The sequence below is a fragment of the Sciurus vulgaris genome (genome assembly GCF_902686455.1).
Source record: "Sciurus vulgaris genome assembly, chromosome: 7".
NCBI classification, from domain to species: Eukaryota; Metazoa; Chordata; class Mammalia; order Rodentia; family Sciuridae; genus Sciurus; species Sciurus vulgaris.
In genome coordinates, this window is record NC_136467.1 from 141,272,295 (window position 1) to 141,344,383 (window position 72,089).

A 72,089-nucleotide genomic window follows, 5' to 3' on the forward strand; every position below is an offset into this window, starting at 1 on the left:
TTTGGCTCAGTGTTATTACTTAAGCATAGCTGAAAAAGGTGGAAGTACTCATTATTTCTTCTAGTAAGTTATTTTGGATATAATACTTTTGGATCATAAGTATAAGTATTTTGAAATAATCTTCTGACCTGTTTGAGTTTGGTTTGGGAGGCCCTTGAGTTGTCTAACATTCTACTATCTCTCTGATTTATATGGGTGAAGAGTTTCTCAGGCCCCCATGAAATGCCTAAGTGGCCTTAGCCATTCAGAACTGCCATCAATCACCCCCAATCGACACACACTCTTACATTAGGCCACTCTAATATATGCAATATAAAAATGTTTCACTTGCTATGCAAGCAAATCTTCAGACTGTCATCGAGAGCCTTTTCAACAAGACTCCTGTCTTTGTGCCTGCTTCTCTTCTTGCCTTTCTTGTGGTATGCTCTGCTTCTCCATGGAACCCTTGACTGCTACAGTTCTTCTTTCTTTATTGTACATGGCCTAGAAAATTACATCAGTGACAAATGACCTAGTGCTAAGTACATAATATTTTGACCTAGTTTAAATCAAATTCAGTTAAATTTCATTTAGCAAATATTTATTGAGCTTTTGCTATGTGTAGTGTTCTGGGTTAGCTACTGAGGACCTAAAAAAAACACGAGACAATCCAGACTTCATAGAGCTTTAGCTTATGTGTCTAAGAGATGGAGAGTAAATGGGATGTAATTGAACAAAAATATTAATTCAAGGAGAATGGGAAATATTGTATAATGGCAGCCCCCAGTACTACTGGCATTGGTGCTATTGCTGGGGAGATACTGATTTTAACTGGTTTTAACCACAGAAAGCTATATGAAGTAATGTGTGTAGGAAGGATTTTAGACCTAGGCTGGAACATGAATAAAGTTATAGAGTTTGGGGAATATAGGGTGAACTCCGGAACTATGGAAGCATCTGTTATGAATAGAGCAGAGCTCATTTTTTTAGTGTGGGTGAAAATGTAGTTAGGTTTAGACTATAATATAAATTGCAACTGTCCTCATTATTTAACAATCCTGTATTTGCACATTCACCTGTTCCCTTAAGTTTATTTGCACCCCAGTATTAATAGCCACACCAAACTTCAAGGATATGCACAGAGTTGTGAAGAATTTAATCCAGCCAACATTCATTTCCCTGGTGAGATGGAACAAAAGGACACTGTCTCCTGGTTTTGCTTCTCTACTGCAAACAAGGGCCATTTTTGCAGTCTACTCAGCCTTGTGTTTCTGCATTCTATGCTGTGTGTGTGTGTGTGTGTGTGTGTGTGTGTGTGTGTTTGTGTGATTTTACAGTTTAAAATTGGCCCCAAGCACAGTGCTGAACTACTGTTCAGCATTCCTATGCACAAGAAGGCCTTCTAGGGAAAATATGTGCACTAGAAGCTTCACCCAAGCAGAAGTTCAATGCTAATGTATCGGCAATATATGTTAAATATATTTAAACAGAAACACACAAAACGACAAGGTTATGTATTGATCAGTTGACAAAAATGTTATGGTCAGAGACTTGCAGGAATCTAACTCTGAGTTTCCTTAAGAACCTTGGCTCTATATTTCTTAATTCATTCAATGTTCATGGTCACTTTATGAAATTTATGTACTATGAATCACAGAACCAACCGTCATCAGTGAAAAACTAATTATCAAAGGTTTTATTTTCTAAACAATGAAGATGGCTAAAGGCTTAATGCTGACAACAAGATGGGAGATTGTTCTTTAAAAAAATATACATACAAGTGGAATATAGGATTTCTCCAAAGTATGTTGGACAAGAAGGGAGAAAATGAGTAGAGCAAGGAAGAAAATGTACATAATTATTGCAATGAGTACAAGTGCTGTAATGTCATAAATACAATACAACAAGTGCATATTTGAGAGAAAGATTTTGACTGAATTCTGATGTGTTCAAAATTTGAAAACAGTTAAATAGTTATGTCTTTCCCCCCTATTTATGATTACATGAGTACTACAGTTTGGATAAATGTTCCCTCAAGTTCCATGTGATGAAGACTTTGTCCCTAGCCTGTGGCACTCTTGGGAGGTAGTGGAACCTTTAGGAAGTGTGGCCTTGTGGGAGGAAGTTAGGACTTTGTGGGCGTGCTCTTAAAGGGAATATTAGGACCCTGGCTCCTTCCTGACTCTCTCTCTTGCCTTCTGGTGCCATGAGGTGAGCAGTTTCCTCTGCCATACACATCCACCATGATGTGCTGTTTCACCACAGACCCCCAAAGCAACAGAGTCAACCAGTTGTAAGCAGAAAATTCTGAAACCCTGCACCAAAATAATCCTTTCTTCCTCATAAGTTGTTTATCTTTGTTGCTTTGTCATAGTGGCGGAAAGCTAACAAATAGAAAATGAGGATTTGCTGCATTGCTTGAAAGAGTTATAAGGTGATTCAAGTGGAACATTTGAAGGCTTTCCAGAAAGTTCAAATGCCACACAATTCTGAAAGATATATGGGAATGAGAAGTGGGAGAATTGTGAATGTGCTAAAATACTTTAGGATCATTTTGCAGAGCCAAGCACTTTACCTAAAACTATATGAGGGTCGAAGAGAAGACCACAGAGATGTTAAATGTGTTCTTGGTGAACTCACACAAGGTGGGAGTATGCAAATACTTGAAGGAAGAATTGATATTCCAGTATATATAAAAACTTAGAATTTTTGTCTAGTTTAAAACAAATAAATGATTCAAACCATGATCTCCCTTTAACTTAAATTGTATTGATTCCTGTGAGATCTGTGAGACTCATAATCTAATTGAGCCCAAGCTTAAGCTGTCATGACCTCTATTTTAATTCCAGGTCTAATTTCAATAACTAGCTAGACCAAATCAGCTAATTATTTGATCTTTCTGTACTAAATTCATAAAAGTGAAATTAGCAGCTTTCTTAGATACCTCAACAAATTATCGTCCATTCCAAGTACAATATAAATGAAGTGCTTTGAAAACCTAAAAGTAATTTATAAAGTGATTTTATAATTTCTCTAGAAATTTGATTATTGCCATAATGATTCCCCTCCCAATCATCTCTTTTGTCAATCTGGCATCTAAAAACTAGATGTATTTCTATGGATTTAGTCTTCTTCTAGTATCCAGACTAAATGCAGTATCTTACCTGGGAAGAGAGATAGGTTAGTGTTTCTTAAATGTGCATTTACTCAACAGAGTGTTTTATGAAAACAAGAGGAAAGTATTATTCTTATGTGATGAGTCATGAGGAAGAAAATTACTGACTGGAAGATTTTCTGCTTGATAACATTTGGTAAGCTCTAAGCAATGATATCATGGAGGGAGACCTGGGAGGGAAGAAAGACCCCATAGTTCAGCACATGTTCCCTGGACAGGGAACACAGGAGCAAAAGAAAAAAAAGCCTAAGAGAATGGTGGTAGGCTAGCAAGGTGCTATCATCTACAGAATTTGCTCACTCTTATTCTGAGGGAAGTCATCTGTAAAAAGTACCCCAGGTCAATATATTATTCAATACTGAGATGAAATGGCATATGCTATATTCTGAATATCTATGATTCCCCAAAATTTATATGTTGAAACCTAATCACCAGTGTATGGTATTAAAGTGTGGGGCCTTTGGAATATGGTTAGGATATTAGCGTGGACACTTCATAAATGGAATTAGTGCCCTTGTAAAAGAGGTATTGCCTCTTTTGCCCTGTGAGGACACAATGAGTAGGTAGCATCTATGAACCAGCAAGTGAGCCTTCAGCAGATGTCAAACCTACTGATGCCTTTATCTTGGCCTCCAGGACTGTGAGCAATAAACTTCTGTCATTCATGATTGCCCTGTTTGTAATAACTTGTCATAGTAACTTAAATGGACTGAGACATGATAACAAAATTTGAAGATTTATACAATTTATATCTCATCATAATTTCTTAAATCAGTAAAGGTCTAATGCCTGTAGACCTGTTAATATAAGCCAAGATATTAGGTAAACTTTTAGAGATTATTTGGAAGATATTATGGAAAGAAATGAAAAATTTGAATTAAATACAAAACCAAAAACAAACCATAGGTATCTACCATCTAAAATCAGCAATATAAGAAGAACAATAGAAATGATAGGATGAAGAATGGTCATATGGCTGAGGAAGCAATTTAAGAATATATGTCTTAAAAAAGAAGGCACAGAGCACCTTGGTTCACTCACAGTTAGGCTATTGTGAATTGTGCTTCTGTAAGCATTGATGTGACTGCATAGTGTGCTGATTTTGAGTCTTTTGGATGTATATCAAGGAGTGGGATAGCGAGATGCTATGAATATATCACAGTGAATCTCAACATCATGTACATCCCCAAGACATTAACTGAAAAAAAGTTAAAAGTAAATAGCAGAAAGATCAGTAGAGCAGAGAGACGGGAACAGAGAGAGGGAGAAGGAGGGGAGGGAAAGGGGAAGTACTGAGGACTGAATTAGAGCAAATTATTTTCACTCTGAATTAGAGCAAATTATGTCAAAATGAGTCCTAATGTCATGTATAACTAAAAAGAGCCAATAACAAATAAAAGAAAAAAAGAAGCTATCTGTTACCATCTAGATGTTTCCCTTCCTTTATCCAGTAGAACTCTGCATTTATGTCAATTTGGAAAACCCCAAGCACTTAACCAACGGAGAACTTTGTGTACTGTAGCATAAATAAATGTGAAAAGAATAACTTGCAAGAACATTCATTTAGTGCTGGTCAATCCCAGCAAGAGGTTAGGCTAAAAGTTCATTAGCAGAATGATGAGCTCCATAGGGTTTTAAAGCTGTGTTTCATTGTGAAGTGTGCTTGTTAGAAACCCACAGAGGATAAACCAATCATCTTAAATTATATTGCAGTGCTCACAGGGTGCAGAGTTTTGGTCTGCTATCTTGGTTGGGAAGACAACAAAAAAATTCAATTGATTCTAGAATGGGTTTGCAAAATGATGTTTCTAAAAGAAACTTAATGTATAAATTTGATAACTGATGATCTTAAGTGTATTGGTCAACGTTTTGTTGCTGTACCTGACAAGAACATCTTAGAGGAGGTTACTGTTGTGGGGCGCAACTTAAGAACAGACTGATCACCACTGAGAAGTCCAAATTTGAGTCTTTATTAAGCTGGCCGGCTGTCTGTCTCACACAATACCCCAAAAAATGGCTCTTGGGAGAACAGCCCCAACCACAGGGTTATACCAAAAATTACATTAATCATAAGTGTCTGTTGCTATGATTAGAAATTACAAACTAACATAATGAGATCATCAACAGAGGGAGAAGTGGGTCAAAACGACCCTTACCTAGGTACAAACTAAAGAATGGTTATGAAAATCCACACAATCACTGTTCACATGGTACATTGTTTAGGAGCAATAGGAATCAAAAGAGAGCAATTTTTCTTTACATAGGAATTGTCATTTTGTATTGTTAAACATGTCATGCTAAGCAACTGATAATGGGCCCAAGGGTGGGGTGTTCCCTTGGGAGAAGCTTATTTTCCACATAACATGGAGTCTCAGAGCAAAATGGAGTCTGTTTAGTCAATTCCCCTAGAGTCTAGCCTGTAACATTCTCATGGTACCAAATTTATTAGCCCATCACAGTTAACAGCTCTCATAATCTTACCAGTTCACCTCTGAACATTCTTTCATTGCCTAACACATAAGCTTTTCATAGGATACCCCATCACTGAACTATATCTTAAGTATCTATGTGTCTGTGTTTGTGTCTAAAAGACTCAGTAAATTCATTGAGAACCAGAACTGGTGATTATTACCTGATTTCTCCCAAGGATTTCTACTGGTAAAATTAAGTGGAAGTTTCATATCATTGTCCTGATTTTTTTTCAAACTGCATTCACAACTCAAACCTGTATTGTAGTGCTCACATCTTTCAGGCTGACTGTGAGCACATAGGTAAATAATTAGAGGCTGAGTTACAATCCCAGCTGTATCACTGATTAGTCATGAAGTCTCAGAAACAGCAGTTAACCTATCAGTTTTTGTGACTTCACCTGCACAATGGAAGAAAGTAGGTAAGTACCTATTTGATGGGTGACCCAGGGGGCTGACAAATTTGGCATGCTTTAAAATTAAATAGGCTATCGTATAAATATTAACACGATCATGTACAGGGTAGGACTGAAGTTACGTAGAACACATTTGAATTTGGGTGCACTCTTAATTACTGTAACATCTGCCATGCTGTGCAAAAACTACCCTGGAGATATACCTGAACAGGAAACTCACCTGTGAGGAAATGCAAGCAGATTACAGAATAGGATATTGGAAAGACAGAAAAACAAATCATTTCTTAATAAGTTATCAGCTCTTTATCAATTTAGTGTCTTTAATAAAAAGTTTCTCCATGAGAGTTAAATATGTTGTTACTTAGTATTACTTAGATTTTTAATGATGGAAAGCGGTCTTCCTCAAATCATATGAAGATGTACTTCTGTATTAAAGAATATTTGAAATCAAGAGATTATATTTGATATCCTTATTTCTATATTTTCTATTTATGGAAGAATTTCTTTTGCTTAAAAACTTCTTAATTTCTAAGAACAGAATTACTTTACATTAGGTAGTGGGGAGTGAAGGGAAGGAAAGGGATATGGGGGTAGGAAGGAGAGTAGCATGAAACAGACATTATTACCTCATGTACATGCATGACCGCATGACCAATGTGGTCCTGCAATACGTACAATCAGAAAAATGAGAAATTATACTTCATTTATGTATGATCTATCAAAATGTATAAATGCATTCTACTGTCATATAAACAAATTAGAACAAATTTAAAAAATTTAAAAATTTCTTAATGCCTTCATTTTGTTCATTGTCTATGTAGGAGTACTCTGGTGGACAGAATTCCAACACAGGCCCAAAGATTTCCACCTGCTGGTCTACATGTCATGTGTTATCTCCTGCCCTTCAGGGAAGATGACGATTAAGTTACCTTATATGAGCAAGGGTTTGGTATGGTCACTCTCATGATAACATTATGTAAGACTTAGTCATAGCTGTCTAGGGAGAACTTCTCCTATTGGCCTTGAAGGAACAAAGATTTGGCCATGTGTCTCTTCTGGAATCTAAAAATGGCCCCCAGGCTGATTACTGCCCAGAAAGTTGGGACTTCTCTCCACAACTACAAGGGACTAAGTACTTCGAGGCATCTGAATGAGCTTGGAAGAGGATCCTGAACCCCTGGGGAGAGGGCAGCACTAGCACACACCTTGACTTCAATCTGAAGGGGACCCTGGGCAGAAGATCAGCTCATGCCATGCGCAACTGCTCATTTTGGAAATGGTGACATAAACTTGAATTGTTTTAAGCCACTAAATGAGTTGCTAGGGAGAAATAGAAAACTAACACTGGTCCTAAACATTTATTAAGGGGATCTATTGTTCTTTTATCAAATATGGAATCACTATGGTTGGGGGATGGGGAGATAGGGAGATGAGGGAGTGATGTTTTTGGATCTACCAAAACAATAGTGATGGCATGCTAAGGAGAAAGACTAGAACCAAGAGAGAAAAGAAAATACAACTACTCATTAAAACCACATTTAAAGGAAAAAAAATCGTATCTGCACAAAATTCTTGGTTCCAAAGTGTGTTCAAGCAATGTCCTACTAGTGCCATAGAACACTGCCAAAATGGTCACCCTGGTATTCTTAACATGTTTTAATTCTATATGGATGGCTCCCACTTTACAATGGTTCCACTTATAATTTTTTAACTTTATGACTGAGAGAGTGATGTACTAAACTCCAAACTTTGAATTTGGATCTTTTCCCAGATGAGTGATATGTGATAGGATCTTCTCCCTCCATGCTGGGCAGAAGCCTGGGTCACAGTTCCCAGTCAGCCAAAAGATCATGAAGAGAAACAACCAATACTCTGTGTGTCCTGTGGCTGAGCTCAAATGTTCCAGAGGTTGGGGACATTAGATGCAATTTTTTCCTTCGGACATTTTCAACTTATATGGATTTATCAGAATGCAGTCCCATGGTAAGTCAAGGGGCATCTGTACATAAGGGTAAGAATGAGAAGACAGACCCTATAAAAATATGCAGTTCTAGTTAATTTACCACATTTCCTGCCATTTGTGTACTGTGTAACAAAAATATACTATAATGCTGATTTTTTTCTTAGTACTACATCTGAAGCTTTCTTTTCCCAGTTGGTGACCCATTTCAAAATATTATTAGAGTATTTTAAGGACTGTTGATATAGCTCAGTTGTATTTTAAGCATTTTAGTTTGTATATTTAGTCAGGATGGTAATCACAATCATCAAAATTATTATCCCCCATTGTTGAGCATTTAGGCAGTCTTCATAATTGGACATCTTTATATGTGTGCCATTTGAATGCTTTTTAATTGTTCCTCATGATAAATTGTGAAAAGTTTGGGTTTATTATAACATTCAACACAAGCCATTCAGGTTATCCTAAAAGTAGAACTTCACAAAGATTGAATTACCTGTAAAACCACCTAACCACCTCACCAGATATTTTGAAACCTCTGATCACTAAATATCAAATATCGTTACCTTTTAGAAAGTATAATTGCTTATTCAGAAAGCACACTACACTACCTAATCACACATGATATTTGATACACAATATTATTGTGTGTTGTATCTATGCATAGAGAAAGCAGAGATGTTCAGTGTTCACCGTTATAACTAGTGGTTCTCAAGCATAATAATAAAACTATACTTAAGAGTCTTTAATAATAATTACAATAAAGTAATACAAACTTACATATTTTATATGTGCACATGTACCTTTATATATGTAGTTGGATGGATGCATAGACAGAGTACACAAAGGTTACTTGAAATGTCAGAGAATAGACAGGAGAAAAGATCAAAAAGTGTGAATTTTATCAAACCTTTTGAATATATATTCATGCAAGATTTTGAGTTTGATGATGAATTGGTCACAGACTCTTCAAATATCCATACATTTTAAAATTATTTTTATGTGTTGATGATTGAATTTGAGGAATAAAAATTTACATATGTATATAGGCATATATATACATATACACACACATAGGCCCTCTGCATAATAGAGAGGATATAGGAATATGCAAATTTTTAAATGTACTTGCATTCATGTTTTCCTATATGTGAGATTATACCTGTCAGATTGTTCTCTCGCCCATCAAGTAATTTTTTTCATTGTTATGAAATAAATATACCTATTTTATTTTTACTGAAAAGGAGATCAATTAGAACTTCCAAGTACTTCTAGGAGACTGTGTATAGAACTTGTAAATTCGCATCTACCTTTCCAATATTTCTTGTCAAAGGAGGAGACTAAATTTAAAAATTCTAGGAGCACAGGGATTTTGTTGTCCCTGTCACTCTGAATGGACTTCAAGTTCAGGTGGGTGTGTTCTGAACGGACTTCACCCTGCTCTACCACGGACAGAACTGTACTCATCCTGAAGACAAGCCCACACGTCACAAACTGGAGGTAGTCACCTGCACTTCTTTAGGACTGAACTGAACACAGTGCACACTCAAAAGAAAGCAGATGAAAAATTGTAGAGGAAAATGAAAAGGAGAAACCTTTGGATTTGCAGAATTATCAAACTTATGGGGACTTGTGTTGTGATGCATTGTTTTTTTCCTGACTAAGCCTAGCAAAATCGTTTCTCAAGATGTTGACTCTAAAGTGGGAGAGAACATTTTCCTTTGGTTTTCTTTTGACCCCTGCTATGTACTTAAGCACACATCATTTAGGATAGCAGAAATGTGCACCTGTTGGTGTCAACCCTATAGGTGTTAACTATTTTTTTTTTTTTTTTTGAGCCACAACAGGACAAGAAGGAATTAGAAATATTGACATGGGGCATGGAACTTCTCTGCCCTCTTCACACTCGAGTATGTGTCCAGGGGTTGTTAGCGATTGCTACCCAGGAAGCTGTAATAAATAGTGCTGGTTTGTTATTATTTCAGTCATATGTGACCAGTTCAGTAAAAGACAACCTCTACACCCCCACTCTTAAACTTTCTTAGTAAACTGTGCATAGCTGGTAAATCAACTCGATTGCTACTCAATTCCAGGGGGTATGTGATGATTTACATTTATTTGTCAAGATTTCTTTCCTTTACACCCCAGCAAGAGCCGGGACAGGATTTATAAGAATGCAGAAGTTCTAGCACAGATGTTGCACATCCTCGGCATGCTCATAAGTGTGACCGACTCTGCCTCCCATGTACCACGTTCCCATGCAGGTAGCATGAGAGACAGGCAAGTGCCATCAGATTCCAGATTGTTTTCAAACAGGGCATGCAGTGACTCTTGTGACAATAAGTGTGTTTGGCATTTATCTTCTTAGCAGGTCAATTACTGAATGCCACCCATATAGGAGAGGGCGATTTAGTTTCTTTTATTTCCTTCTGTTGAATCCCTAATGGACTCCTAAATCATAAAAACACTATTTTCTGGAACAAATTGCAAGTTCATTATGTTTTCATCCTCTTCCCAACCCTCTTCTCACCAAGCTATAACCTCCTGGGAAAAACAAGTCTGAAAACAAGTTGAAAGATTAAAATGATACAGAAGAGAAAATTTTAAAAAGAATGGATCTCACTTTAATCCAGTTATTTACATATTTCATAATAAGAATTAAAGAAATGTTACATATCAAGTTTTGTTGGACCTACAACTTAAGTATAGTTATGAGATTTTTGCTTTTGAAAATCTTGAATCACACCATGCTTTGGGTCTTGTGCTTTTATCAGAAAATAATCTCTGGAGATCTTATTGCTCTACTGTCAAGGTGAAAATGGTCATACAACTCATTCATTTCCCAAGATAGTGTGATTGTTATTATTTCTTATTAAATGGACACGATGACAATCACAGATAGGCACAGTTTTATGCTCCTTAGGGTTGTAGCACTTTTAAATTCACATGGACAATATAATCAAATCTGTAAAAAGTATCTGCACCAAAAAATAGAGCAATCCAGTTTGGAAATGCATTACATTCAACAATTGAACAAAGTGACATTTTTTACCATTGTAGGATTTAAACTTTGGTTATAAATCAGAAAACACTTAACCAAGACCTTTAAAGTCATAGTAAAGTGGTTCTTAAAATTCAGTTTGGTTAAAGATCACCTGGGATGTTATTAGAAATGTACATTTGGCTGAGAGTATAGCTCAGCGGTAGAGCACATGCTTAGCACTTATGAGGCCCTGGGTTCCATCTCTGGTACCAAAACTACCTATGTTAATTGATATCATCATAGAGAATTCAATTCAATACGTCTGGCAAAAATCCAGGTAATTCTGATGAGGCAGTCTGTGGAATTCTCTTCATAAGAAACAGCTGTGAATCTTCCAAAGCAAGGTTTTTTTGTTTTGTTTTGTTTTGTTTTTTACCATTCAGTTAATAAACTATATATTGATTCTCAATAACAAACTGCAGTCAATTTTACTGACATTATGAATCCAATTTATTTTTCAAATATAGTCAAGCAAAATGGATTAATGTTCTGAATGACTGTGCTAGTCAGCTTCCCATGACTGTAACAAAACACCTGAGGTAATCAACTTATCAAGATAAAATATTTATTTTGGCTCACAGTTTTGGAGGTTTTAGTCTATGGTTGATTAGCTTTTTTGCATTTAGACTTGTTCAAGAGAGCACATGATGGCAGGAGCATGTGGCAGAACAAAGATGCTTAACTCATGGCTGGGATGCAAAAGATAGGAAGAGGAAGGGTCTGGTCACACTCTCCACTTTGAGGATATGTCTCCAGTTACCTAAAGACCTCCTACTGAGCCCTGACTCTCAAAGTTGCACCACAGGCTGGGGACCAAGCCCACACCTGATCCGTTGAGGAATCTTCCAGGTCCAAACTATAACAATAAATTAGGCCTTCAAATTGCAGTATTCCTTATAATGATTTTTGGAATATTTTTGTGTGTCTTCTTTTTTGTTAAGTGGTCATATTTTTTTCTTGGTTTTTAAAATGTGTTTTATGTTTTAATAAATATTTTTGGAATAGGAGTAAAAAATTAAAAAAAAATTAGCAACAATATAGTTCTGTTTGTTTTTAACTAGGAATTCATAGTGAACGTCAAGAGCCAACTTTATGCACAACGATCTGTTAGAATTTTAAGCATCTTTCATTCATTGTAGCTTTCATTATTCCCAAAGTGATCTATGTCTCAACAAATGTTAAAAACTTAACAGAAAGTTGGAGAGTTATAGAAACGCAAAACCCAAATTACTAGCCTGTTGTTAAAGAAATGACTTGCCATCTTGGGAGTGGTGTTAATTCCCCTTAAAGGGAATTAATAGGGTATAGTAGGAGAGCATCTTTTCTTTGTTCTCTTCCCAGCCTGGTGAGATAGGGTGTTACAAAGTGGTTGCTTAGTAACTGGCCCAGTATGACCATTTTTCCTCTCCCCATATGCAGACATAGTTAATTGCCAGATTTTGAATTATTACAGTAATTTTCTATTTCAGTGACCTTATTGATATAAGAGAGAATTACAGAATTTCTGAAGTCAAATTTTCTGGTCCAGTGTAGCATATGATAATAATACTGTATTCTGTTTTTTTTTTTTTTTTTTTTTTTTGTAACCTTCTCATTTGAACTAAGGAAAAACAAAGTCTCAAGAAAGATGTGTTAACTTGGTTAAGATCATTAAGAAAACACACAGTCTAGCCCTGGAGGTTTAAAATCAGGTCTATCTACCAAAATCTATGGCCTGCTTTTTCATCCAAACTCAACTATATTTCAATTTTTTTTATTATCATTCATTTATTTCCTTGATAACAAGGACTAAAACAGCATGCACACTTCCCCAGATTTCTGATCACTTCATATTAGTAAATGATGCTTAGGACTCAATTTGGAATAAGAGTTCTCTTATTTTTCAAAATCCTGATTTATGGAACTACAGTTCCAATATAAAAATTTCTCAGATGTTCTCCTCTTAGTAGAACAAAAACTAAGAAATGTCCAAAGAATTGAATTTTACTATGACTTGACATTTCACTTACGGTGGGTCTTAATCTATATTAGGAAACTTTTGTCCAGAATCTTGTGTGACAAGATAGTCTTCAGGACACTTCCATACAAAAATTTGTTAAATCCTTATTTTAATTTTAGGCAAGGTCTTGCTTTGTTGCCAGGCTGCTTCTGAATTCCTGGGCCTACCTACATCATCCTCCTGCCTGAGTTACTCCCAAGTAACTGAGATTACAAGTATGTGTCACCATATGTGGCCTTATCTTTTGATCTTTTCTCATTCCCTGTTTTATATATTTTTATGTTTAATTCTTTTAATTTTATTCTGATTTATGAATAATACTGGTATACAGTTAGGGGATAAAAGGTGATGTTTTGATTTTTTTTTTTACACCGTGGAATGATTAAATCAAGAAAATTAACAAATCCTTCACCTTACACACTTAGCTGTTTTTGTGTGGCAAAAGCATTTAAAAATCTACTCTGAGTAATTTTGAACTACATAATGCATCCGTATGTGTTATGATCACCATTCTGTTCAATAGATCACTCAAGCTTATGCTTCCTGTCTAGCTGAAACTTTATCTTCTGTGACAAGCATCACACCCTTTCCCTCTCAGAATCTGGTAGCCAACACCCTGTTCTCTACCTCCATGAGTTTGATTATTTTTTTAATTCCTTATATAAATGAGATCTTGTGATATTCATCTTCCTGTGTCTGGCTCATTTCATTTGCATTAATGTCCTCCACACTCAATCATGTAGTAATATCAAAATTTCCTTCATCTTAACGATGGAACAGCATTCCATTGTGCAAAACATACTACACGTTCTTGATATATTCACGTCATGGCGGACACCTAGGTTGTTTCCACAGACCTAAACAAACATTAAAAAAAAAAAAAAAAATAGGATTTCATTGAACTAAAAGCTTCTACACAGCCCACAAACCAAGAATGAAGAAACAGTTCACAGCTTGGGAGGAAAATTTTGTCAAGCATATATCTGATAAGGGCTAATATCCAAAATATATAAGGGACTCAAATAACTCAATATTTTAAAAAGTGATAGCTAAATCAAACATCAAAATGGACAGAGGACCTAGAAGGATACTTCTCAAAAGTGGATCTATGTCTCAAACGATGTATGAAAGCAAATGCTCAGCATGACAAACATCATGGAAATGAAAATTAAAACCACAATGTAATCCCAGCAACTCAGGAGGCTGAGGCAGGAGGATTGTGAGTTCAAAGTCAGCCTCGACAACTTCTACAGGTCCTAAGCAACTCAGTGAGAACCTGTCTCGGCCTGTCAGAAAGGCTAGTGTGAAAACGACCCAAGGTAACAGGTGTTGGTGAGGGTGTGGAGAAGGGGGACGGGCACACCATAGGGGGGGGATGCACATTAATACGCTCATTAGGAAAATCCTGGTGGGATTTCCTTAGAAATCCATAATAGAATTATCATATGACCCAGCAGTCACACTTCTGGGCTTTTAGTTTTAACAAAATCAAAATCAGAGTGCTGAAGAGGTGCCTATCATCCAGGTCACGGTAACATTATTCACAACAGCCCCACAGCTTGCCAATGTGCCTTCTACATTAAAGGATTTTCCATATATGCTTATCAGATCTCGGCACGGGGAGTTTTTCTGTTTTCAGGTATATTTATTCTTTTTTTATTTTTCGAACAAGGCATTTCTTCCATTATCAGCCATAGTTCATCCTCATCCTTTTTCATCTGTTAAATTCTGGAGTCTTCTTTAGTTCTTTCTTCTGCCCACTGAAACCTAAACCCACTTGTTGTCTATGAGTTTATGTAGATGCTTTCTGTATGTTTAAGTGTTAATCCTCATCTCTAGTCTACTCTTCCCTGGGCAATTTTTTGAGAATCCTTTTCACATTTGTCTTAAGGTTCCCCCCCCCAAAAAAAGTATTTCCTTTGTTTTTCCTTAAATTTTCCGTGGTGTACCACTCTTTGAGGACAGGCACGCCCCCCCACCCCCGCGGGGGGAGGGGGGAGGGAGAGTTGTGTGGGAGAGTCACAGAATCAACAAGGATGCAAGAGGAAGCCAAGGAAGCCAGACTTTCCTGACAACTCCCACCTGTGATAAGCAGCCCAGTGCTGGACAGAACTCCTTCACTCCTGAGAGATGAGATCCAGCATGCATCTGGTCACCAGGACTCTGTGTTCCTGAGCTAACACTTCCCTTTCCATCCCACCTCCGAACATTGCTGCTTTGAGGAATTAAACCTCAACGTGAGTTTCTGAGGACTCAAACCATGATCTAACCTGCTGGGTTGCTGTTCAGTCTGCTACAAGAGTTAGTTCTACATTCTTCAGTAATTCACGGTGTAAAGAGACTCCTGTCTCCAAGCCTTCCCCAGAAGCAGGGACTTCCTCTTACTTTCCTCTCTAACTGATCAGGAACTCAACCAGAGTTTGTCCCCTTCTATAGTGATTTGGCAATGTCAGGAAATAGAGATTTAGTATTTGTACCTCTTAAATATAAAGAGATAATCTAATAGCTTGTATTTTATCTGAAAACTCCTAGAAGCTATCACTCACTTCTGAGCAAATAAATATCCAGCCAGGGAGTTCCTGGAAATACTCCTTTTTCTTTTCTTTTCTTTTCTTTTCTTTTCTTTTCTTTTCTTTTTTTTTTTTTTTTTTTTCCCCAGTGGTACCAGGAATTGAACCTGGGGTACTTAACCACTAAGCTACATCCCCAGACCTTTTCATTTTAAATTTTGAGACAGGGTCTCACTAAGTTGCTTAGGATCTGTCGAAGTTGCTGAGGCTGACTTTGAACTCACAATCCTCCTGCCTCAGCCTCCTGAGTTGCTGAGATTGCAAAGGATGTGCCGCTATACCTGGATTGGAAACTCACTCTCTCTTTTTTTGATGGTTGGTCTGCTCCCGGAAAAACTTGGCTTCCATGTTTAAGTGATAGACATTAACACAGATCAGCACATTAACACCAGAGGCTTCAATCCAGTGTCCCAAAATTATACCTACTGCTACTATTGGAAGGGAGAAAAAAGCAAAAGAAAGGGAAATTCTGGGTTTAGCGGCTCCGGGCATCTAGACACAGAAGGGCATGCTTGTGAGAAGCTTCCTGTGGTGTTTTTCCTGTTGTATCTGTATAACACCAAGGTCCTGCTTCACCTCCTGGATCCAGTCTTATAGGGAGAGGAGATGTCCTTAGTGGCCCAAATATAAAGGGTCCTGCAGAGCTGCCCTATGAACTCTCTCAACTCTGTCTGTTCTGTGGTATAAGCAAAAACTGAGGATCTGATTGTTGTACTGTTTGCAAAGCTTCTCACCTGAGGGAGCCTGCCAAACCCTCAGTGACAGGGATTGGTGGTGCCAACAGCCTGTGGTGTCCCCTCTCTACCACCTGAGCTACTTTGCAGCGCAGGTGGGGACCAGGGACAACCCTGTTGCCCTCTGGGTTCTGTTTTGCGTTCAGCCAGAGGTTAAAGTCTCAGGGCAGTATGTATGTACACACACCTGAGTTCAGAAGGAAGGACTGATGAAACTGGTGAAATTACCCTAGAACGAAAGTTTCTGGATCTTTCCACAGCAGATTTCCACAAAACAGAGGACATTTTATTCTGCTCCAGTGTTGCCTTTAGATTCTGAAGTTTTCAAAACCAAACCTTCAGGCAAAGAGGAGCCCAGGTCTTGAACTCATGCCCAAAGCCAGTGTGAACACCAACTGGAGAGAGCATGCCAGGAAGGACGACGGAGGCAAAGCACAAGAACTCCTTTCTCCCTCTTCTCCAAGTCTCATTCCTCAAGTAGAAGCTCATTGCCACAGAATTTTCTAGTGGAGGAGTGTTAGGAATAATGAGTGGTAGAGGAAAGAAAGGGGAGGATTATGTTAATATTGCCCTGTAGAAACAGTTTCTTGATAATATTTTACTATCTCCTAAATTATCTTCCAACCTCTAATTATTCCATGCCAGTAGCTATCTATGTGTCCATGTTTTCTGCCAATAAAGTTAAAAAGTGACATCATTTTAAGACCTTGATAACACGTATCACGTTTGATTTTAAGTAGGATCAAGTTCTATCGAGATGAAAGAGGAACTTTTTAGTAAATGTATACTACCGGGTAAAATGGCAGTACAGTTGTCTCTCTTCTTTTTCTTTTCTAAAACACCTGTGCCTAGGTTTCCGCATAGCACCACGTAAAGCCGGGGTTTGGGGACCCATGTGATTGTTGTGGTTTTGGTCCCCATGTTCATGTGTCCAGCCCACACCTCATCTCTTACATCTTCCTGGTTCCAGACCTGGCAACTTTTATCACTTTATGGTTCAGTTTCCCTGCCCCCACCCAGATCTAACAGAGAGAGTTACTTCGTTTTTTCTTTGAACACAGGCACTTCTGTGCAAGCACGATGGAAGCTCCCTCCACATCTGCCAGTCAGCTGCCCCAGGTCAGGAGCTCACTCTTTCCAGCCCAGGTTACGCTAACCATCCAATAAGCATGTGCGTCTGTTTCACTACAATAGCTAGCATGGAATCAAAGAAAAATTCTCTCGTATAACAGAGGAAAATTTAAAACAAAGACATATAAGTTCTGGAACATGTTTTTATTATTCACACTTTTTCTGTTGTTGCAATCAACTTACCAGTCTATTCTTTCATGGTAACTTTTGGTCTTGACATTTTCATATAGCTTGTCTTACAGGCAATATTGTGCATCAAAATTGGATTGTGCCTAAACATATTTTCAAAAAAATTCTATTAACTCTCTCCTACTTGAAAATTTTCACCATGATTTCTCGAAGTTTCCTTGTGCAATAAACCATGTGGGCTTCTTCAACAGTGTTTCTCATTAAATCAAGGTTGCCTTTGGATGCTTGGAGCCATGAACCCAGTTTCACATTCCACAAAGATCCCCTTCCCCTTTCCGCTCTGCATCTCTGCAAAAGCTACTTTTCCATGTCCTACAGGAGGTCTATGTTGTTCTTTCCTCTTTGCCTGTTCAAGTCTTTTCAGCCATGGCAAGATGGGTGAGCTGGAACCATCTCTGTAACGTCTTTTAGGATTGCTTTTTCCTCTAGATTCCTGCACGTCTGTGAGTTGGCTGTCTGTGTTAATATTCATCATGTGTAACTTGATATTGTTTTCTATTTTTTCAGCATATATTCCATCTTCCTCCCTAAATCTTAAGCTCCCTGAAGGAAAGAAATGTGCCTTTTGACTTTTTTTTTTTTTAAACATTCTTTACTGTGACTGATACTGTGATGTACTTACATTAAAATAGCACAATAGCATCCATTATTATGAAATCATTGAATTTGAGGTCAGGTTTAAAACCATCTTAATGGACTATTGGGGAAAAATACATTACTCTGATATTCACGCACTTTAAAGAGTATTTAATACACACGTGTAGAACATTGTCTCCCATGGTATCCTGTGTAAGACACCCAGGAAAAGGAATATTCATAACAGGATTGTGATGTTCTTAACAAGCAGGCATCAGCCTATTGCATTCTGCCAACCCAATCCATGGCTCCACAAAATGACTCTCCACGAGACAGAGGAGAGGAGGAGAGTTAGAGAAGAGATGAGCAATGGGGTGGAAGGAGCTGCAGCTGTTTCTTTTCATTCATTCACTGAATTCTCTGTAAATATTGGTACGGCTTGCAAAGTGGCAGTCATCATTGCTGTAAATTAAAATGACTGCTCATATCCTGGCAAGAGTAACGGGTTTGAGTGTCAGGCAAAGCAGGTAGTGACATCATAGCCCGCATGAATTCTCGCTCTGGCTTTCCCCACGGGCTCTTAATTTATTTACTCTATATATTTGAGTATATATTTTAAGTGAGTCCACTCTCTTACCCAGAACATAATCAATGCTTATTCTAGGCTGATTTTTTTTTTTATTGTTTATTATAAGGTTTGTTTTGCTTTGGGTTTGGGTTTTGCATTTGCACAGGCAGATGTCTTTTTGTAGAACTGAAATGACAGACCAGAGTTTTAATGCTGTTGTTCTTCTATTAGAATATTTAATGACTTGCATCCCTTTTTATTAGTATATTATCTGATGAAGAATTCTAATTAATTTCACCTGAAATTATATGCAGCCGTATGAAAAATGACACTTGGCCATTTGTAGAGACCAGCTGTGTATTAGAAATATCTGATCCCCATCTGCAGGAGTAAAAAGAGTGAGAGAAAACAGCTGATTGTAAAAAAGTCACTTTTCCTTGTGCCCTGAAGGTATTACTATTGGCACATGTCCTTTATTACTCAACCTCTATTCCAAACGTTAACTCAGAAGTTTACTCCGAGCATCATTCAGTGGGACAACTTCACTTTCCATGATTTTAATTTTAATTTGTAGTAACGCTAATGTGATTGGGTTCCACCCATACGCAAACACTCTCTGCCTTCAATTCCTGCCTGAATCACACACAGCCAACTTCATTTGGACCACAAATCAGTTTGGCCTGGCTGGCCTTGGAAACCATGAACAAAAATCTGGGAGAGTGGGAATATCATGTTCAAAGATAACCCCCAGGATCAAACGTGGCCCCTTGGAAAGGCCACTGAATCCCGTAGCAGGACCCTAATACACACACAGGCACACTCTCATTTTCTCTTCCTCTCTCTCTGACTTGCTCTGCATTTCTGTTTGGATTCTTTGTCTGCCCTGACAACAGATGGTGTTTTAATAAAGTCCAGTAGGAATATTACTGTGAGTAAACAATGCTGCACATGCCAATTCCATAATTGCTGGGTACTGATTCAGCCTCTTACCTGCTGCCTCCAAATTGGGAGAGAACCAACTGAGCTCGCACCTACCGGCAGCAGCCCTGCTCGCCCGCAGCTGTGGCGGGCTTCCACAGCTAGCCTCACCGCAGAAGGTAAATTGCAGCTCCTGTCATGCTTCTTGGCACCAGGGCTAGTGAACGCTGCCATCTGGCTTGTCATCAAATATGGTCATTGAGTCTCTCCGAGATGCAATGGATTTTTTTTTTTAAATCTTGCTATTTAAAAGAAAAAATGATTGACACACATAAAATGTATTATCTTTCTCTTTACAGGCACTGTCTATTCTAAAATAACAGTTTGAGCAATAGCTTGCAGAATGTTGTTTTTCCCCCCTACCGATTCCCATGCTCAAGGGGATTTATAGTCTAAACCTATTGTATGCTAATGCCAATTTCAAATTCATTGGATCTGGCCAAGAAATGCCTGTTTGTCTTATTGAGGAAGGGCAAAAAGTTCCGTTGCCTATCTACACTATTTTCGTTGTTTTGTTTCTTTTCATTGTTTAGAAATACATCTGCGACCCCTTGATTATATTGACTTAAAAAAAATGGTGCAGGTGAACCAAAGAAATGTGGTGATCCACATGCATCTATTTGTCCTTTCCCAAGGGTCCCCTCAAACCACCTACTAACTGAGGACTCCAGGACCATCCAGTGGCTTTTGAAGCCCCGAAGAGACAAATCAGTGCTCACTCACTTTGTAAGAAAGCCAGCAGCATGTAAGAAACCCAGGATCATGTTTTAAGTGACATCCAGTTTCAAATACTACTATTTTTAATAGAGTGTTCTAAACACTTCTGGTTGTGCCTGTAATTATAAAAACAAACAAAATGCAAATGTACCACAGAAATGGCCAAGTTGCATTGACAGTAGAGGAAGGTTAATGTCTGCTGGCTGACATACTCAGAGAAAGGCCTCCTGTTTCCTGCTCTTTCTGTTGAAGTAAATGAAATGTACTAAACTGATATGACTGGACTATTAGCGATTAGGACAACTTTGCTTTTTTTCAATTGAGGTCGCTAACTCCCCAAATAGACTGATTTCTACTTGAAATATTAGTAGTTTGTCATTTTCCCCTCCATAGATTTTTAGATAAAATGATTCAAAATTTTAATTTTTAGGAATTTAAACCCCATTCCAAAGCAGACCAAATAGTCTATTCAAACTCTTTTACACATTACCCATCCTTTAAACATTTTTGCTTGTTTTGTTTTTGATATCAGGAATTGAACAAGGGTGCTTAACCACTGGGCGACAGCCCTGGCTCTTTTCATTTTTTATTTTGAGGCTTTGCAATCCTCCTGCCTCAGCCTCCTGTGCCGCTGAAATTACAGGCATGCACAACTGTGTCCAGCACATTTGCCGGCTAATAATGACAGTTCTATCAATACCGGATCCACCTTCCCCTCCCTTGTTTATTTGAAGCAAATCCTATATATCCTGTGAATCTAACTGCAAATAATTCTCAATGTCATTTTAAAACTTGAAGAAAATTCACAAGAGTAGTATAAGAAACGTCTAGCAACTCTTAATCAAAATCTGCTCTTTTATGTTTGGTTTAACTAAAGAGAATAATTTATCAGAATCTTTTGAAGAATATATTCACCGCAGCTACTCTATACAATATCATAAATCTAGTGACCTAAAACAACAAAAAATTAAATATCTTATCATTTGGGATCTTCCAAGTCCAAATGAGATTTCTAGGGGTCACATGAATAAGGCAGCTGATCTTCTGCAGGGTCCTGAGCGAGTCTGTTGCTTTTCTTTCCTGACTTCTAGAGAGTCCCTTTTCCTCCAGTGTCCAGAGGCAGCCTGCCTTGCTGGGCTTCCACTGTTATCCTGAACTCCACTCAGTCCTTCCACTTCCTTTCATGACTGGCATCCCTTGCTTTCTCCTTCAAGTTATAAAAGAGCTTGCAATTACCCCAGGCCCACCACGATTACCTGGGTTCATCTCCTCGGATCAGCATTCTCAATCCCATCTGCGAAGTCCCTTCGTCATATAGGGAAACATTTGCTGGTTCTAGGATTCGGGCAACATCTGAGGACCATTATTCTGTCTATACTTAGGGAGATGGAGGTATCACATATTCTATCTCCAATTTTCTTCTGTGTACTTCCTAAGAATGAGGCCTTCCTCTTATATAGTCACAGCAAAATTGTCAAGATTAGAAAGTGAGCTAATCCCCACTCCATAATCTAATTCCTTTATTTCTTTCAGTAACAGTCTCCACTCGATTCTACAGAAAACGTGGGATTCCACTCTATGTAATTGTCGTGTTTACTTGGCATTACTTTAATTTCAATCAATTTTATTAGCCTTTATTTTTTCAACATTTCTGAAGTATATAGACCTGTTATTTCTTGAGGATTCCTCCCTTTGTGTCTCTCCAGTGCTTTTTATGATTACATTTAGATTGGAATTTTGGGCTGATGTAACGACTAAATTGTATATAACAACTTGTTAGTTACAGGCTACAGTTGTTGAGTCAAATGTTAATCTAGATGTTGCTCTGAAGGTATTTTGTAGGTATGGTCAATATCCAGAATTACTTGACTTAGAGTCCAGGTGATTACCCTCAATAGAATAGGCGGGCCCCATTCAGTCATTTGAAGTCCAAGAACAAACCTGGAGTTTCCCAGGGAGGAAGAATTCAGCCTCAACACTATGTGACAGAAACCCTGCCTGAGTTTCCAGCCCACCCTATAGATCTTGAACTTGCCATTCCCACAACACTGTGAGTTGATACCTTAAAACACATCTCTATGTAAATATGTCCTATTAGTTCTGTTTCTCTGAAGAATCCTGAATGACACAGCTTGTGTGGCAGAGACTAGACACTGGTCCTCCTCAGGGGGTCTGAACAGAAGGCACCTCATGCCTGTGTGTCCTGGGACTGGGAGTCTTGACACCGATCACTTAACGTGACATCACCTGCTCTTGTGACTGTGAAGTCACTATTTTTCTCTTCTTTACTACTGAGTCCTTTGCAGGGTGATTCAGGTTGTGTCCACTTAGAGCCTTTTATCTAACCTTCCCTCACTAGTTTGGCATCCATCCATCGTTTTCTACGCCTTCATTTCTTCCACATTGGTGGAAATTTTATTGTAAACGAGAGATTTTCCTTTTCTTCTATTAAGTGATTTAATTATTCATTGGGAATCTGTATAAATTTATGTATCCTCATTTCATTTTATGGCTATAATTAATGATGTGCTGTGGCCAGCTCAATTACACATGAGGACCCGTTTTAAGCATCTCTTTCCAAATCAGTGGCATAATGTGGGTAGCTTGAAATCACTCATAATGGGAATATTTACACTGTAGAAATCAGCAAACACTGCCAATGAAGGCTTTTTCTTTCCTTTACACAGAGCCAGTTTACTAGCACACCACTGTTTGGAATCCATTACTATCTATATTCATTTTAATGATTAAATAGCAATTTGATCCATAGGCGCCCCATCAGGTTGTAACCTATACACTTTAGATATGGCTCTATTCTTCAAGTAATTCTGGATTTTCTGGCTCAATCTATGTTGTAGGAACATCTTGTACCTTCCTTATACTACACCTGAAATCAGTTATTATTCTAAGGAAATCTGTTTCCTTTTAGTGAAGAATCATGTTTACAAATCAAGATGTGTACTGGGTCTTTGTCCATGACATCAATATGCCATTGTTTCTCAGCAAAGGGAAAGAATACATGGATGTGCCCACATCTATTTCTATATCTATATTCAAAACAATAGGTTTATTCTGATATCTATAAAACTACTCTAACACCACAGGGTAGAATTTAGTCTTTCTTCTTTTCATACTTACAAACTTATTCTCTGACAGTGGGAAACCTATCTCCTTTTATCCTCAATACAGTTAAGTGTCTCCAAGCCTAAACTACACAGAAGTATACAGAAATTATGTAAAGTAATTTCAGAATTGCTAGCTTCTCTCACTGTGGAAAGCATTCCAATACCTAAAATTAGGATTAACCTGTAGTTCTTTTTTAAAGAGAAGTTTATGTGAAATAAAATACACACAGTTTAAATTGAAAATTTGATGAATTTTGACAAAGGGATCGACCCATACCCAAAACTTGTATAAAGTCAAAGAACATTTGTATCTTATAAGAATATTCTGTTGTGTCCATTTTTCAATTAGAGTTATCAGTTTCTGATTTTTAATGCTATAACTTAGTTACTTAATTTTGTCTGATATTGACCTTCATGAAATTAGTGAACCACTGAGCTTAACAACTGAACTTAACCAGCCCTTTTGATTTTTCATTTTGAGACAGGATCTCGCTCATTTTGGGACAGGGTCTTAGAAAGTTGCTTAGTGCATCTCTAATTTGCTGAGGCCAACCTCAAACTTATGATCCTCCTGCCTCAGCCTTCAGTGTCTAGGAATACAGACATGCACCACTGTGCCTGGCTTGAACTTCTGGAAATGAAATCATGGATTAGATCATATGCTGTGACTTGCTTTCCTCAACATAATATCTCAGATTTATGCTTGCTTTTGGGGGCATGAAGTTTTTCATTTTTATTTTTAAATAATACTCCTTATATTAACATGCCACAATTCGCTTATCTATTTTCATGTTGATTGGAATTTCAATAATCCAGTTTGGGGCTACTAAAAATAAAGTTGCCATGAAAACTCTCATACAAGTATTTCTGTGAGCACATATTTTAATGCATCTTCAGAAAAATGCCTAGGGTAGAATTACTGGGTCATAATGTTGGACTAGATTTAGTTTTAGATGTGAAAATGTTTTCAAAAGTAGATGTACCATACTTTTTCTCTTAACCAAAATGTGATCATAAGGACTGAATTTAATCTCTGATTTTAACAAGCTAATGTAAACAATTTTTTTTCTTCTTGCTACCAAGGATTGAAACCAGGTACCTGAGCCACATTCCCAGCCATTCTGATTCTGTGACAAAGCCTCACTAAATTGCTTCATCTGGCTTTGAACATGTAATCCTCCTGCTTCAGCCTCCCAAGTCTCTAGAATTATAGGCAAGTGGCACTCTTCCCAGCAGACAGAGTTTTTGAGACAAAAGATTTCAACGCTGGACAACTGTCAGTACAGGATGATGACCCTTGATCCCTAAGAGAAACAGTAAAAAAAGAAATAAACAAAAAAACGAAACAAAAACAAAAACTCAATGGATTCATCAATGTACTTTGCAGAGAGGATAGGTCACTAAAGACACCAATAAATACAAATGCAGTAGGGAAACAGCAGAAAGAGTGGGACAAGGGAGCTCAGAGAATCAATCAACAAGACTGATCAGGAGGAGAACCAAGGAGGAAAACAGATTCCAGAGAAAGCACTGGAGAGGATGCAGGGCACAGAGACAAACTTCCAAAGGCCCACAGAGAGATTCTGAGAGTCTTTGCTGAGTATTGACCTTTATACACATGAGAAAAATAACCAGCTGGGTGCAGGTGGTGCTTGCCTATAACCCCAGTGACTGGGGAGGCTGAGGCAGGAGGATCACCAGTTCAAAGCCAACCTTGGCAATTTAGGCCCTGTCTCCAAATAAATAAAATGAAAAGGCTGTGGATGTTCCTCTGTGGTTCAGTGCCCCTGGGTTTTATCTCTGGTACCAAAAACCATAAACAAAATAACTACCTGAAACAAAGAAAAGATCGGCCAACCACCAAAAGGCAGAAGGCTGAACAGCCCTTGGGTCTCACATAGAACTGTGAGAAATTTGTGTTCCCAGCAGTCAGAGTGAAAGATTTCAGGATACATGGGCCTTCAGATAGGATTCTCACAAGATTATCACTTGGTGGTGAGGCTTATTATCCTGGGTGAAGATTTCTTCAAAGACAACTTAATGATGCTGAAAATGGAGCTCCAAAACAACCAAACTAATTGAAGATAATATAACTACACACAGAGACAAAAATCAAATTATTTAAAAAGGAATACCATGTAATGAACCCAAAAGTGTGACATTCAAAATCTCTAGCATTCAGCCAAAAGTTACTCGGCATTGCAAAGAAGTAGAAAAACGTAACCTGTAAAGTGGAGGAAACTCTGTCAATAGCAATTCACCCAGAACTGGCAGTCATCATCTATGCAGCAGACAAGAACATAAGAAAGACTGATGAAGGGTTCACCATATAAACATGACCATGACGAGAAGAGACAGGGAAGATACAAAAATGATTCAAACGAAACTTCCAGAAACAACAAATATAAAGGAAAAGGAAAGACTTCTGCATGAGATTAACAGCATAAAAGACACAGAAGAAGAAAAGACAAAAGAGAAGAATTTGCTCAAGTTGTGGGGAGCAGGGGACAAAGAGAGAGAGGCTACAAAAATAGACAAAGCGACTGCAGTTATAGCTTAGTGGTAGGGCCTGTGCTTGCAATCCGTATGCAAGACCCTGGGTTTGTTCCCCACCAAAAACAAACTAGCAAAGTCCCAATGATCTATCTGTATGGCTCTGTCAGGGAATCTAATGTGTGTGAATCTAGAGGTCTAGAAGAAGAGAAGAGAGGGCTAAACAAAAAATATTCATGAAATAATCTGAAAAACATGTCCCCAGTTTGGTGAAAATTGTGAACTCACATCTCAAAGAAGCATAACAATTCCTAAGCACAACACACAAAGAAAAACACACCAAGGTGCAATGACTTAGTGTACCAAAACAAACAAAGCAAAAACTCCAAACAAAATAAAACAAAAACACAGTAGGGAAAATAAAAACAAAATCAGCATGAGAAAAAGATAACAGTGTGTGTGAGGAACACAGGAATAACAAGAGATTTCTTTCTACGCAGACCAGAAAACAATGTAGAAACACGTTGGTGGGGAGGAGAATACTGTTCACCCAGATTTCGTTGCCCCCCAAAAAATACCTCTCAAAACCAAGGGAAATGGACCTTTTCCCCCACATCCTCGCCAACACTTCTTGTTGCTTGTTTTCTTGATTGTTGACATTCTAACAGGAGTGAAATGAAATCTCAGCACAGTTTTAATTTGCATGTCTCTAATGTCTAGTGATGTTGAACGTTTTTTTCATATATTTGTTAGCCAGTGGTAGTTCTTCTTCTGTGAAGTGCCGGTTCATTTCCTTTGCCCATTTATTGATTGGGTTATTGGTGTTTTTCGTGTTAAGTTCTTTGAGTTCTTCATATATCCTGGAGATTCATGCTTTGTTTGAGGTGCAGGTGGCAAAGAATTTCTCCATTCTGTAGGTTCTCTGTTCTTGATTGTTTCTTTTACTGTGAAGAAGCTTTTTAGTTTGATACCATCCCATGTATTGATTCTTGATTTTACTTCTGCAATTTAGGAGTTTTGTTGAGCAAGTCAGTTCTTAAGCTGACATGGAGAAGATTGGGGCCTACTTTTTCTTCTAGTAGGCACAGGGTCTCTGGTCTAATGCCTGTGCCTTTGATCCACTTTGAGTTGAGTTTTGTGCAGGATGAGAGATAGGGATCTAATTTCATTTAGTTACATATGGATTTCCTGTTTTCCCTACAGCATTTGTTGAAGAGGCTGTCTTTTATCAAGAATACGAGTAACACAATAAATGTTGTCAATTATGTGGGGGAAAATGTACACTCATACATTGGTGGGGTTGCAAATTAGTGCAAACACTATGGAAAGCAGAATGGAGATTCCTTAGAAAACTTGGAATAGAACCACCATTTGACCCAGTTATCCCATTCCTTAGCACATACCCAAAGGACTACTACAGTGACTATACTATAGTGACACAGCCGCATCAATGATTACAGCAGCTCAACTCACAATAGCTAAGTTATGGAATCAATGTAGGTGCCCTTCTATAGATGAATGGATAATGTAGTACATATTTGCAATGGAATATTACTCAGCCATAAAGAAAAATGAAATTATGGCATTTGCCGGTGCTGGAGACTATCATGCTACGTGAAATAAACCAATCCCCTGTTCCAAAGGCTGAAAGTTCTGTCTGATATGTGAATACTGACTCATAAAAAGTGGTGCGTGGGGGAATGAGGGTTCACCAGATTGGACAGGAGTAAGTGGTGGTGAGGGAGGGGGATGAAAATTGGAAAGAGTAGAATGAATCAGACATAACTTTCTTATGTTTGCATATGAATACATGACCAATGTAACTATACATCATGTAGATCCACAAAAATGGGAGGTTATACTCCCTGTATATATGATTTGTTAAAATACATACTATTGTCATGTATAACTAAAAAGATCATAAAAAATTAAAAAAAAACTTAAAGGAATAATAAAGAGTTTTTTCAGGTAAGCAAATATGTTCATTTTTCCCTGGTTATATTTAGGATTTAGTTACAAATCCTATAAAATTAACCAGATAGTATTTTACTCCTTACTTCTGTAATAATGAGAAAAAGAGTTAACCTGTGATAATATGAATCAGCTAGAGAAAACAATGATAGTAAAACTCTTCCTCCCCACTAATGCTAGGCATTCTCCATCACCCAATATAATGATACCCAGGGATATTATGATTACAGGGTAACCTAAATGTAGGTTTATCTTCACAATTCACATCAATCACCAGTGGGGATCCAGGGAGATCAAATGATCCAAAATCTATGCCATTATGTTTTCAATGGCCTCTCTCAACCAAGGTTCCTCATATGAACCCCATGGCACAGAGAATGATTTGAGGGACCATTTTCTCATTTGTTTCCCATGGATAGATGTAACAATGACCATTCTGAATGAAAAGGAGGTAAGCAAAGTAGGTATATATAGAAGACATCTGGGGAGAGTTAGTAATGCCTAATTCTTTCATGGAAAAAAAAAACTTGACAGGTTTGCAAATAATAAGCAGCAGACTGAAAAGAAAAGTAGAATAATAATGAAAAGTAGAGTAAGGGATTCAGAAGGTTGCTGATTTGAATCATTATTATCTAAACAGACTGATGATATCCAGTTTTTCAGGAGCCTATGAAAGTCTGATCTGGAGGTGTTCCCTATTGGGAAATATCAAAATTATCCTTATTATATATTAGTGAGCAAAAATATAACTTATGCAAAAATCCCAATGATTTTTCCTGTCTCGAAATACTCAGTAGAGGATGGCTCCCCTTAGTCTCGATTCTATATAAACCACTGAACAAATAATATTCAATTTGAAAGAAAATTACAAGCCTATTATTAAAGATTTGATAAATTACTTATAAACATTTTTTAAGATACTTAAGAAAATGCCTTATATTTGTTAAATTGATACATTTTTTTTTTTCTGCTCACTATTTGGAGAATAACAGAAAAATCTATTTCTATAATTTGTACTCTTACTCAAATTCCCCTGAGCATGTACAGTAAGAAATATTACAATCTTCACCTTAATATGGCATACAGAAATTGGGTAAAACTTTATATTGCATGGATGTAAAAATCTTTATACATCTCTGCAGTCAAGGTTTAAAGGAACCTCTCCTAATATTTAGAAATGAATGTGTGATGATCTGTAAAGCGATTTGCTTCATCAAGTTTGACAAATATAATTTATAGGACTTTAATCACTTATGATTCTTTCTGAATTACTCTTGACTTTGTGACTATTCCAGAATTTCTTATTTTGGAACGGTTTCTTTTAATCACATTGCCACACATTTAGATCCATTTGACCATTTCCTTGTTTAGAGTACTGACATTTTGAAAATTCTCAGTGTCGTCTTGTGATTTCTGGTCTCCTCAAGAAAAGAATTTCATGTGATCATACCAGTATCCGTGTCCCTTGACAGTTACAGTAATGATATGTCAACACTGTATGAATAGTTAGCTTTGAAAAATACTCACATGCCAGGATGTGGATTTTTCAAACGATTTAATGTGCTACCATATGACAGTATCATAGACCTTTACAGAAAAATGTTTTCTTTCTTCTCTAGTGACCAATAGTGAAATGAAGATTTTACTAATATGGAATTTCTGATAACTGGCTCCTTACGGAAATAGAAAGCTACATCGTTCTCTTGCTTATTCTCCCTCCCTCTCTCTTCCAAAAACTTGTGTTGCTTGACAAATTATAGCTCATTCTTGACGGAGGGCTTTGCACCCCTTTAACAAAGATCAGGACTTAGAAACTTAAAGCCCTTTAATAAAGCTGAATAATAGTTTTTTTCTTGGCTCAGGCCTCTTTAATCCTTCAATAAAGACCAGAATATAGGACTTTACAACTGTTTAACAAAGTCATTTACTATACAGACTGTTACTATCTTGTACCCACTATTGGATACCCTAATTTCTGTACCCACTATTGGGTACCCTAATGACAGCATCAATATTTCTTATTGAGATTCCTTTTCTAAGATTATATTTAATATTACAGCCTATTTTAGAAAAATATTACATTTTTAAAAATCCCCAAATATTGATGCAGTCATTGTCATATCATATTTTTAAATAATTGTTGTATCTGAATATGACAATTCTTTCATTTTATCATACTCAGACTCTCTTCCTATTATTCTTTTATATTCCCCTTTATTTTGAAGACTAGAAAAGGGAAAAAGTGTGTCCTCATGCAACAGAATATTGCTCACTCTTCTTGCCCAAACATTGCTGAGACCATTGAAAACAGCCAATGCAAACTATTAAGTGTTATATTTTTCCCCAAAATATGGCTGTTCTTGGTGATCTTAATATAAATTACATCATGTGACTTCTCAGATCTTACCCAAATTGTGAGTTGCTTTTCCTCTTAAAAAATTATCCTAGCCATCATTTTCCTGATCTCTTACTTCCAAATTCCCACATCCATTTATAATCCGCCTTTTACATTTGATGTTTCTATAAGGCTGCTCACAGAAGGGACGAACATTCCTTCACCTTAGAATGGTACCAGTCAACATACAAATCACCGAAGAATTCAGCTAAATTTTCTAATAAAGTGTTACAGACTAAATGTGAAACAGCATGAGAAACAGAATCTGTGGAGTTGCTGACTCAAGAGGAATCCATAACCCAAAGAAGGGTCTCCACACATTTCTCTGGGTGCTCTTGAGCAATGCCAGCAGCAGGGTGACTCTCAGGAAAGGCTTCTCTGTTAAGTAGGCCTGGAAGAGGAGGAGAACAGCACCCACTATAGGGAGGTCCCACCCAAACCTTCACCTGTGTAGAACAAAATAAAAGCTTCTTGTGAAAGAGCAAAGGGCTACAACACCTGGAGAAGTCCTGTGGCTAAACAAAGTGAGAGAATGTTCCTTCCCTCCTTTTCCCAGGCTAGCAAGCCTGGAGTAACACATGTTGTTGGAGGAGGCTTGGGAACATGGAGACAGACCTCTAAACCGCAGGTGCAAAAGAAAGCCCTAAGGCATGGAAGGAACATGGAGAAAACCTGGCAATCCACCCTTCCTGAAATAAAATTTCATGCTAAGGGAATATGAAGACTGAGTGGCGCTGAGGTTTACAAGAGTAGCAACAAAACTAACCCAGCACAATTCCTAGTAGACTGACTCAACCACTGTACTAAAAAGCCCAGAAATAAACAAATAAATAAAAAAGAGCTGTGCCCATTCCAGACATAAGTCCTAGTTATTTCTATTTCTACTGTCTTACACAATATCCCTACTTTCAATGACAACAACAAAGAAGATACCTAAAGAAGCAAGAAACTTAATAAATAAAACATTGTAAAGAGACAAAGCAATCAACAAAACCAAACTCAGACATGACACAATTATTGACCATAAAGGAAGATTTAAAGTAATCTTGATTAATATGATAAAGTCCATAGTAGGTGGTCAGCATGTCTATTCAGATGTGAACTTCAGCAGATTAATGGAATCTGTAAGACAGAATTTAATGAAAATGCTGCAAATGATAAAATTACAACAAAAATGCTTTCAGGGATTTGACAGAGATTTTGGTAGATTTGACATTGCTAAGGAAATAATCAACAAATTGCAGCATAAATAAAAATCACAGAAATGGAAACACAAAGAAAAATGTGGAAAAACCAAAAAAACAGAAAACAATGACAACAAAGCTTAAGAGAATTCAAGAGATATGTGGCAATATCAAATGGTTCAATACATGTCTGTGTGGAATCCCTGAAGGAGAAGAGAGGAAGAGTGTCACAGAACAGATACTTGAAGAGATGATGGTGAATATTTTCAAAAATTAAGAAAAATCTAAGACAAAATCACACATCCAAGAGGCTCAAAATATGATAAACAGGATAAATTTTAAAAGAAAGAGAAGGGAAGATGGCAGAAAGGAAAGAAGATAAAGACAGTGAGAGAAAAATTCAAACTGTTTTAAGTCAAAGATAAAAACAGGGTAACACTGCACTACATATAAGTAATGAAAATAAGAATTGTAGCCAATTTTTGTGAGAAACCAGGCAAGCAGACCACGGTAATGTCTTTCAAATGTAGTAAGAAAGTACTGACAACCCAGAATTCTACATCTAAGTAAATTATCTTGAAAACTGAAGGACACACAAAGATATTTTCAGACACACAGTAATAATACTAAAAGAAGGCAAAACTTGTATCTACACAAATGCAAGAAAAGAACACAAATGAAATTAAAAATGAAATTCACTTTCTCTTATGAGTAGTTACTGTGATACCTGACTTCCCTAGCACAAACAGTAACAATGCACTTTGACTTCTCAGAATATGTAGAAATGCAATGAATGACAATAATAGCACTAAAGATAGAAGGAGACTTTTTGTAAGGCATATAAATTATAAGTGAAGTGATATTACAGTACTATAATACTGTATTATAATTAATTAAAGCATACATATAATAAGCCTACCTAACCACTGAAAACATTTCCTTTGAAGTTTTAAAATAAGAAATCTAGGACAGAAGATAAAATAGAATCCCAAAAATTAATTAATAAAGAAAAAGGAGCAGAAAGAAAAAAAGAAGAAATAAAGATGTGATGAACCAAATAAAAAGTAACTAGCAAGGTTATAAATCCTATTGCAATGATAGCAATCATCCCTTATGTTTAAATGGTCTAAACACATGAATTACAAGAGAGATTATATTGAGTGAAGAAAAAAGAGAGGTAAACAACCACATCCTGTCTAAAAGAAAGTGTATCGGCACCATTTTAACAAATAGAAAATGGAGAGTAAACCCAGCGGAAACATAAGGGGGAAAATAAGAAAGATTGGAGCAGAAATTAATAAAATTGAAAACAAAAAGGAAGAAAAGAATAAAATCACAAGTTCACTCTTTTGAAAAGATAAATAAAAATGATAGACCTATAAAAAAGTATAAGCCTACAGTCAGAACTAACCAGGAAAAAAAAGACAAAAATTGTAATCGGCTGAAATGAAAGAAGGGACATACAGTAATTGAAAGTAATACGGGTGTATTATGAACAACTTCATGTCCACAAATGAAACAGTTGTGAGTCAATGGACAATCTTAACACTCATTCATGAAAACTATGAAAAAAAAAAAAAAAAGAACATCCATTTAACAAAAGAGAATGTGATCTCCTAATCTGGTAAAAGAAATCTATTTTTTTAAATGCTCACAACTGACATACGTTATGGAAAAAGATTGAAGACTTTTGCCAGCTGTGGTCACTAACCATGCATGCTCACTCACCGCCTGACTCTTCCTAATCACACGGTTGTCTTAGCTAATGCAATGATAAAAAAAAAAAGAGAAATATTAAAAACTTAGAGTGAAAATGGGTGACTAAAAAAAAGAATTAATTAGAACGGGTTTTGTCAAGGAGTTGAAATTACTGGAGCTCTTACCTATTTCTGGTGAAAACAAATAATATTACTGCCACTTTGGGAAATGCTTTGGTATTTGTGGTAAAGTTAATGTATACTTATTTTATGAACCCACAATAACACTTATAGGTATTCATCCAAATGGAATGAAAGCCAATGTTCCCACACAAATGGGTGTGCAAATATTTAGACCAACTTTTTCCACAAAGTGGAAGGAGTTGATCTGTCATGCGGCATAAGAAATGATAATCAAATGAGGATACACCAAACAAAGTAAAATACTGAGTTATGAAAAGGAATGAGCTGTTGGCAAATGCAACAGAATGGATGAAATCAAAATGCATTCTTTTAAGTGAAAGGAGCCCTATTGGAAAGGGTTCAGACTGTAGTTTTCTTATGGACATTTGGGAAAAGACAAAACTAGAGGTAGAGAAAGCAGAACAGCGGTGGACATGGTGATTGTCCTGAGGACTGCAAATGACCAGGAAGGCTGGGGTGGTACTCTGGGGTGGTAACTGTTCTGCATCTTCTGTGGTAATTACACAATTGTAAGGTTTTTGTCAAAGCCTTCAGAACTGTACACAATAAAATGGATTTTTCTATGTTTATACTTTCATTTTTTAAAAAAAAATATAGAAATGATTCCACCAACATTTTCTATAGTACTGAGCACAAAATAGAGGTTCTATTAATCATAGTTGATAGATTTCTTCACATATGCTTCCTTCTGATAAATCCATGGAACCACCATAATTAGTAACCAAAGCTTTGCTCCATCTATGAAACTCCCTTCCACATATTAAAGGTAATAATTATTTTTATTTATATTCACTATATGAAGGAAGACATTCTTCTAGGCACTGAATTGTGCTTCAGTAACTCTGTTAGGTATGAAAATATAAAGGTGAGCTGAAGGGCTATATTTTCTATCCCTCTGAGTAAGAATCTCTTGGCAGCGTCCGTTATTAATCAAATAACCTTGCAAATAAACAAACTCTTTTAAGAGTTATTATGAGAAAGTTACTGGGGATTGTCAGAGTTTATAAGCAGTAGGGATTATCTGTTCTTGGAATTGGAGAAGATACCGTGAAGAAGCAAGGTTTGCACTGAAATCTGAAATGTGATAAGCGTCAGATGAACAAGGAGTCTGGGACGAAAGGGTCATGTTCAGTTGGAGGACTGGAAAGAAAGCAGTAAGAAGGGGCCATCAAAGAGATGGGGTGGCAACAGATCAGCTGGAGATGTGGCAAAGATCTTGTGCGTCTTTTTAAATATTCTGGTCTTCATCTTTAGAGTCATCAGAAGCCTTTAAAGTTTTTAGAAGGGATGAGGGGTCATTTTATCTTGAGATGGAATTATTGTATGATCATAAATTTGTATCCAAAGTAGATCCATTTCCCTTTTAAATAATGTCTTATTTTAGTTTATTGCAATCATATTTTGGAGGACAAGTTCTCTTTTTAGGCTTGTTTAAACAATGATATGACCTAATTCAACTGGATCCAACTTCAGCGAACCTGGAACACAATGTCTTTCAACCTCTATAATACCAGTTACCATTCAACAGCCACTGCTGCTTTAATCCATGATCTGTGACACATATTTGAGAATCCTATTTGTAGATGAATTCAGATTAATGACTTAACAAGGCATAAGGCACATGTAACAAGGCACATCTTTTATTTTGTTTTTCTATTTCTTCAACTGGGTCATTGATAATATACTTCTTATTACTTTCAACTATATCACCTTAGACAGAGTCAGCAGTGTTTGCTTTCCTGTCTCCCTGCATATACTCTTATTCTCTTATTAGCCCCAATTTGAAAAAGACACACACACACACACACATCCTTATGTATGAAGTTTATATCTCTAGACACTTGCCTTATGTACACAGAGCCTAAACTAATTACAAGGTTTGTATTATGACTTATAAACAGCTCACCTTTACAGAGTACTGGGGGAAAAAGAAAAGAAGTTGCCCGCCCCCCAGCCTTACTGATCACCTGCTCATGAGTTTGCATATCATCTCCCCAATTCTCTCTGCTCTGACTTACTTTCCAGTTATCAATGCACTTTAGTATTCTGCCTCCTAAACCCTAGGCAAGGACATGGGGCCATTCCTTGTTTGGCTGCTTTTTATCAATCGTTGTCTCTGAAGAAAGCTTGACTTTGCAAAGCACTGTTGGTGGAAATTCAGTTGTTGCTGAGCACAATGGTGGGAGAAGCCCGTGGAGACTCTGAAAACAGGTACCAAGACAAACCCTTTCCTTCTTCCTCAGAATACTGACATACATTTTCCCCATGCCTATGTACCTGTGATAGAGTTTATCAACTCGGCACAGTAAGAAATTAACAACAATTATGACAAGAACAATTATAATAATAAACTATGATAAAATTGCCAGTGTCACCCACTTGTGGTTTTGCGTCATCCTTAAGTAAGAGTTACGTGAGCACACTGTGATACTATGGGGATTTGTCTGATAATGAGGTGACTAGGATGGGGCACACAGGGTGGTGGTGAGTAGCAAGCACAACGTGATGCACAGCAATTATAAATGTCTACCAGTCTAAAATGCCAGACGAGCTAGTTTGATAAGGAAGAACAATCAAGTTATTTGCTAGAATAACTCTTTTCCCTTCTTGCATTTTTTTCTCTAATTAATGGTCAGATAAAACAAAGAAGTGTTGGAAGGGTCATATGACTTGTCTGTAATTTTTCACTTCTTAATTATTGCCACATAGTTAGGAGGACAAATAGGAGGCTGCCTGGCCCATTTTCAAACACTGTGGTCACTACTTGCTTTGTCCCGATGAGTCAGTCTGCTGTGTCTCAGTGAGTGCCGCAAAGTCATGGCTTGTTTCCTAGTGCCTTTGGAGGAGCGGTTGCAGGAGCTAGAGGAAGGAGCCCTCACAAGGAAAGGGGACCCAACCTGAGCCTCTGCTGCCCCTCAAGAACTTTATTTGAGACAAGTTCCTTTAATCAATCTTTGTTTAGGAAATTAAGAGCAAATAATGATAAATAATGATCAAGTTCCTTTTAACTCTCTATTTTTCCCCCAGTGGGTCTCATATAGCATTGCATCTTATAGTAAATGCTCTGTTCTCTGTTTTATTCCCTAAATTACTTGATTACCTGGATAAGTTCCTGTGGCAATAGGTACAAATGGAGCGAGAATGACCGATTAACATTTGCTTGCAGCACAAGTTTTACACTACATGAGGGCATAGCCTAATGCTGCAGAAAAAGCAAAAGAAAAATAAGGTTATGTGCTTTGCAAAATGAATTCTGACAAGCAAGCTTGAGAAGTCCGATTAGCAGTACAGATTTCTGGGCTGTTATCGGCATTTGGTGCATTTCTTAAGCACTTGAGAATACATTTATTTAGAAAGATGGTTTGTTTATATGTCGTTCAAGTTAGGACATAATGGCAAAATCACTGTATCGTCTCTTATTACCGATTTCTCTGAACCATCCCTTTTCCCGTGGAAGCCATTTGAGAACCATTAATTGCTCCCCAAAGGAAGAAATGGAGAGAAACCTGAGTTTACAAGTCATTATTTATCTTCTGCATTACATTACCTCAGTTATTTTTAGATAATCTCACTAATCTGGTATTCAGGGTAATTTCTAAATAACTTAGTCCCTGATGTATTTGAATTTCCAAACTCAGTCCTTTAAGAACATATACAGGAAAGCCTCAGAAAGGAAAAAAATTATGATTTATGCCAAAGAATTTCCCATTCTGAAATAACAAGTACCTAATTTAGTATAGATTTTTTTTTCCTGCCCGTTTGTGAAAGCCAGAAAAACAACCTAACATTTTTTTATATATACGAATTAAAACTCTTTTTACTAATGAAGATAAAATACCATGCACTACACTTCTTAAATGCATTTGGCCATTGTTCAAGTCAGTAATGAAAAGAGGTCAGATGGCATCTACCAGGAGGTACAATGAGAAAATGCAGAGCCAAGCTGTGTCCCGGGAGGAGGCAGGACCACGCTGCCCCAATTCCTGACTTTGGCCAACATAAGATGGGGATTGCTCTTCCTTCTGCAATGACCATTGCAGGGTTTTGAGGAAAAAGAATCAAAACCGTGTAACGTTCACATAAGCACACAGAGGTCCCCAGGGCTCAACTACAGGAGCAATTCCTTAGATTCTGGATGTGAAAAGATGGTACAGCAGTTTGGGGGAATATCTGAGAGAATGTTGGACTTACGTAATTGCATTCATCTTGATTTTCTCCTTTCATGCCTCCCCTTGGTTCTTAATAAAACTCATCACATGGTTTAGTCCCCAGTTTTCTCATAAAGCCTAATGCAGAATAAAAAGTCTAATAAATACAGAATAAAAAGTCTAATACGTAATATTTTTTTATTTGTTCTAATTTGTTGTACATAACAGTAGAATGCATTTATACCCTTTGATAGATCATACACAAATGGAGTGTGAAAAGATTTAACTTTACCAGTAATTAAGAAGAAATTGTTCCTCTTGGTTATATTTATTTTTTAAAAAGTAAATAAACGACTCTTCAGTCTCTTAAACCAAGTTCCAGGTCAGACCTGTTTTTCTCTTCATGTGGAGTTCTTATTTAAACAATCAGTTTTCTTTAGTGAATGCAATATTTGTGTCATCCAGCCAGGGCTGATGAAGCCCTTGGCGTGTGTTGTTAGACTGAGATTCTTAAATGAAATCTAAAGGTGGACGAGTAGGCGAGGAAGAATATTCCTGGCTTCAGTTGTCCCCCGACTCGCTCCTTTCCCTCTCCACCTCCATGTATGAATGCAATCATGAGGTTAGAGTTGGAATACAGGTAATTTGCTGAAGTAATTTCAGACGATAGGAGAGAAACCTGAAAATACTGCAGGAGAAAGCAAATACAGAAGTGTCTTCACTGTGCCTTGTGATGTTGCCTTTCTGGTAGTTTAACATCTAGGCCCATGCTGACCCTAGAGGGACGGCCACTCCCAGGGTTATCTGATTCCTAGAAACTATCAAGCACTCAGCTTTTCATATCCAAACCAACCAACCAGCACCCAGAACCTCCTCAGTTGCCTCCTTTATCATGCTTTTACACTCCAGACCTCTGCCCTGATCACCCTAGTCAGGTACTAGACTTCTGTGGTCAGTTCTTCCTTCCAGTACCCTGGGGAGATTATTTGAATTAGTGAACTGCTGAGGATATCCATCCTATTATGTCCTCAGGGACTAAGGAAATAACTGTGGAGAAAGTTTTAAGACTATCAATCCTTGGGTTCCATTCTACTTGGAAGATCAAGTTGGAATGGGGTATAAACTGGGTATTAAAATTCTCCATGAATAGTAATGTTTAGAAACTACTGATGTAAATAAATGGACCCATAATGAGGCATTTCAAATTCCCTCTACCCGTGTCAGCGCATATCCTGCTTCTAACAGGGCTAGAAAAGTCTGCTTATTTCCCACACTGTATAGCTGCAAGGCTTCCTATCCCTTTGGGGATGATTTGGAGAGTCCTGAATCAAGGGGACCCAGTCAGACATTAAATCAATAGGATTTGAACATCTATGAGATGGTTCAAATCTGAAAATAAGTAAGGTTTGCAATTTTCCATAGAAGTACCTGGTTTCAGTCTTTTTCTTGACACTTCATTTATTTTTTTAATTAAATACATATAGAACGTTGTAGTCAGCATTCCATTTGCCTTGCACCCAGGAACTCCAGACTCTTAGCCATCACCATAGATCCCCTGGAGGATCAAGACCATGTGTTTGCTTCTTAGGCCTCTCTGTCCATTTCATTCACTGTGTGTGCCTTAATCCTGCAAATTAGGTGCCACCAACTAGACTTTGCCATTTCAGAACTATTCATGATATCAGGGAACACAGTCACATGGTAGTATCTCCTATGGCCAATTTCAGCCTATGAACAACAACCAGTACCTGTCCTTTCACCATTAAGTTCCTTATTTTCTCAGTGGTCACTATGGTTTGTAAAGGATGTGTCTCTCAAAATCTCCTGTTCATGCAGGAGTGCTCAGAGATGAAGTGGTGAGAGCTCTGTCCACCCTAGTTTGAACGAACTAGATGGTAACCATAGGTAGGTGGGTTGTGACTGGAGGAGGTGGGTCACTGGGAGGGTTTACCTTCCCTGCAGTCCCATCCTTTCTCTTCCTTTTTCCCCTCGCCTTCTGCCTCCTTGATGCCATTAGGGGAGCAGCATTCCTCTGCCATGCCTTTACTCATGAAGTTCTGCCTCACCTTGGGCCCAGAGCAATGGAGTCAGTCATGTAGAGACTAAGACCTATTAAATTGTGAGGCCCAATTAAAATTTTGCTCCTCTAAATAGTTCTTGGTGGGTATTTTGGGCACGGTGATGCAAAAGCTGACTAAAACAGTGATGGTGTGTACTTTGGGCTCTCTCAAGAAGCCCAGTCAAATGTGTCTTGACTTGGAGAATGAATTCATTATAACCTAAACCTCTTAAACTTTTCATAGGTACCATGGAAAGGCTGCTCCAGCATCTCACCTCATTTACTATGAACTATTGTTTGTGTTCCAGTTAAAAGAAGACATCCCAACATTGTAATATGCTCATCTTCTTTTGTGCTTTCTGGGAAGCAAAAGTCCGTCATATCGGTGGGCTCCCATGTCCATACATTCTTATCTAGGATCCTTGCATTCTGCAACTCTCCATTTCATCTCAAGATCCACTCTACCATTCTTATTAGAACATATTAATCATATTCTGACAATTTTGAGAGGATTGTATTTCCTTGATGTACAGGGATTAAATTTTTCTATTTGACCTATATTAAAACCTAATGCTAGTTTTTAAACTAGAGGTAATGAATGGAGATGAAACTGGATAAGCAACTTCATTTTAAGAGATAGCTATCTCTGGGAAAACTTCATGAGGGTTCTGGGCAAGGATATGCAGCTGTCTTGTAACACAGAAGTGTAGTTGGAAGATTCTCAGGATCATCATTTGTATCCAGCTGTCTGGTGTTCGTTCTGTGGCGTGTTCACATAGGAACCTCACTGAGGCATCCCTTGTTCTTATTAATTAAACCTAACATCTAATGTCTGGTTTAGAACACCATCTGCCCTGAAGCTACAGGAGATAAAGACCTTTTCAAACATGGAGGCCTCTGGCTTTCACATCACCTCTGAAGGTGAAGATCATCAGATAAGAACTGGTTGTTTTATTTTCACAAGGTTTCTAAAGCAGTTAAAGAAATAGTACCACTAACCTATATTTGCCATAGATTCCATGCTATTCAAGACTAGACAAGGGCTAACTTCCATCTGCCACTCATACTACCCCACCCCTGGTGGGAACCTTAGTGATTGTAATGGTATCAAATGCCAAGATTAATGCCCACCTTGCTCATGTCTACAAATGACATTCTCATTGTCACAGAGTGAGCAACTGGTCTTGTTCCAGTATTTTCTTCTTAAGGTCTGCCTTATTGAATATTTCTAATACTGATTTTCTTAGTTTTGGTAGTCCTTTCCCAAAAGAGCCTGAGCCATTAGCTCACTTCGAGGTGGTGGTTTGGGGAGTGATTACAGAGCACAGGAGAGGGCAAGAGGAGAATTAAAATAGGGAGCAAGGAGAAATCCAGTTAGTGTATTATTATGAACTGATCACTGTTGAAGAAAACAGAGACTTATTCCCACCAGGACCTGTGCAAACTGACTCTTAGACTTGTACTGCTGAGGGATGGGATGAAAGGGCAGTTATCTATCTGATCCTTTCTCCGTGGTTTAAGATTGCTCCGTGAACTACTAACTCTCCATCATTAGTGAGCTCATGGATGAGTTTGTGAATTTCTACGTGATTATAGAGCCACGACACCAGAGAAGGCTTGGTGTCAAAAGGAAGAAATGAAGCTGAGATGGGGTGATACAAAGCTAAAAGCCACGCTTCTGGCTGGAGTACAGAGTAAGAAAAGGGGATGAGCAGTGATATCCGATCCATTCGTAAAGTTAATCTTTTTATTTATAAAAATATATTTAGGATAAGTAATAAAAATCAGAATGTCTGCTTTAAAGACTTTCAAGGATTCTTTTAACTATTGTGTTCTGAAATACTACCAATTTGTATAAAAAATGTTTTTATGGTATGTTAGTATGTGTCAATAAGAATATAGTGATGAAAAATTAAATTTTGACCTTAGCAAAGTTAAGTCTAATCTGTTTATTTGAAAATGGAAAAATGTGTCTTTATACAGGTTAAATGGCTGCAATGTAGTTATATATTAAAATTAGTGTCAAACCCCGGAATGTGACCCAGACATTTTGGGGCTCCACACATGATCTTTTCCCAATATTCCATGTTATCTTTACACACAGCACAGGATTATATTGTCAAAAATAGTAAACCATAGACCTTGCTCACCTGTAACTTGCAAAGAGTAAAATGAAGTTAAGTGAGTTTCTCAATGCAATGGTTAATTTGAATTGTCAACTTGATTGGATTAAGAGATGCCCATGATTAAGAGACCTCTGGGTGTGTCAATGATGGCGTGTCTAGGAATGATGGGAATGCGGGATAGTGAACTGAGGTGGAGACTGTAAGCATAGTCAGCACCATAGGCAGAACCGTAGGCAGCACCGACCAATGGGATGGTGGCCTGGATGGAATAAAAGTTGGAAGAACAAGGAAGCAGATACAGATGCAAGCTCAGCTCTTCTTGAGTCGGTTCTTGATTGCTGCTTCAATCATTTGAGGATATCAGACTCTTGCTTCTCCACTCCTCCAAAGCAGACTCTGCCACTGATTCTCCAGGTCGTTTCCAGAAGCCTTGGTCTTGGACTCTCTTGATCCTTCTTGTTCTGGGGCTTCTGCCTCTGACTGCACAGCTACTGGTTCTTCCAGCTCTCTAGACTGCAGACAGCCATTACGGACTCTCCAGCTTCTGGTCGTGTAAGTCAATATAATAAATCCCCTTTTTATAATCATACTTCCTGTTCATTCTGTTCCTCTATAACTTTTGTTGAATTCACTGAGACAATTTCTCTGAGGTATAGGCAAGAGGAATTTGGGGAACAGGCAAATATATATATATGAAAAGCTGTTCTTACCAGAAAAAATTCATAGAAATTAAATTAATTCCATCTTAGAAGGAAATCTTATTCTTTGAGGCTGTATAAACTAAGTATTCATGATGAGATGGATAATTCCAATGAGATTTCTACTTCTAATGAGTAGTAGATTTCTACATGCTAAGGAATAATCACTGGATTTATTTACCCATGAGCAAGAATTTATCTGAAGTATATACTATGCGGTTTTTCCTCATGTAATTTTCTTACTTGCATCTATCCTGTGCTACATTATGTTCTCCCATTTCTCATGCTGCTTTATCATTGGATATTAATGATTTTCTTATTTCTGCTTTTCTAATTTTTCTTGAAACATTAGATAAAATTGTCATTTTATCTATGACAAAATTTGAAGTACTTGTGATATAATAAAGGATATTCCTGGTCTTTTCCTCAGTTCCAGTCACATGGCTAGCTTCAAAAACCACCGGAACTTCCTAAGTGATAATAGTATCTTTCATTATTCATGATAAGCCCTTCTCAGTCACACCTGAGGTTATGCTAATGAGGTGACTCCTGGTTGTCCCTTAGGTTATTTCAAGAGAGGAGCTGGCATTGCCAGGAAGACCAAGCCCTCCATTAGGGAGGTGGAATTTCCAGTCTCACTGTATGACCTCTGGGATGACTAGGGAGCTGGAGGTTTAAGTTCAATCAGTTGCCAGTAATTTAATCAATCTTGCCTATGTAGTGAAGCCCACCTAAAATCTCCACATAAGACGTGGAGAGCTCCCCAGTCAGTGAACATATTGATAAACTTGGAGAATGGTGCCTGGCACAAGCACAGTTTCTTCTGAGTTTGGGACACTTCCAGGTCTTGCCTGGAATGCCTTTTCCATTTGGCTCTTCCTGAGCCATATCTGTCTTTCTATAGATCCATACTTGACATTATAGTGCTTTCAGTATGTTTTGTGAGTCACGGTAGCAAATTTTCTAACTTAAAGGGCACTTTAAGTTTAACCCCAAAATTGGTTGCCAAATCAGGCAGAAGAATGGGTAACTTAGGGAATGCTTGAGATTTGTTGCTGACATCTGTAATGAAGACAGTCTTATAAGACTCAGCTCATAATTTCTGGGGTCTCCATTAACTCCGATCAGACTTGGAATTGAGCTGAATAGCAGGATTGCCAGTTGGTGCCCTATAACTGTTTTTGGAATATTCTATCACTTATTCTCTAAATTATCTAATTTGACAAAATAGTGACATTATTTTCTTGAATATTTCCATTATCTTGAATCTCTAAAGTTCTTTGGCTTTCATAGATTATAGTCAAAGCTAAGTTTTGCATTATGATCTCAACATTGCTGTTTAGAGTTGAAACTGTTTTGGGGGACGGGGAAATTGAAAAGGGAATTGTTTTTAGCTACTCTGAAATTTTGTCCCCAATAGGCTACATTTTGGTCTTTCTTACCTTGAAAGCTAAGACTAATTTTTCTATCAAGTGTGAGATTATAAATTGCTTATCACTGGTTAGTGTCTTAGACTATTCATATGGGCATAACAAAATACCTGAGACTAACTGCATTAGTCAGCTTCTATCACTGTGATGAAATAACTGAGGGAAAAACAAAAAAGAGGAACGTCTGCGAGTTTTGTTTTTTGACTCACAGTTTTAGGGGTGTCAGTCCACGGGCACTTAGGGCTTGTGCCAAAGCAGAACATTATGGCAGGGAGCAAAGCTTCTCAGCTCATGATGTATGAGAAGCAAAGAGAGAAAGAGAAAGGGCCAAGTTCCCCATCTCTCCTCCAAGGTCACACCCCCTCATTAAAGATTTCACCATCTCCCCAAAATGCCACAGGCTGGTGACCAAACATTACACATGGCCACCAGGGGAAATTGAGGATCTAATTCATAATAGTGGTGTAGTTTGTAAAGAACAGAAACTTATTTTCTCACCGTTTTTCCAACTGGGAACAGATTTAGTATCTGTTTCTGCTTTCAAATGATGCCTGATGCTACATCCTGCTTAGTAGAAGGAGCACCTAACTAGTTTCCTGGAGTCCTTTTGTAATGGCGCTAATCCCTCATAGGGCGGAATACTCATAACCACTCCCTGAGGGGCCCCACCTCTTAGCACCACCACATTGGGTCTTAGGTTCCAATACGAATTTTTGTGGGGAACACATATATTCAACCCACAGAAAATAGCTTTCATCTTGAGCTAAATAGATGGATAGGAATTTGACATGTTAGAATTTATGATAATCTAAGTATCGTAGAAAAAATGGATGTTCTTCCACTAAAAAATCAAAATAATAGTGATGCTCAAATCCTGTTAACACTATTGATATTCTCATATAAGAAAGGTGGCAAAAGATGTTACTTATAATTATGAAATAATGATATCAAATTCACTATCAAAAATAACCAACTTTTTTTGTTTCGGATTCTATGGTGGTAATATTAAACATTATATACATTGAAGAATAAACAGAATTTTGTAAATTAGCCAAAGATACAAGCAGATGATATTCACACATACAACCTATAAAGCGCATGTATCACATAGCATGCTGCAGTTTGAGAAAGAGCTTAAGTAATAAAGAGTTTGTGTATGAATGAATATACCTCCAACATTTGGCAGGGTAAGTTCCAGCCTTATATAGCTACAGAAATAAGTAAATAGCTAAACATTTATTTGTATAAATAAATTTATACAAATTTATTTGTATAAATATTAGATCTGAGATATTAAAAAATTAATGAACAAAACCAATAAGATCCTGTTTAATCTCTAAATCATGGGTAGGAAGAATTGCCATGTGCCAGAAATGAAAAAGGAAAATCTAAGCCAAATTAGAAAAGAGATGGAGATGGAGCTATGGTTGACTTTGAAAAATGGAGGTTAAGCATTGCAAGCCCATGAGGACTAGAGTAATAATCTCAGGATTCCATAGTCTCCATGGACTGGGAACTACAGACAGAATAAGCTCTAGCATCTCAATATGTTTGTCTACATCTGAAACCCACCCTAGAAACACTGCGCTCCTAATCATCTACTTGAAGCACTGGTGGATTCAGTAATTTGAGCAATCCTTTCATGAAGAACAATTTTAAAAGCTCTATGCAACATTTTATGTTAAATAGTCCCAAAAGCTTCAAAATTCTTAAAGATAGTAAGAAGTTTCCTGGCCAATATTCAAAGAGAATAAGATCCTAAAGAGAGATCCAACTCTCAAAGTCACTTTTGCTTTAAGGGAATTTTTAAAGCAATTTTTAATTATACATGACAGTAGAATGTATTTTTGAAGAATATACATACATAAAGTATGACTTATTCTATTAAGTTCCCACTCTTGTGGTTGTACATGGTGTGGAGATACCCTGGTTGTGTATACAAATACAATGTTAGGAAAGTTATGACCAGTTAATTCTACTGTCTTTTCCATTTCCTGTCCCCTCCCTTCCCTTTGTTTTCCCTTGTCCAGTCCAAGGGAATTTCCCCTCCCCAACCTCCTTTTTGGGTTAGTATCCACAAATAAGAGAGAATATTTGGCCTTTGGTGTTTGGGGATTGGTTTATTTCACTTAGCATGATAATTCCATCAATAGCAAATGTCATAATTTCATTCTTCTTTAGAGATGAGTAATATTCTATTGTGATACATAGCACAGTTTCTTTATCCACTCATCCCATCAAAGGACTCCTAGGTTGTTTCTATAGCTCGGTTATTGTGAGTTGAGCTGCTATAAATATGAATGTGACTGTGTCAGTGTAATAGGCTACTTTTAAGTCTTTTGGTTCTAGACCATGGAGAGAGATAACTGGGTCAAATGGTGGTTCCATTGTCTAAGGAATCTCCATATTGCTTTCCAGAGTGGTTGCACCAATTTGCAGTCCCACCAGCAATGTATGAGTGTACCTTTTCCCCCACATCTTTACCAAATTTATTGTTACTTGTATTCTTTTTTTGTATACTTTATTTTTTTTCAATTTTTACAGACTGCATTTTGACTCATTATACACAAAAGGGGTACAATTTTTTGTTTCTATGGTTGTGCACAATGTAAATTCATATCATTTGTGTAATTAAATATGTACATAGGGTAATGACATCTATCTCATTCCACCATCTTTCATACCCACCTTCCTCCCTCTCATTTCCCTCTATGTAATCTAAAGTTGCTCCATTCTTCTCTTATGCCCCACCCCCACCCCCATTATATATCATCATCCACTTATCAGGGAAAACATTTTGCCTTTGTTTTTTGGTTTTGGCTTATCTAATTTAGTATGATATTCTCCAATTCCATCCATTTATCTGAGAATGCCATAATTTTATTCTTATTTATGGCTGAGTAATATTCCATTGTGTATATATACCACAGTTTCTTTATACATTCATCTATTGAAGGGCATCTAGGTTGGTTTCACAAACTGGCTATTGTGTGAATTGAGCAGCTACAAACATTAATGTGGCTGCATCACTGTAGTATGCCGATTTTAAGTCCTTTGGGTATAGGCCAAGGAGTGGGATAGCTGGGTCAAATGGTGATTCCATTCCAAGTTTTCTAAGGAATCTCCACACTGCTTTCCAGAGTGGCTGCACCAATTTGCAAACCCACCAGCAATGTATGAGTGTACCTTTTTCCCCACATCCTCACCAACACCTATTCTTGCCTGTATTCTTGATAATCGCCATTCTAATTGGAGTAAGATCAAATCTTAGGGTTGTTTTGATTTGCATTTCTTGAATAACTTGAGATGTTCAACACTTTTTTATATACTTATTAATTGCCTGTATATCTAATTCTGTAAAGTGTCCAGTTCCTTGTCCCATTTATTGATTAGGTTTCTTTGTATTTTTGGTGTAAAGTTTTGTAAGTTCTTTATAAATTTTGTAGATTAGTGCTCTATCTGAAGTGTGTGTGGAAAAGATTTTCTCCCACTCTGTAGGCTCTCTTTTCACGTTATTGATTGTATCCTTTGTTGAGAAAAATCTTTTTAGTTTGAATCCATTTCATTTATTGATTCTTACTTTGATTTCTTAAATTTTGGGAGTCTTGTTAAGGAAGTCTGGTCCTAAGTCAACATAATGAAGAGTTGGGCCTACTTTTTCTTTTATTAGGTGCAGGGTCTCTGATCTAATTCCTAGGTCCTTGATCCATTTTGAGTTGAGTGCAGGGTGAGAAATAGAGGTTTAATCTCACTTTACTACATATGGATTTCCAGTTTTCTTAGCACCATTTGTTGAAGAGGTTGTCTTTTTTCTATTGTATATTTTTGGCTCCTTTGTCTAATATGAGGTAACTGTATTTATATGGGTTTGTCTCTGTGTCTTCTATTCTGTACCATTGGTCTGCTTGTCTATTTTGGTGCCAATATCATGCTGTTTTTGTTACTATTGCTTTGTAGTATACTTTAAGGTCTGGTATTTTGATACCTCCTGCTTCACTTTTCCTGTCCAGGATTGTTTTGGCTATTGGAGGTCTCTTATTCTTCCAAATGAATTTTGATTGCTTTCTTTATTTCTGTGAGGAACACCATTTGGATTTTAATTGGAATTGCATTGAATCTATATAGCACCTTTGGTAGAATGGCCATTTTGACAATATTAATTCTGCCTATCTAAGAACATGGGATATCTTTCCATCTTCTAAGGTTTTCATTAATTTCTGTCTTTAGTGTTATGTAATTTTCAATGTAGAGGTCTTTCACCTCTTTTGTTAGATTAATTCCCAAATTTTTTTTTTGAGGCTATTTGAATGGAGTTATTTTCCTAATTTATCTTTCAGAGGATTCATCACTTATGAATAGAAATACATTAGATTTATACATATTGATTTTATATCCTGCTACTTTGCTGAATTCATTTATTAGTTCTAGAAGTTTTCTAGTGGAGTTTTTTGGATCCTCTAAATGTAGAATCATGTCATTGGAAAATAGTGATAGTTTGACTTGTTTTCTTACTATTGGTATCCTTTTAATTTCTTTGGTCTGTCTAATTGCTCTGGCTAGCATTTCAAGGATGATTTTGAATAGAAGGAGTGAACGAGGGCATTCCTGCCTTATTCCAGTTTTTAGGGAGAATGCTTTCAGTTTTTCTCCTTTTAGAATGATGTTAGCCATGGGCTTAGCATAGATAGCCCTTACAATGTTGAGGTATGTTCCTACTATCCCTATTTTTTCTAGTGTTTTAAGCATGAAGGGGTGCTGTATTTTATCAAATGCTTTCTCAGCATGTATTGAAATAATCATATTGATTCTTAACTTTAAGTCTATTGATGGGATGAATTACATTTATTGATTTCCAGATGTTGAACCAACCTTGCATCCTGGGATAAACCCCACTTGATCATGGTGCACTATCTTTTTAATATGTTTTTGTATGCAATTTGCCAGAATTTTGTTAAGGATTTTTGCATCTATGTTCATCAGGGATATTGGTCTGAATTTTTCTTTCCTTGATGTGTCTTTGTCTGGTTTTGGTATCAGTGTGATACTAGTTTGGGATTGGAAGGGTTCCCTCCTTTTCTGTTTCCTGGAATACTTTGAGGAATATTGGTATTAGTTCTTCTTTAAAGGTCTTGTAGAATTTGGCTGAGAATCCATCTGCTCCTGGGCTTTCCTTGGTTGGTAGACTTTTGATGGCTTCTCTTTTGGTGCTTGAAATTGATCTGATTAAATTATGTACGTCTTCCTGTTTCAGTTCGAGAGGATCCTATGTCTCTAAAAATTTGTCCATGTCTTCAATATTTTCTATTTTGTTGGAGTATAGATTTTCAAAGTAGCTTCTAATTATGTTATGTGTTTCAATGGTGTCTGTCATGATCTTTTCTTTTTCATTACAAATTCTAGAAATTTGAGTTTTTTCTCTCCTTTTCATTAGTGTGGCTAAGGGTTTATCAATTTTGTTTACTTTTTCAAGGAACCAACTTTTTTTGTCAATGTTTTGAATTATTTATCTCATTTCAACTTCATTGATTTTAGCTCTGATTTTAATTATTTTCTGTCTTCTGCAACTTTTGATGTTGATCTGTTTTTCTTTTTCTAGGGCTTTGAGATGTACTGTTAAGTCATTTAGTTGTTGACTTTTTATTCTTTTAATGTATGAGCTCAATGGAATTAACTTTCCTTTGCTTTCATAGTGTCCCAGAGATTTTGATAGGTTGTATGGTTGCTCTTGTTTACCTCTAAGATATTTTTTTTATTTTCTCCCTGATGTCTTCTGTTACCGTTGCATCATTCAATATCATATTATTTAGTCTCCAGTTGTAGGAGTAGTTTTTGTTTTTTATTTTATCCTTGATTTCTAATTGCATTCCATTATGGTCTGACAGAATACTAGTATCTCTATTTTTTTTTTTTTTGTATTTACTAATGGTGGCTTAGAGGCATAACATATGGTCTATTTTGGAGAAGGAACCATGAGCTGCTGAGAAGAAAATGTATTTTCTTGCTGATGGATAAAATACTCTATATATGTCCATTAAATCTATATCACTGATTGTATTATTTAATTCTATAGTTTCTTTGTTTAATTTTTGCTTGGAGGATCTATCCAGTGGCGAGAGCAGTGTATTTAAGTCACCCACTCTTACAGTGTTTTGTTTTATTTGATTGTTGAAATAGAGAAGGGTTCGTTTGATATATATAGATGCTGCATTGTTTGGGGCCTAAATAATTAAAATCATTGTCTTCCTGGTTTACGGTTCTGTGAAGTAGTGTGAAATGTCCTTCTTTATCCCTTCTGACTAACTTAGGTCTGAAGTCCACTTTATCTGATATGAGAATGGAGACCTTTGGCTTTTTCTCTAAGTCCATGTGTACGGTATGATTTTCCCCATCCTTTTACCTTTAGTCTGTGGATGTCTTCTATGAGGTGAGTCTCTTGAAGGCAGTATATTGTTGGGTCTTTCTTTTTAATCCAATGTGCCAGTCTGTTTCTTTTGATTAATGAATTTAGGTCATTAATATTCAGAGTTATTATTGAGATGTGATTTGTATTCCTGGTCATTTTGGCTTATTTTTAGTTTTTAATATGACTTGATTTCTTTTTGATTGGCTTTTCCTCTAGGGATAGTTCCTCCCTTCGCTGACTTGCATCGTTTTTTACTTTCTCCTCATGAAATATTTTGCTGAGAATGTTCTGCAGTGCAAGCTTTCTATTTGTAAATTCTTTTAACTTTCTTTTATCATGAAAAGATTATTTCATCATCAAATCTGAAGGTTAGTTCTACTGGGTATAAGATTCTTGGTTGGCAATCATGTTCTTTCAGAGTTTGAAATATTGTTCGAGGCCCTTCTTGCTTTTAGGGTCTTGGCTGAGAAATAGGCTCATATCCATATTGGTTTCCCCTTATATGTAATCTGATACTTCTCTCTTTTGGTCTTTAAAATTCTATTCATATTTTGTATGCTGTGCATTTTCATTATAATGTGCCTTGGTGTGGATCTGTTGTAATTTTGTGCATTTGATGTTCTCTAAGCCTCTCGTATTTGATTTTCCATGTCATTCTTCAGGTTTGGGAAATTTTCTGATATTTGTTTGAACAGGATATCCAATCCTTTGGTTTGTATCTCTGTGCCTTCCTCAATCCCAATAATTCTTTTTTTTATTAAAATGTAAAAATATAATAATTTAATTGAATTTTGAAAAATAAAAACAAGCATAAATACACTTGATACATATTAAATCTTTGAACTCACATTTTCATTACCAATACTACATCTCACTACTGCTCCCCTTCATACCTAATTTTTTTTTTATTGTAAACAAATGGGATACATGTTGTTTCTGTATTTGTACATGGAGTCAAGGCATACCATTTGTGTAATCACAAATTTACATAGGGTAATGTTGTTTGATTCATTCTGTTATTTTTTTCCCTTCCCCCTCACCCCTCCCACCCCTCTTTTCACTCTATACAGTCCTTCCTTCCTCCATTCTTATCACCCTCCTTAACCCTAATCCTAAACCTAACCCTAACGCTAGCACTTCCCACCCCCCATTATATGTCCCCATCCGCTTATCAGCGAGATCATTCGTCCTTTAGTTTTTTGAGATTGGCTTATCTCACTTAGCATGGTATTCTCCAGTTTCATCCATTTGCCTGCAAATGCCATAATTTTATCATTCTTCATGGCGGGGTAATATTCCATTGTATAAATATGCCACAGTTTCTTTATCCATTCATCAATTGAAGGACATCTAGGTTGGTTCCACAATCTGGCAATGGTGAATTGAGCAGCTATGAACATTGATGTGGCTGTATCTCTGTAGTATGCTGATTTTAAGTCCTTTGGGTATAGGCCAAGGAGTGGGATAGCTGGGTCAAATGGTGCTTCCATTCCAAGCTTTCTGAGGAATCTCCATACTGCTTTCCAGAATGGCTGCACTAATTTGCAACCCCACAGCAATGTATGAGTGTACCTTTTTCCCCACATCCTCTCCAACACCTATTGTTGCTTGTATTCTTGATATTCGCCATTCTAATTGGGGTGAGATGAAATCTTAGGGTAGTTTTGATTTGCATTTCTCTTATTACTAAAGATGTTGAACATTTTTTCATATATCTGTTGATTGCTTGTACATCTTCTTCTGTGAAGTGTCTGTTCATTTCCTTAGCCCATTTGTTGATTGGATTATTTGTATTCTTGATATAGAGTTTTCTGAGTTCTTTATAGATTCTGGAGATTAGCTCTCTATCTGAAGTATGAGTGGCAAAGATATTCTCCCACTCTGTAGGCTCTCTCTTCACATTACTGATAGTTTCCTTTGCTGAGAGAAAGCTTTTTAGTTTGAATCTATTCCAGTTGTTGATTCTTGCTTTTATTTCTTCGGCTATGGGAGTCCTGTTAAGGAAGTCTGATCCTAAGCCAACAAGTTTAAGATTTGGACCTACATTTTCTTCTATAAGATGCAGGGTCTCTGGTCTGATTCCGAGGTCCTTGATCCATTTTGAGTTGAGTTTTGTGCAGGGTGAGAGATAGGGGTTTAATTTCATTCTGTTGCATATGGTTTTCCAGTTTTCCCAGCACCATTTGTTGAAGAGGCTGTCTTTTCTCCATTGCATATTTTTGGCACCTTTGTCTAGTATGGAAAATTGTATTCATTTGGGTTTGTGTCCATGTCCTCTATTCTGTACCATTGATCTACCTTCTATTTTGGTACCAATACCATGCCGTTTTTGTTACTATTGCTTTGTAATAGAGTTGAAGATCTGGTATTGTGATACCCCCTGCTTCGCTCTTTCTACTGAGGATTGCTTTAGTTATTCTGGGTTTCTTATTCTTCCAAATGAATTTCATAATTGCTTGCTCTATTTCCGTAAGGTACATCATTGGGATTTTAATTGGAAATGCATTGAATCTGTATAGCACTTTAGGTAGTATGAACATTTTGAAAATATTAATTCTTCCTATCCAAGAACATGGGAGATCTTTCCATCTTCTAAGGTTTTCTCTAATTTCTTTCTTTAGTGTTTGGTAGTTCTCATTGTAGAGGTCTTTCACCTCTTTTGTGAGATTGATTCCCAAGTATTTTATTTTTCTCGATGCTATTGTGAATGGGGTAGTTTTCCTAATTTCTCTTTCTGAAGATTCATCACTTATGTGTAAAAATGCATTGGACTTATGAGCATTGATCTTGTAACCTGTCACTTTACTGAATTCACTTATGAGTTCTAAAAGTTTTCTGGTGGAATTTCCAGGTTCCTCTAAATATATAATCATGTCATCAGTGAACAGGGATAATTTGAGTTCTTCTTTTCCAATTCGTATCCCTTTAATTTCTTTGGTTTGTCTAATTGCTCTGGCTAGAGTTTCAAGGATGATGTTGAATAGAAGTGGTGAAAGAGTGCATCCCTGCCTTGTTCCAGTTTTTAGGGGGAATGCTTTCAGTTTTTCACCATTTAGAATGATATTGGCCATGGGCTTAACGTAGATGGCCTTTACAACGTTGAGGAATGTTCCCACTATTCCAATTTTTTCTAGTGTGTTGAGCATGAAGGGATGCTATATTTTATTGAATGCTTTTTTCTGCATCTATTGAAATAATCATGTGATTCTTAACTTTAAGTCTGTTGATATGGTGAATGACATTTATTGATTTCTGGATGTTGAACCAACTTTGCATCCCTGGGATAAAACCCACTTGATCGTGGTGCACTATCTTTTTAATATATTTTTGGATGCAATTTCCTAAAATTTTGTTGAGAATTTTTGCGTCAATGTTCATTAAGGATATTGGTCTGAAATTTTCTTTCCTCCATGTGTCTCTGTCTGGTTTAGGTATCAGGGTGACATTGGCTTCATAGAATGAATTTGGGAGGGTTCCCTCCTCTTCTATCTCATGGAATACTTTGAGGAGTATTGGAATGAGCTCTTCTTTAAAGGTTTTGTAGAACTTGGCTGAGAACCCATCTGGTCCTGGACTTTTCTTTGTTGGTAAGCTTTTGATGACCTCTTCTATTTCATTGCTTGATTTAAGTTGTGTATATCCTCCTCGTTCAGTTTAGGTAATTCATATGTCTCTAGAAACTTGTTGATATCTTCGAGGTTTTCTGTTTTGTTGGAGTATAGATTTTCAAAATAGCTTCTAATTATGTTTTGTATTTCACTCGTGTCTGTTGTGATATTTCCTTGTTCATTCCAAATTTTAGTAATTTGAGTTTTCTCCCTCTTTCTATTTGTTAGTGTGGCTAAGGGTTTATCAATTTTGTTTATTTTTTCAAAGAACCACCAACTATTTATTTTGTTAATTTTTCCGATTGTTTCTTTGTTTCAATTTTGTTGATTTCGGCTCTAATTTTAACTATTTCCTTTCTTCTACTACTTTTGGTGTTGGTTTGTTCTTCTTTTTTAGGGCTTTGAGTTGTAGTGTTAAGTCGTTTATTTGTTGATTTCCACTTCTTTTGTTGAATGCACCCCATGAAATAAATCTTCCTCTAAGTACTGCTTTCATAGTGTCCCAGAGATTTTGATAGGATGTGTCTTTGTTCTCGCTTACTTCTAAGAATTTTTTAATTTCCCTCCTGATGTCTTCTGTTATCCATTCATCATTTAATAGCATATTATTTAATCTCCAAGTATTGGAGAAGTTTCTGTTTTTTATTCTGTCATTTATTTCTAATTTCAGTCCATTATGTTCCGATAGAATACAAGGTAGTATCTCTATCTTCTTGTATTTGCTAACAGTAGCTTTGTGGCATAAAATATGGTCTATTTTAGAGAAGGATCCATGTGCTGCTGAGAAGAAATTGTATTCGTTCTTGGTTGGATGGTATATTCTGTATAAGTCGGTTAAGTCTAAATTGTTGATTGTGTTATTGAGATCTATGGTTTCTTTATTCAATTTTCGTTTGGAGGATCTATCCAATGGTGAGAGAGGTGTGTTAAAATCGCCTAGTATTATTGTGTTGTGGTCTGTTTGATTTCTGGAATTAAGAAGGATTTGTTTGACGTACATGGATGAGCCAATGTTCGGGGCATAGATATTTATGATTGTTATGTCTTGCTGATTTATGCTTCCCTTAAGCAGTATGTAATGTCCTTTTTTATCCCTTCTGACTAGTTTTGGCTTGAAGCACACATTATCTGAAATGAGGATGGATACTCCACCTTTTTTGCTGGGTCCATGTGCATGGTATGTTTTTTCCCATCCTTTCACCTTTAGTCTATGCGTATCTCTTTCTATGAGATGAGTCTCTTGAAGGCAGCATATTGTTGGATTTTTCTTTTTAATCCAATCTGCCAGTCTATGTCTTTTGATTGATGAGTTCAGGCCATTAACATTCAGGGTTATTATTGTGATATGATTTGTATTCCCAGTCATTTGACTCATTTTTGTTTCTTCACATGATTTGGTTTTTCCTTTATTTGGCTACTCCTTTAGGCTAGTTCCTCCCATAGCTGATTTGCATCATTGTTTTTCATCTCTTCCTCATGGAATATTTTGCTGAGAATGTTCTGTAATGCCGGCTTTCTTTTTGTAAATTCCTTTAGCTTTTGTTTATCAAGGAAGGATCTTATTTCATCGTCAAATCTGAAAGTAAGTTTTGCTGGGTATAAGATTCTTGGTTGGCATTCGTTTTCCTTCAGGACTTGGTAAATGTTGTTCCAGGCCCTTCTAGCTTTAAGGGTCTGGATTGAAAAATCTGCTGATATTTTTATTGGTTTCCCCCTGAATGTAATTTTATTCTTTTCTCTCATAGCCTTTAAAATTTTGTCTTTATTTTGTATGTTAGGTATTTTCATAATAATGTGCCTTGGTGTGGGTCTGTTGTAATTTTGTATATTTGGAGTCCTATAAGCCTCTTGTACCTGGTTTTCCATTTCATTCTCCAGATTTGGGAAATTTCCTGATATTATTTCAATGAATAGATTGTTCATTCCTTTGGTTTGTTTCTCTAAGCCTTCCTCAATCCCAATAATTCTTAAATTTGGCCTTTTCATGATATCCCATAATTCTTGTAGATTCTGTTCATGATTTCTTACCATCTTCTCTCTTTGGTCAACTTTGTTTTCAAGATTAAATATTTTGTCTTCAATATCGGAGATTCTGTCTTCCAGGTGTTCTATCCTATTGGTTATGCTTTCTATGGAGTTTTTAACTTGGTTTCTTGTTTCCTTCATTTCAAGGATTTCTGTTTGTTTTTTTTTTTCAGTATCTCCAACTCTTTATTGAAATGATCTCTTGTTTCCCGTATTTGCTCTTTTAACTGTTGATTGATGCGATCATTTATTGCCTGCATTTGCTCTTTCATCTCCTCCTTCAATGCCTGCATTTGTTCTTTCATCTCCTCGTTTGCTTCCCTGATTGTTTTAATTATGCACATTCTGAACTCCCTTTCTGACATTTCTTCTGCTGTGCTGTCATTGGGTTTTATTGATATAGTACCTGGGTTTGTTTGGGACATTTTCTTCCCTTTTTTCTCATATTGGTCAGATGTCAGTGGGACTCTGAGATATTGCAGATTTCCTCTATTGGCTTATAGTGTCCCTGTAGATTTCCAGTGTATCACCTCCCAGCCTTCAGTAGCCTGAAGTCTTGGAAGAACTTGATAATGCAGTGCTTCCAAAGAAAGCTGTCCCTAGCCCGCTACTGGTTCCAGGGCTTGGAGCTGGCTCTGTGCAGAAAGGCTCTCACTGGGGGGCCTGCTCCGAGAAGCTGGCCGTGTTGGAGGAGCCCACCGCCAGAGGTAGCAGGGCTACCTGGGGAAGACGCTAGCTGTCCTGCCCTGCTCTGAGAAGCCATCCCTATCCAGGCCTGCTGCCCAGGCCGAGCTTCACCCGATGGGGGAGACTCACCCCGTGGCTCTATTTTAGTCCGAGTCTCTCAATGCCTCCCCTTCTTGAATCCTGGGTTCTGGAGCAACAGGAGATGCAGTCACCCTGTAGTCCACCATCTGGATTGCCTCATGGAAAGAGCCAGCTGCTGGAGGGCACAGGGCTGCCTGGAGAAGTCTCTGGCTGCCCTGCCCTGGTCCCAGAGGTTGCCTGCGGGCCAGAGCTCTCCCCTGGCTCCGGGACTTGTGGCTGGCTCTGTGTAGAAAGGCTCTCACTGGGCAATCTGCTCTGAGAAGCTAGCCTTGAAAGGCGCCTGCTGCCAGAGAGAGCAGGGCTGCTTGGGGAAGTCCCCCCAATAATTCTTAAATTTGTTTTTTTTATGATTTACCATAATTCTTAGAGTTTCCATTCATGATTTCTTACCATCTTCTCAGTTTGGTCAAGCTTATTTTTAAGATTAAATATTTTTTCTTCATTGTCTGATATTCTGTATTCTGTTGGTGATATTTTCTATTGGGTTTTTAATTTTGTTTAGTATTTCTTTAATTTCAAGTATTTCTGCTTGGTTTCTTTTCAGAATCTTTATCTCTTTATGGAAATGCTCTGTTGCTTCCTGCATATGCTCTTTTAACTGTTTATTGGAGTGATCATACATTGCCTGCATTTGCTCTCTCATCTCGTACTTTGCTTCATGAATCATGTTAATTATAACAATCTAAACTCCTTTTCTATCATTTATTTATACTGCCACGCTGTCATTGGATTGTATCAAAATAGCATCTTGGTTTGTTAAGGACACTTTATTCCCCTGTTTTTTCACATTGTTCCAGAATCTTTCCCTCTAGCGGTGAAGATCTGAAGTATTCCAGCTTTACCCCAGCAGGCTTATTGTGACCCTGCAGGTTTCCGACACCTCTGGTTTGATGGGGAGACCCGTATTAGTAGCACCCAATACAAACAATATGCAGCCCTACACCGAATAGCCTCTATAAAGACATTAACACTATTGTAATAAGCAGATAGGGTGAATTTGTTTATTATCTACAGTACAGCCAATAAGCTTGCAATGAGATCTACAGTTTCTAATGGTGGAAAAAGAGGATGGGGAGGGCTGTAGGATGTGACCGCTGGTGGGATAAGTGAGTATATAGAGGTACCAGATCAAGCAAAGAGTGAGAGTGGGATCAAAAAAGTTGTTCTTAATCATGAGAAAAGGGAAAAAGAGACTCCAAGGAAACAGGTAAATAGAGAAAAAAAAAAAATAGAGTGAGAAAAAAAGAAATAAAAAAATTAAAAGTTAAAAAAAAATGTGGTATAATAGTCATCCACCACTCAGACCTCCCTGTCCTCAGTATCCTGATGAAAGCAAGGTGTCTGTCAAAATCTTAGTTCTCCCGAAGGTGTCTTGGGAAGGTAGCTGCCCCTCCCAACGATGATGGCCATGACCTCATGGATAATTCAAGTTGTCTCTGCCAGCTTCCAAATACCCTGGAGAGCTGCAGGGTATTCCAAATACCCTGCAGGCACCGAGTCTGCGAAGTGATGGGCAGTCGAGGTTGGCAGGTGGTCTGGCATCCAGACTACTTGTGTTCTTTATAACTACCTTTCTGACTGGTGTGAGGTGGGATCTAAGTGTATTTTTAATTTTCATTTCTTTAATTGCTAGAGATGTTGAATATTTTTCATATATTTTGTATTTCTTCTGTAAAGCACCTATTCAGTTCCTTGGCCCATTTGTTGATTGGGTATTTATTCTTCTGGTGCTATGTTTTTTGAGTTCTTTGTATATCCTGGAAATTAATGCCTTATTTGAGGTACTGGTGGTGAAGATCTTTTCCCAATCTGTAGGATTTCTGTACGTGTTCCTGATTGTTTCCTTTATTGTGAAGAAGCTTTTCAGTTTGATATCATCCCATTAATTGATTCTTTATTTCACTTCTTGTGTTTTAGGAGTCTTGTTGAGGAATTCAGTTCCTAAGCCAAAATGTTGGATAGTTGGGCCTGCTGTTTCTTCAGGTAAGGCTCTCTGGTCTAATGCTTAGGTCTTGGATTCACTTAGAGTTGAGTTTTTTACAGAGATATAAAGATTCAATTTCATTGTATTACATATGGATTTCTAGTTTTCCCAGCACAATTTGTTGACAAGGCCATCTTTTCTTCAAAGTATATTTGTAGTGCCTTTGTCTAGTATGAGATGACCGTATTTATGTGGGTTTATCTCTGCATATTCTGTTCTCTTCCATTGGCCTTCATGTTTGTTCTGGTGCATTACCATGTTGTTTTTGTTAGTATCGCTCAGAGGAATAATTTAGGGTCTGGTATTGGGATGCCTCCTGCATCCCTTTTCATGCTAAGGATTGCTTTGGCTATTTTGGGCTTCTTAGTTTTCCAAATGAATTTCATGATTGCTTCTTCTACTTCTGAGAAAAACGTCATTGGGATCTTTATAGGAATTGCATTAAATCTGTATAACACTTTTGGTAGTGTGACCATTTTGATAATATTTATTCTGCCTATGCAGGAACATGGGAGATCTTTCCATTTTCTGATTTCTTCTTCAATTTCTTTCTTTAGTGTTCTGTAGTTTTCATTATTAGGTCTTTCACCTCTTAGGATGATTCCAAAATATTTTATTTTTTTGAGACTATTGTAAAGGGGATAGTTTTCCTGATTTCTCTTTTGGTAGATATATCTTCGGTGTTTAGAAAAAAAACTGATTTATTGGTATTGATTTTAAACTCTGCTACTTTGCTGAATTTGTTTAAGAGTTCTAAGAACTTTCTAGTAGAGTTTTGTATACTTCTAAATATAGAATCATGTCATTGGCAAATAAGGATAATTTGAGCTCTTCTTTTCCTATTCAAAACCCTTTTAATTTCTTTCTTTTGTTTGCTCTGGTTAGGTTTTCGAGGACTATATTGAATAGGAGTGGCGAAAGACGGCATTCTTGTCTTGTTTCATTTTTTAGAGGGAATTCCTCGAGTTTTTCTCCATTTAGAATGATGTTTGCCTTGGGTTTAGCATATATAGCTTTCACAACATTAGGTATGTTCCCACTATCCTTGGTTTTTCTAGTGTTCTGAACATAAAGAGATGCTGAATTTTGTCAAATGCTTTTTCTGCATTTATTAAGATAATCATGTCATTATTGTTGATATGGTGAATTACATTTATTGATTTGTGTATATTGAACTAACCTAGGATGAACCCCACTTGATCATGGTGCACTATCTTTTTAGTATGTTTTTGTATGTGATTTGCCAGTATTTTATTGAGAATTTTTACAGTTTTTACAATGATATCCCCAATATCATTAGGGATATTGGCCTGAAGTATTCTTTCCTAAGGGAATTTTTTTTTTTTTTTTTGTAAACAAAGGACTTAAAATCAGCATACTACAGGGATACAGCCACATCAATGTTCATAGCTGCTCAGTTCACAATAGCCAGATTGTGGAACCAACCTCGATGTCCTTCAATTGATGAATGGATAAAGAAACTGCAGTTCATATATACAATGAAATATTACTCAGCCATAAAGAATGATAAAATTATGGCATTTGCAGGCAAATGGATGAAATTGGAGGGAAATTTTTAATTCAGAAAATGTACCTAAAAAGCTGAGATATAAGGAAGCCAAAGTTAGGGAATCTTAACCTTGCTCAACCCAGTTAGTGAGATGAGGACATAAATGTTAACACATGCAAGAAAAGATGTCCTAAAATTAAAGCAGTTATATGAAGACATTGTGTGTGTGGTCCACAAGTCCCCAAGGCTTGAACTTTGATTTGACTAGTTTCAGAAATTTTTTTACCAGTTGAAGTAAATTAACTTCTCAGAAAAAAGATACTGTCATCCTGAGTTGAAAATTGTTGATAAAAATAATTATTCAACATCAGTGATTATTAATCAGTCACTTGAGGAAACAACATACCTTTAGAAAGAAACATAGTTACAAGAATAATTTCCAAGACTTCAGATACTATAATCAATAAGGTACAGATTATAAAGTAAATACGTGTACTAAGTGCAGAGAAAATTTTTAATCTTGGAAATTACATTAGAATCCTGTAGCCATAAAGTATTTCAGAACCGATAAACTTCTGGTTTGAAGTAAAAATTACTATTTTAAAAGATGTTTTCAAATCCATAATACTCTACTGATAGAAGCAGATTGGCAAAACTATTCAGCTGCAAACCTAAGCTAACTTTCATGTAAGAGAAAGGGTGACTCAGAGGACAGAAAAAGGAATTCAGAGGACAGGACCATGAATGTAGAGGGTGAACTAAGAGCCACAGCAGGTGGTTCCCAGGCATGGCAACATAAAGGAGTTTTGTGGCTGGATTTCTAAGCTACTTAGGACTGGTGACTCCTTCGTACCTTCTATTTTGTTATTTACAACTTCATATTATTCTATGCCAGTCTGTCACTGCATCTTGAGTGTGCTAGGTACAGGTACAGTTATAGGTAACTTCTTTAATTCCTCAGGAACAAGGATGAATCCACACCGTGGCCCAGCATGAATTGCATCCAGGAGTCTCCTTCATACTAGATTTAGATAATGAGGTTTGGACTTTAAACACAATAACATTTAAATAAGATTTTAGATTTCCAGTTGATGCTGTAATGAGACTTTGGTGGACTGGGTGAACTTTTGTCCAGCATGTGAACCTTTGTCATGCCCTAGTGAGTAGAGAAGTGGAACTGAAAAATGTAGAAAGCGTGAAGGAACAGAGCCCCTTTCCCCGGGGCAGCCGAATTCACAAGTCAGATTTGAGGACTGTAAGGTTCACGATTGGATGAGAGATTTCAGTTCACATTCCAATTGGGCATTTTTCAGACTGAAAATTACTGTTTTGGTGACTGAAAGATGTTGGATAAGCTACTCTTTCTACATGAGATGTAAACCAGAGGTAGGGAAGGGAAATTGGACACAATGAAGCAGAAGGGCAATTTCATGAAAAAAAATAAATTAAATAAATTCACTGTACCATGTTGCTTCTATTGAAAACAATAGTAACAGTTGTGATGGGAAAGAAGAGATTTCAAAATAGGTGGAACTAAAATACTCATTTCCCCAGGCACTACACCAGTGGCTTGTTTGCCCAGATTTGTTCACAACTTTGTAAATAGTCCCTTTATTAAATCTCCTCAATTACTCAGTTATAGTGAGCCATCTGTTTCTAGACAAAATCCTAATTGATATTCTCAAAGAAGAAATCAGGTGAAACAATAATTAGAGTAGACCAAAATAATCTTTCAGACACAAAGCATTAATGGGGATACAGAAAGTTACACATAAAAATTTAACTTCTCATTAAAACCAGATTAAAATAAAAAAATGTTTGTAGCCAGAAAAAGTTGTTATAAAATATATAAAACCAAATGTTTAAGATATATAAAAATAAAGTAAAAAATAGAAAATAATGGCAAAGTATTTTAATATACTTCTCTCAGTACCAAAGAAATATAATAGAAAATAGAGAAAATAGTAAAAAAAAAAAAAAAAAGGTTAAAACAGAACAAGTAGCAAGTTTTATCTAATGAATATGTATAGTACCCAGAGCCAACTATTTAAAAAATTCATGTTATTTTATATGATTATGAAGTAGTTTGAATATCCTAAAATGTGTAAGGAAAGTTTAAAGTTTCCATCTGTATCCAGCAAATGTTGGCTATTCATAAGCCTCTTGTGCTTCTGCCTGTCTTGTGACAACTTTCATTCCAAACTAAATGGACAGTGTTGGAAATCAAGAATGGCATCTTCCTGTACAGTGGAGTGTGGGTTTGTTTGAGGTTCAGCATAATTAAACAGATCTTTCTTATTACGGGACAAAGGTTGACCCATAATAAGCAGCTCACTGTTAAGACTGGAGCCTCAACCTTGGGATTTCCTCAGCAGTGACGTGAACCCACTGTGTGTGGGACACACCTGGGCCCACCTTTACATCAACCCCATGTTACCTGGGAGCAATGGGAACTGAGAGGGATTCCTAGATCTAGGAGTGGGAATAGCTACCTGATCTTGGTAGGCCCTGCCTGCCTCGCCATCCAATTCTGTAGACATGTCTAAAAATTGCAAATGAGCTTTGACTGAGCAATTGAAGGGTGTGCAGCAGAGAGAAACCAGGGGTTACCACATGTTGCATCTGGCTCCTCAGTTATGAATGGATCGATGGGATGAGGCATGAGAAGATAAACAACTCGCAAGTTCACTTCAGTGTGCAGACAGATGAGAATGGTGACCGGGACAGGCAGTCCAACAGTGGCCAAGGTAGAATTTGAAGTTCTTCTATTTTCTGGAGTTCCTGTTTGCGTGCAGGATTTGTGGAATCTAGTGGGCTGCAACTTAATAGGGTTTGGATCTCCCTTTCTCAACTTCTCACCACCATGGCTAAGAACTAGCCAACCGAATGCCCCTGGCCAGGTCCTGAATCTAAGGATTGGGATAAAACATGAAGCAATACTGAGGCACATGGCAGGAGCAACAGCGACAGCGATGGTGGCAGTGGCCGGGCTGGCACCATCTTTTCCAGGAGGAAGCCTGGACTGGTTGTTTTGGTTCATCTGTCAGGCTTCACTGTGTTCCTAATTTCTGTTCATTTTAATTCTATGATCTTTCATGTCTTTTGTGGGGAGCAGGCTGTGCTCTGCTCTGAGTTACTCAGATTGTGCCTAAATGTTACTCCACTTTTATGGTCAGTCCTTCCATCCTAAGTACTGAGGTGGAATGACTTTATACCTTGTGTTTACAAGTAAGTAACCACCATCTGCCTGGCACGTCCATAAGACACCGACTGAGAAGTAAATTAATTGTGGTAATAAAAATGACCACCTGTGGGCTTATCAAATTAATCAGAATCACATGGATGCATGGGTATATCAAACCCATATTCAAAAATCCAGACCCATGAGTTTATCAAAGACACCAACCAAATGAACCAACCCCTTCACTCAAGGACCATAAAAAGAAAATCATTTCAAAACTGGACATGATGGCACCCTAATTGTCACCTGACCATCCTGACCATCCTCTTTATAAACCTTGCCCAGGAAAATCACTTCAGCAATTGGGCTTCAGCAGAGGATGGTTTCTCCTGCCCATGAGGACCATGCCTGGCCCACTCCAAGCTAAGGTATCAAGATGACCCTTTGAAACTGCCTCAGTCTGGACCCTGGCCCATAGTAAGTTTTTGTGCTTTAACAGCTCTGCACTCTGAACAAGCTCTTCAGCTGGTTCTTAATCTTGTCTGACCACCTACAGTGACTGCATTAGTATCAGCCTCTGCCTTTCTCTCAGTTCAGTATCCTCAACACCTGTGACTGCCCTAACCCTTTCTTATTCTTTCTACAATATGTGTGTGTATGTGAATATAAAACATAACATATGTATGTATGTGTGTGTACATAAGTGTGTAAAGTGTGATGTTTGACGTGTTATAGATATTTGTCATAAGTGTTAGAAATTAAGATTGAAATAAAGAATTTGTGGTTACCTGACTTAAGACTACCAGGTGACCCACAAGTATTCAGTGAACTGCCACCTATGAAACTGGTGTAGCCTGGGCATTCATTGTTACTCAATGGATTCAGGCATTACAGAAAGACACAAATGTGCTTGTTGTATGTTAATGGCCTAGCTTGCTTATGACATGTTTTCTGTTTGAAAGAAGTGGCTTTGGGGCCAGATAGACCTGTGCTCACATTTTATCTCCATATAATATATATATATATATATATATTCACCATTTATGATATTGTATTGAACTGAATTACATTTTCATAATATCATCTTTTTTTGTTATTTTTATAAAGCATCCACTTTCTAGAGACGTGGCTTTGGACAAATGTCTGCCTCTCAAGTCCTTAATTCTCTTCGCTATCAAAAAACAGCTTACTAAGATCTCCTGTAAAGAAGACATGAAGTGTTTATCATGGAAATGGGATCATAAGAGGTACAGCATAAAGGTAGATGCTATCATTGCTCTTATCACTGCTATTTAAAAATAAGTTTCCTCAAGCGGCATCTGTGACTTTCCAGGAGACGCATTTTCTTTGAGTATTTGTACATGCAAATAAAAATAGACCAGTATAAGAACAGTCTTCCGGTAAATTGTTTCTTCACTGTTTATTTTTTAGCGTTAGAACTCAAATTTCTTTAAGAGTCATGGGTCTTTCTTTCCTTTTCTCTGTTTTGGAGAGGATGTCTGAACAGTGATAGCCTTTCTTGGCTGCCTCCTTCTATAGCCGCTTATCCTCATGTCTCCTGAGCTCAGAGGACAGCAATCTCATTTTGCTCACATGGTCTTACAACTTGTGAACCAAAGTTTTCTCAAATAACATAGATGCTCAAACTCAGAAAAGTTGAACTTGTGGTCCCCTGTCCTCACTCTGCCATTGAAAGAAATTTTCAACAAGAGTAAACACAGACAATCTGAACTTTTGCCATTTCATTCCAATGCTTTCAAATCTATTTTAATTCAATCTTTCAAAAGGATGTCTCATAAAACTTGGCTTAATTACTAATGTCTTATGAACCAAAAATCTGAAAATAAATTCATGCTTTTACCCTGAGTATCTCATTGATAATAGACTATAATCTATAGTGTCTAAATTTAGGTATCCAAAAGTACTGTGTTAGTAGATTTTCCAGGATCCTTGGTTACAAGGCTGAACATTGAAGAGCTTATTTTCAATTGGAAAACCCCACAGATTGAAGGCATCATGCCAAAGAATTAGAGAAGATTCAACAAAGAGACTCAGAGTCAACTTCAAAATAATCTAAAGTTACATTTAGCCATGTACAACGTGCATTTGTGCAGCCTGCAATGCAAGCTAAGCAATTAATTGATCTTCATTTATACTCATGATATAAATTAATGTGAATAACCCTAAAAACTCAATCACAATGAGGGAATAAACAAGGCTCCTTAAATTTTATGTAGAATAAATTAGTTAATGGAGTTAGAGTGTTTTGAGACAGTTTGGAATTCGTCAGAGATAAATGAAATAATGAGAAAAAATGAATAGATCATAAGATACGGATGTATCTCCTCCGAAGATAAGTGGGAAACGTTGGTTGGGATGAGGAGTGGAGGATGGGGTGCTGACTCTACTTGTGTTTGAGTGTCTCTGCTCCCCTTTCTAAGTACACCATATCCCTCTCCAAGCATTTTTAGGAGGCCCTTTGGGGAGCAAAGCAATATCATTCTACTTAGCTTATTTAACTTTTGACAGTCTTAAGAACTTTATTTGAAATTCCCATCATGGAACACCCATTATTTGATTAGGAATGCATTAGCTGAGCAAACATTTCTGTAAAAATAAATATAAATCTGATTATATTGGTGGGTTTAAAAAAGCACTCGAATTCTTAGACTAAAACCTAATGTTTGCTTTGCTTTTTTTTTTTGTTGTTGTTGTTTCTAGTATCATTTGACTCATATCTAGAATTTATATTGAGGGAGGGATTTCGATTTAATTCAAAACCCTCATAAATACTTCAGTGGAACAAGATATTTAATATTCTCCACAAAATTTCATTTTTTCTCTATCTAGAAACATAAACTGGTTTTCTCACTACCTGAAGGATACACTCTGGGTCTCCTTTCTGAAGCTATGATAAATTTATATAACCCAGAAGCATCATATTATTTATATGTTTTTTTTTTCTATTTCTGTGTGTGTATGGGTGTGTGTGCACACATGCAGGTACATACACAATATTTCAGGCGGTATGTTACCTGTAGATGGCACAAGGACTAAGAACCAGGTCTTGCCCTGGAGAATGGCAAGTCTAGAGAGGAAAGATATGAAACAAAAGATAAAGAAACAAAGCCCCTTAATATTTGATGTGATAGGTATGTGCAAACTGCTCTAAGAATGGAGGGAAAATGACTAGAATTGTCTGAGGGCAGTTCCAGGAAGTTTTATTTAATTTGTTTTGAATGATAAGCACACGTTGACCAGAGTGTTTGCCAGCAAGATGACAGAACATCCGGCCTTTCAGGAAGCTAAGCAGTTCATTCCTGAGGATTAAGATGTATTGCCTTGGGGTGTAGCTCAGTGATAGAATGCTTGCCTAGCATGCATGAGGCCCTGGGTTGATCCCCAAAACCAAAAAATAAATAAAATGTGAATAAGTAAAAAATAAAGAATAAGAAGAGAAATAAAGACTTGGGAGAAATAAAGATGTAGAAGACATCTTTATTTAAGGATAAACTCTTAAGCTCACGTTAAGTTACCAAAGCAAAGTATTTTGGGCAATTGACTTTACAATGAAGGATGTTGAACTTATTAGCATTGAGGCAGACCATAGGGGTTGATCTCAAGGAGGACAGAGTTATGGGTAAGAAGCTTTTTTTACATAGGGAAGAAATCATGGAGACTTGAATTAAGTGTTAGCACTGAATTTCTGACACAGGATGATGTTTAGATGTTGTGTTGGGTTAAATTTGAAAATCCTGCACAGACAGGCAATGTCAACAAGAAGGAGAAGTCCACGATTGCTAAGAGTTCTTGCTGAAGATTGAAGCAGAAGAATGGCAGAGATCATAAATAATAAATATTGATAACGGTTTTATATGGAGGAATCTTCTTTGAAATACATTTTTATTAAAGACTTACCTTAATGGAAAATTCAGTTATGAAAAAGAAGAAAAATCAAATAACATGGGGCATTTCTTTACAAAACGTAAAATGATTTAAAATAATACTTCATTCTCACACATAAAAGCAATATTATCACAAAGTAAATCAGAAAAAAAAAAGTCAAGAGAATTTGAAATTTATTACAACAGCCAAAAGTTGTCTTTTCCTAAGATCCCTTAAAACGTATTAAGATATAATGTCCTGTTAAAATAAAAGGTTTATATACCCTTGGAGGTATATAAAAATCAAAAAGTAAGAAAAATTAATAAAGCAAATGCAAGAGAAGGTCATATGCTTATTTATCACCAGAGCCTCTTTGATCCCTATAATTAACAGAGCAGAAAAGTGAAAAAGTTTTTGGAAAAAACCTGTATAAATAGTTAGGACAGATTTTGCCCCAAGTATTAAAAAAAAAAAAAAAAAAAGTCATGAATAGTTTCAGTATCTCTACTAACGTCCCAAAGGTAGAGATTGCTCTGGTAAGAAAAACATAGGGTCATCGAATCTACCTTTCACGTTAGCCACATTTAGGATGACCCCTGAATCTGGACTGTAGGTTTTCCTAATTTATCGACATACCAAGACAACGTTCCCTAGGAAGTTAGAAGGAGAGGGAGCAGTGAAAAGTCGTACATATCCTGAGATCATTCATCATAGGAGGAAAAGTTGGAGACAAATGCACAGCCGGAAACATCTTTGAATGCAGTGTGTATCAGAAACCTGGCCACTGCTCTGCAAATCCACATTCCCAGGGAATTTTGCTCACAGAATGAATCCTCATTAAAAACATGGCCCCAGGAGACTCTGCGAATGCTGTGGTGTGACTCCATCCTTGCCATTCCTCTAGAGGAAGACCCTGAGCATTTATCAACACAGAAGCAGCAGAGCTTCTGCTGGGTAGGTGCCTGGATGATGCCGTCTACAAAGAATAAGGATCATGCTGATCCACCAAGTTTTCATTTCCAGAAACTGGAACTGTGAACCTCAGAGACTGTCCAATTATAATTCAATTAATAGAAGAACTGAACATTTGAAAGGAATTGGATACCAAGGGGGCATTTAGCCTTATAAATGGTGAATTGCTGAGAACAAATATTAATTAAATATTCTTAAGGGGGTTAAATAAGATAGCCTGAGTCTTTCTTCTACCTTGGTTTTTCCAGTTCCTAAACTTTATTCCAGCATCTCCAAAATACTACTGATGAGTTGTTTCCGAAATTTCATAAGATGCTTCTCCTTCATTGTCACATCATATCTCTTAAATATTCCCTCGTTTCTGGAGGCAGCCTGAGTGTCTGGTTTTTGTCTAAACCATAATGGGAAAGAAACGACACAAGTTGTTATCAGTATTGCTAGTAAAACATTCCCAGTTGTTGTAGGAGGTATGTGCATCAAACCATCAATCAGGGTGAGAGCCGGAAGAGGGTAGCAGTCCCTAGAAAAAGTGGGGAACAGTTTATATACATAAATTATTTTGTCATTCAAGGAGTGGCTAGAAAAAGGTGGTGGTTGTGAAATGGATTTCTGGGAAAAGATGCTGTTGCATAAGGAAAATAATTGTCATGCCAAAGATTCACTGGAAATTTGGAATTCAAGCTTTCATTCGAAACTGAAAACATACAAGAGTCAGAAAAAAACATTTTAATGTGTCCTTTCAATAAATTCAAAGAAATAAAAGGGGCTTTTGCAGCCAAAGAATTAGAAAAAAGAAAGAAAAGCTGTGACAGTTTCAGAGGATAAATAAGGAAAGTGAAGTAATAAATGATTCTAAGACAATACTAAATGTAAGTCTATAAAAGAGGGAATAACAACAGAATGACTCTCATAATGTATGTAATTAGCAATAGGAAAAGAAAATTAGTGAAAATCATCAACTGTAGAAGAATGAGACAAAAATGGGGTACAAATGCTGACAGATATTGAGGACCATATAACTATCCAAATAAAGATAATAATAAGATCCAAATGTCTAAATTGACCCACCCAATTTATGTAAAGAGAAATAGGAAAAATATTGAGATGGGATATGCCATCCTTTTCATTTTCTTTGTAACAGTGACTAAATAAATAGTTCATAGAAATAAAGCAAAAATTTTAAATTGACAGTTGGGTAAATGGACAAACCTTATGTATACATACATGGTATATCTATGTACCTTATCCACAATGTATACATTTAAGAAGACTACTGGAAAGAAGAACTAGAAACATTTGTATTGATAAAATTATGGATATTTTAACAAGAAAGCCCAAACTCAAGGACAAAATATAAATATTTCAACGTTAACAGAAATGACCCAAAAATATAAGTGGCCTAAATTCTCCCACTTAAGGGATATAAAAGTTTGAAGTGTGGCATTATAACAAAAATGTCTAATATAAAGCTATTTTTACCCCCCAATAAAGCATCAAACTAAGTTGAATGCTAATGATGGGGAAAAGTTTCATAGGCAAATGTGAAAAGAAATCTGAGGTATGTATCAGGGCAAACTAGAATTTAAAGCAAAAAATCAAAAAACTAAAATAATAGTGTCAAAATTAATAAAACATTGAATTGAACATCAGGATATTGGATGACCTACATGTGTGCAATATATTTAAAAATATAAAATAAATTTTGATTACTAATATACTTGCAAGTTATTTTAAAAATTAAAAATAAGTTCAGGACTCTATAGCCTGAAATATTATTATAGTTAGATATTATATGATACTATTACAAGTTTTGAAATATTAAATAGGTTAAGAATAAATAAGCACAGAGAAGAATTTAGTAATAAAATATAAAAATTTGATTCAGTAGGTACTTATTGGGTTGTTCTTCCTATAGGAAAAACATAATCTTTTCAAAGATTCATTCAATTTTTAACCATAAAGCAAAAAATAAAGACTGCATTGTAAAACAAAGATAATCTTAAAATTAAAAAAAAATTAATTTGTTAATATTAACAATATTAACTTGTTAAACTACAATGTAATAATTAAAATTTTATATGATGAGTTACCAAATCTGTGCCATTTAAAAAAAAATAGTCCTTCAGGAATTTTAAAATCTTGAATTATTCAAGTCAATAAAAAATACTCTCTGTTGGATGTGGTGATGCTGCCTGTAATTTCAGTGACTCAGAAGGCAAAAGCAGGAGTATTGCAATTTCATGGTCAGCCTCAGCAATTTAGTAAGACCCTGTTTCAAAGTAAAAAATAAAAAGGGCTGGAGACTAGCACAAGGATAGAATGTTTCTTGGTTAAATAAACAGTACTACTAAAAAGAATCAGTGAAATTAGATACGATCCCTAAAAGGAAACATGTGATATAGCCAAAGCCATTTGGTAGAACCCTTGTGAATGTAAATGATCTCATTATTAAGCAGGGCAAATAATCACATTAAATGGCACTGGCTTAAGTTCAAATGATCTTCCGAATCCAACAAATTTTCACCATAATTTAAAACCTGTATCCAAAACACCATGACACTCTAATTCAAGCTGCCACCTTTATCTTTGCTGTACTAAAAATATTCACAACCCCAAAACCAGGATAATCCTACTGTTGCAAATCAGATCATATATGATATCTGCTTAAAATTTTTCAATGAATTCCAAACTTATTTAAATAAAATCCAAAGTCTTTATTGTGGTTTAAAAAGTCCTACAAAATCTGGCCTGAACATGTTCCTTCTGTCCAGCTCTGCACCTTGGTTATTTCTTTGTTTTCTGAGATTGAACCCTTCATTCATCTTACTCCACAAATGGGCCTTGTAAAAATTCCTTCAGTGTGCTAAGATCATTCCAACTTTCGAGATGTCTAAATGACATTTCTAAAGCAATGCATATTATCAAGAATACAAGCAACAAATTTTGATGAGGATGTAGGGGAAAAGTACATTCATATGTTGATGGTGGAGTTGCAAATTGAAGCAACCACTATGGAAAGCAGTGTGGAGATTCCTCAGAAAACTTGGAATGGAACCACCACTTGACCCAACTGTCCCACTCCCCGGTTTATACTCAAATGACCTACATACTACAGTGATGCAGCCACATCAATGTTCATAGCAGCTCAATTCACAATAACTGACTATGGAAACAACTTAAGTGCCGTCAACAGATGAATGGATAAACAAAATTGGTATATATGTGTAACTAATAAGAACAAATAAAAAAGAGAAAGAAATGCATATTGCTAAGTTTTGCTGCTAAGTCTTAGGTCAATGCTACCATGTCAGTTGCCCTCACTCACTAACCCCTTATTTAAAACTGTAAAACTCCTTGTCTCTGCCAGATACTGTACCTCTTATCTCAACAGCCTTTGTCACATTCTACAGACATACAAGTGTAATCATATCTACACTTACTAGTTGATTTATTTTTAAAAATTTTGTATTTCCCTACATTAAAAGGAAAACAGTGTGAAGGTAGAAATAACAGTCAGGGATTTTTGTTTGTTTGTTTCTAGTTGATACTTCTAGGGAATCAAGCAGTGCTAGCGCAGATTAGATATTCACTCAATATCTGATGAATAGATGGGATCAAGAATCCTCTATGTAAGTTTGAAAAAACAGTTGCAAAGAAACA